Source organism: Lactuca virosa, chromosome 1, assembly GCF_052849685.1.
Source record: "Lactuca virosa cultivar CGN04683 chromosome 1, Lactuca_virosa_CGN04683_v6, whole genome shotgun sequence".
NCBI classification, from domain to species: domain Eukaryota; kingdom Viridiplantae; phylum Streptophyta; class Magnoliopsida; order Asterales; family Asteraceae; genus Lactuca; species Lactuca virosa.
In genome coordinates, this window is record NC_136426.1 from 58,434,578 (window position 1) to 58,495,293 (window position 60,716).

General features: G+C 37.6%; 1 long non-coding RNA gene across 3 annotated transcripts; it reads right to left on the minus strand.

Annotated features, from left to right (window-relative positions):
- Positions 1-31,762: 31,762 nt before the first annotated feature.
- Positions 31,763-50,985, minus strand: LOC145104866 (uncharacterized). Of its 3 annotated transcripts, XR_013707182.1 has the most exons (6): positions 50,217-50,985; positions 50,035-50,120; positions 49,741-49,833; positions 49,540-49,625; positions 38,649-38,849; positions 31,763-31,889 (listed from the first exon to the last, which is right to left on the minus strand). It is a non-coding gene; the product is annotated as an uncharacterized LOC145104866 (long non-coding RNA). The 3 variants fall into 3 exon arrangements; XR_013707183.1 differs by lacking the exon at positions 38,649-38,849; XR_013707184.1 differs by lacking the exons at positions 31,763-31,889; positions 38,649-38,849 and adding an exon at positions 49,130-49,413.
- Positions 50,986-60,716: the final 9,731 nt, after the last annotated feature.

Below are 60,716 nucleotides of genomic sequence, written 5' to 3' on the forward strand. Positions count from 1 at the left end.
TTGAAGATATATGGAAGAAACTTGAGCTTGGTGGATTAAAAGATGTAATTTTTGGGCTAAGAAATTGATGGATCTTTGGATGATTTTTAGGTTATGAAACTCTTGGGCTTATATCTACTTGTTTTGGGTTAATTGGTATTTCAGTTAATCCTTTTGGATCACTCAACAAACTCAAGACTAGAGGACAAAAATGGACCAAAGAGGAAAGGGAGAAAAGCAAAGTTTTCTCGATCAACATAACTTACGCGACCTCATGAGTTTTTACACTGCAACTTAGGGATGAGATTTAAAACCGGAAAACCGAAACCGAAACCATAATCAAATCGGAACCAGAACCGTAGAACCGAAATATGTAGAACCGGTCCGGGTTCCGGGTCTAAAGAAGGGGTTTATCTGGGTTCTGGCTAATTCAGGTTTGGGTCCGTCACACCAGGTTTAAGAACCGAAACCGGTGTTAGGAACCATAACCACTTTTAGGGACCGGAACTGTTTTTGTGAAAAAATTAAAAAATGCATATCTCATTTGTTTGAAGTCGGATTGACATGAAATTTTTTCCAACTTGTAGTTTAGAGTTTGTGGATGAGCTTAGACTATAATTTTGTCATTTTTAGTTTAATATTCAATGATTTGTAGTCCCCCGAAGTCGGGATATCAAAGTTGAAAGTTTTTAGTTTTTCGGCTCTTTTTGTATTATGTGAAAACGTTAAAACATATATATCCAATCCGTTTGAAGTCGGATTGACATGCGGTTTTTTCTAACTTGTAGTTTAGAGTTTGTAGATGAGTTTAGACTATAATTTTATCATTTTTGGTTTAATATTCAATGACTTACAGTCCCCCTCGGGATATCAAAGCTGAAAGTTTTTAGTTTTTCAGCTTTTTTATATTCTATGAAAACGTTAAAACATACACATCTAATTCGTTTGAAGTCGGATTGACATACGATTTTTTCCAACTTGTATCTTAGAGTTTGTAGATGAGTTTAAACTATAATTTTGTCATTTTTGGTTTAATATTCAATGACTTACAGTCCCCCGAAGTTGGGATATCAAATCTTAAAATTTTCAACTTTTCAGCTATTTGTTTTTGTACTTTGTATTATGTGAAAATTTTAAAACATGCGGTTTTTTCCAGAGTGTATCTTAGCGTTTGTAAATGATTTTAGACTATAATTTTGTCAAATTTGGTTTCATATTCAATGACTTATAGTCCCCTAAAGTCGGGATATCAACATAAAAATTTTCAAAGTTCAACCAATTAAGTAATTACTAAAAAATTCTGTTTTTTTTTGGGTTTTCTGGTTCTAAACCCATTTTACCCAGTTCCACTCTACCCAATTTGATGTTTCCGGGTTTTTTGTTCTAGAACCATTTTACCCGATATCGTACCCAGAACCGAACCAGAACTGGTTCCTATATACCGGTCCGGTTTCTGGTCCCACAAAATACCGTTAACCGATTTTGGGTTTTCCGGGTCCGGTTCCATCCGGTACGGGTTTGGACCCATTTTCATCCCTACTGCAACTCATGTGGCCATGTGGCTCATGCAGGGGCGTTTTCAGATGTTCAAGTTTTATGGTTATTTGAATGTAGTTTGGTGGGAACTTTTGGGGCATTCTTAGATCAGATTTTTGGGGACTTTCTCTGGAGTTTTTGGAGATTTGAAGACACATGAAGAACACTTGAATATTAGGATTTTTCACCTTGTTTTCTTGAAGTAATATATGGTATTTCTAAACTATTTTCCTTTTGATTAAACTTAACCATGTTAGGCTAAGTTCATATTGGTTGACTTGGATGTAATTACTTGAATGACATAGTTATTTTAAAGAACACCATGAACTTGTGTTGAATATCCATGATTATGTTTTCCATAAAAACTTCTTTCATGTTTATATATCTCTAGTCATGAATCTTGATATATGAATGTTTTTTTGTTGGTTAAATTATTGGCTAAGTAATGGATCTTCAGTTTAACAAGCAGCAATTAATTCAAATATTTGTTTTCATTTTATTTAGACTAAGAAGATATTTTCTCCATAGTGGTAATGAAAGAAATGGATTACTCTTTGGATTTGATGACTCTTAAAGCCTAATGCTAATTGATTTTCAGAAACTACATTCTTCATTAGTTTTGTGACTTTAATTTAGGAAATGTGTTATGAGCTGCTCTAGCCATTTTAATATAAAAGTAGAGTTGAGACAAGTTATGCTTATAATTTCTTATAGCCAAGTTAGATTGTAAACATAAGTATTGCACCTTAGTATTCTCATGATTATTTAACCAAATGTTCAAGTAATGAAAGTACAAAGTCAACCATCTTTCTCTTATTGATTTTACATCAAACATTGCTTTTGTTGAATTGTGTTTATAAATCTCAATATATTTCTACTTTTATTTTAAATATCTCTAAAGACCAAAATCCCCCATTTTTATTTTATTTTAGTTTCACAAGTATTTGTACAACAAGATTTCCATAGAGTTATTAATTGAACCAGTTCCAGTGGATTTGATCCCTTTACCACTATATATTTTTTTAGCGTGTAATATTTAAGGTATTTATTTTTGTTGGTCTCGACAACCACCAGCAGGGAATGAGAGGAGTCAACTAGTGTGGATCTAATCTGAAAAGGGTGTCGAAAATAAACTCTGGCAAGGCAGCAACGTTGGTTGTTTCTTGTTTTCCAGCGAGAGTGAAAGGAGTTAGAGAGAGGAGAGATAGACAGATATGGGGTGCGTGGGTAACTGAGTATGGGGAAGAGTGGAGGTTAGGGTGTATTTTGTTTTAGCATTTTCTTAATTGTGTAACAAAAAGAAAATAAAAAAATTGTATAAGGGCAAGTTAGTCATTTTAGTTTTGGGAGCAACCAAAACCACATACAAACATGATCAAAACGACCATCAATCCAAAAAAGTTAAGGTTTGGACCAAAACCCAGAAAAAATGCCTACCATAAGGATCATTTTTGTAGTTATATATATATATATATATATATATATATATATATATATATATATATATATATATATATATATATATATATATATATATATGGGAAGGCTCATACGAAAATGTAAATATGAAGATAATTAATTAGATTGCACCACCTCAACATTATACTTTGATTAGAATTAATTTAGGCATCAAGGATATATACGTAATTTAGTAAACTAATTACATTAAAAAAAATTGCATTGTAACTTCTGGAATTGGTTTTCTTCTACATCTTATCTTGTGTAAACTGCACTACTTCACTTATATGTCGAATTCTAATTAATATTAAGTATCAGATTTCAATTTAAATCTAATGCTAAATCCACCAACCATTCCATAAGCTCCTGTCAGCTTCTTAAACATATAAAATGCATTACATTTGAATAAAACAAAAGAGAGTATTGAGTTTCATAGCATATGATCAAACAATTTAACTCAAAATTTGTATAATTTCAATGGCTAAGATATCTATATCTCTTCCACACATCTTAGAGAAAAACCATTTATGGAATCAAGATAATAACAAGATAATAACCATTTATGGAATCAACAATTTTATACAGATCTTGAAAAACCATTTAATTTAGACATTACTCCACCAAAATTTTAATCTAAACACAAATTCTACAAGAAAAAAAATCATGATACATCTAAAAACAAATTCACGAGAAAATTTAAAACAAGTTATAATCTTTAACTGGAGCTAATTTCATTGAATTTGTAAATTTTTTACTTGCATGTTTCATCACTTCTATCCATACATTGTTGAAAGATCTTGTATGCTCAATCGTCATTAATGAATGATATTGTTAATAATATATGACCTTATAGGGTCGCATCTTATAGCAAGTTACCATCAATTGATTATTTATAAGTATAATTTGATTATTAATAACTATATCAGCACTTGTATTTAATTGAAAAATTATTATTTCATGAAAATAATATTTTACTAATTGGGAATTTATTATTTATGGAAATAATACTTATTGGAGAAATAACAACTTATGAAATATATCATAAAGTATGATTATTTATAAGTTATATTTATCTCATTAAACTAGTTAGAGTTTATTTATATATAAATGTGATTTATATAAAAGTGATAATTATATATATAACTAGTTATATATATATATATATATATATATATATATATATATATATATATATATATATATATATATACATCTAGTTATATAAAGTAAAATATGGGACAAAGCATGGGTTGTTTTTAAGTTGTTTAATAAGTTACACTATGCTTGTAAGAGACATGTTCTTTTCTTTGTTTATTATTTGTCCCATGCATGTAAGATACATGTTTTTACTTTTGCTTTTCGGCCTACATTGGATGGAGGATAAAAGGAGAAGACTTGCAAGCATTTAGAGCTAGCTTTTACTTTCCTTTTCCTTCCTCTTTTGTGAAACAAAAACCAAGAGCTCCTAGAGCTCCAAGGGCTGCCAAATTTTCATGGTTTAAGCCCTCCTTCACCTCTTCTCTTTTGCAATTTAGTGCTACAAGTGAAGGCATAAAGTGTTGGTTCTCTTTAGACATATTTCAACATATGTCTTAAAGCTTAAGAACAACATTTTACAAGAGTTATACTAACATATGTGATGGTTCTACTCTTGATTGGTTGATATTTCTATAGAGCTTCTATTTTGGAGTTTAAAGCCATCTTCATCAGCTACCTAATTGCCAAAAGAAACCAAAGTCTTCAAATGTTGTAACACTTTCCTTTCTGTGGTTATTTTAATTTTTCTAAGTCATGCAAAATGATCTTTGGGTGGGAATAGAACTAGTTTTTTTTTTCAAATATCAAGTCTTTTGTTGCTATGTTTAGTTGGATTATTTGTTAAGTTGATGAAATCTTTTTTTTTTATTTATGCACATATGTTTATAGCATGCTTATGTTGTTTTATATTTATGTTATTATTATTATGTTATGGTTGATAAATTAGTTTTCCAAATGCAAAATAATATCTAAACATAAATAAACATCACAATAGAGTTTGGTTTTAATGAAATTTACCTTTTAAACATAAGATGATAACAATAGTTTTAAAATAAAATAAACTTTACCGTTAAAACTAGTAACCGGTAAAATTCCGGGATTAAAATTGTATAAGTTTAAAATAGAGATTTGTAAACTTATCAAACTTCAAACCTTATTTTGTAAAATGAAAATTTATTAAAATGTTTACAAATGTTGTAAAACGCTTAAACGTCAAGTTAATAGTAGCTATTAAAATTTGATTGCATCAATTTTATAAAAACCGGATTTTATAAAAGAACATTGTTAAAATGTGATTTTACATAAAATAAGTTTTTTTTAAAGTATATCATGGTTTATTGGATGCATTCAAAAACCATGATATAATACGTGTTTAAACTAGAATTATAAAAACATCAAAGACCCCTAACAAACCTCAAATCTATGCAATTTTTTTTGAAGACCACTCGCACATCTCTTGTATGCACTAGTGGGATGAAGGTGTAACATCTCGATGATGAGGTATTTTCAATTTCAGTCCTATGTATGAAAGAATATTGCATTTTGACCCTTGGGTTTGAGGAAGGTTGCAAGAATGGCCCATAGTGGCATTTTGGCATTTTTGGCAAGGAAGTTAGTACGTTGAGTGTATGTTGTGTACGCTAGGCGTACTGGGGTGGACCCTAGTACGTTGGGAGTACACCGTGTACGCATGACGTACGAGGGGAAACTTCAAACCCTAATTTTTAGGGTTTTTTCATATATAAGCATCATTATCTCTCCTTCCTCATTCCCTATCCAACCTCCAACCTTCATTTCTTCATTTGCAACCCTAAACCCTTGTGTGTGATCCTTTGAGCTCAAAAGTGTGTGTTTGTGGTGCCTTTGAAGCTAGGTGAAGAAAGAAGCATCATCTTGGAAGATCGAGATCTTCTAGATCCAGGAACACCTCACCTTCAAGATCCATTTTGAGGTATAAAGTTATGAACTTGATGATTCTATGCATAGATCTAATTTAGCCATGGAATTTGTGTCCTTTTGGTCCCATTATTTGGCTATCTTGACTATAAGCTACCCCAATCCATATAAGTTGTCCTTTCGGTCACTTTGAGGTGTTTAGAAGCATAAAAATGTAGTCTTGATCATATATTTCTTTCCATGCACGTGTTTTGAGGTTTTAATGTTGGATTAGATGTCTAAGCCCATAACTATTATTGGTATGTACTCGATCGGAGAGTAGCATGATCCATTTGGGTTGCACTTCACCTGAACAATTTGTATGGATAGTCTTTTGAGAATAGTATATTTATGATTTATTAATATATTATAAGTTATGATATATTAATATGAAATCATATTATTTAATTAGTATTGATCAAGAATTAATTTAGTGATCAAAAAGAACTAATTAAATATGGACTCTTATATATATATGGATGGGCCAATGTTCATTTAGGATGGGCTAAGCTTGCATGGGTAGTCCATGGAGTTTTAACCCATGGATCCTATGGAAATGAAAGGTCATGGGTATTAGGGTTTACATGAATGTAACTGTGACATCCCCATTTTTACGGCCAGAAAAGACCGATTTTGTTTATGCTTTTTAATAAAAATCAGAGTAACTTCTTAAGAAAAGTATTGCGAAATTTGTTCCCAAAACAAAATATGATATAAATTTATCAAAGCATTTCTTAAAGAAATGTATTTTCATTACATTACAAATACTTGGGATGTCAATCATCGATACAGACCATAAGCATAAACCAAAAAGAAATAAACATCTTAGGCCACAAAACACAATCTGGCCTCAAATCCATAATCTCTCGTCAAGTCATCCAACTATGCTTTTGCCACTACCTGTAATACAAGAAAACTGAGTGGGTCAGGCTGGGGAGCCTAGTGAGCATATAGGGTTTTCAACCCACAATAATAAGTTCATTATTTATTTTCATCAAATCATTAACCCGATTACCCATTCCCGTTATCCCCACTTTACGTCCCTAAAGCATCTATTCTAAGGGACCTAGCCTAAGGATTTTTCTTCGGGGTGACAACACTGCCCAGGGGATTTCTCAGCAATACATGTCAAATAAGGCAACCATGGGGGGATGGAGTACATCTTCAAAAACACCTACAGGTTGCGAGCCTGCTAGCGTTCCACCGGACTGCCTAGAAAAGTCCGTGGTCGTCATCTATACTCCGCTAGACGACTAGATCATCTTAAACATCGTAAACATCGAGGCCTCTCATCATTTTAACACACATCATCTATTTCATCTACCCATTGTTCTACCCAACATATTTGTAGATATAAAATACATACATGGTCCAGATCTGTAAAACAAAGCTTACATCTTTCATCCAATATACTTTTCTAAGCATAAAATACATATACAGTCCAGATCTGAAAAATAATGTTTACAACTTTCATCCAGCATAACTTTCAAAGCATAAAATACATATACGGTCTAGATCTGAAGAAAAAATTCAGATCTAAAGGAAAGAAGTTCAGATATTTCATCCAACATAGATCTCAAAGTATACAGTTTAGATCTGAAGAAAAAGCTTAGATCTAAGGTGAGAAAGTGTAGATCTGAAGGAAAAAGTTTCAGATCTGAAAGAAAGAAGTATAGATCTTTCATCCAACAAACATCTCAGGTAAACAGATAACATAGCACATAATTTATATAAAATACTTCATGTCTATGTGTAAGATGAAAGTGACTATACACTCACCTGATACAGAGTGACTCGGACAACACCTCGCTTCTAAAAATAATCTTCTTTGACGAAACCGTGAAGTTTGCTTGAAAATCGGGCTCCGCGCGGGCAGAGTTTTAGACCGAAAAACTATTTTTCTTGGAGCCTTCGGTCTCTCCGGGGCTTCCTTCAGGAGCTAGAAATGTTTCTTAGGCATCAGGGGAGCTAGGATATTCTAGAGAGAGTAGAGTAAGAAAGAAGGTTGAAAGAATGGGTGAAAACGAGCTCCCTTCGCAGCCCTTTTATAGCCTGGTCCTCGGACGTACGTTGGGCGTACTCTCGCATCGTACAACACGTGTGCTGCGAAACTGCTGGGGCGACGTGGCTACTTTCGGAACCGCACAAGGGTCCGAACGCTGGGCGTAACTCCTTCCGACGCGGGGTGTACTTCGAATGGCAAGGCCTCCTTCAGACTACGCGAGGCGTTCTCGGATTACGTTGGGCGTAGTCCTCGCACCAGCTTTGCATTTTGGACACTCGACTTCTAAAATTCGTAAATTTAGCATACGAGCTCCATTTTCAACGTTCTTTATATCCACGCGTAGGCGGGACCGTACTCGACCGATTTTAAATTTATATTCTTTAACAGACCGAGACAAGGTTAGTCCGTTAAAATCTAATAACTTCTTCATCCGACGTCCGTTTTCGTCTGTCTTTTTACCGTTGCACTGCTATTAACGAGATCTTTGATTCGCGTTTGGGTTGTGTCGGCTAAAAACCGCTCGATCTAATATTCGAACTTCGGGCTGTACTGTAAGGGTCGAATTGTTGTAATTAGTCGAAATGTATTTTGAACTCTTCGAATGTTTTGTAATCTATTTTACTGAGGCGCTTTTATTCGAAGCGTAAGTGTCTATGCCTTAGTATATTTTTTGTACGCTTTCTGTTCCCTATAAATAGGGATATTTACTAGAGTTAGATAGGAGTTTTTACAGACCTGTCTTTGTACTCTGTAAACATTCGAAAGCGTAATAGAGCTGAAACAAGATCATATTTACATCTGGTGTTCAATCTCGCATTCTTAATTGATTTCATACTCTGATTCGTTTTATACTTGATTCTATGATTCATCAATTGGTATCAGAGCGGGTGTTCTTGATTTCATCAAGAATTGATCCATGGTGGCAATCTTGATTTGGTGATTCATTTTTTGATATTTGATCTTCGTGATTTGGAGAGTTTTTGGATTCTAGAAATCGAATTCATCATTGTTTTTACTCATAATTCGATTTTCTTCACAAGAATTCAAGTGATTTTTACTTTCTCTCTCTAGAAAACTCATTCAAAATCACTTTCTCTCTCAAGAAATCTTCAAGTTTTTGTGATCATGGTGAATTTGCCATACAATTCTTGGATTGTGATCATTGAAGGTATCAAATACAAATTCAATAAAGATCAATATTATGGGTTAGTGTTAAGCAGTTTGATTTTTTGGGAAACTATAGTTTCTTATGGAGGATTGAAGGATGATCATGGAAGCTTGATATTTCAACCACTTTGTGAGATCAAATGGTTGGCTGATATTACATGGTCCATATCATCACGTAGTAGTGATAAGATTGGAGAAGAAAAATATTTGTTCAAAAAGAAATATGTTTCTCTTATTGAAGACCCAAATGATCTTTGTGCTCTTAAGGTTGTTGAAGTTGTTAACAATGGAGTTCAATGTGATGTTCTTGATGTTCTTGAAGTTCATGATAAGAAGATTCAAGTTGATTCTCAAGATGAAAAAGTTTTTTGCTCGATTGGAGTTCAAACCGATGATATTTTGTGTTCTTGTGATTCGTTTGAAGGAATGATTCCTTATCGGAAGCCGGTGATCCAAGAAATTCACAAGTATCAAACTCCAAAAGATTTGATTCAAACTCATAAAGTTGAAGTTGTGGAAAGTGGGTTTGTTCATGAAATCAAGTCTTCAAGATGCAAAAAGATGAGAAAGAAAAAGAAGAAGAAGATTAAAAGGAAGAACAATCGGGTTTATTCACAAAAATCGTTAAATGTTGTTGTGAAGCCGAAATCCGTGAAGCAAATTTGGGTTCCAAAGCAACAATCTCCAAGTGTTGCATTGAATTTGAAGTCAAAACCCAAAAGTGTTGGTGTATCTTTTGAAGATGTTATTGGATCATTGAAGAACACGAAGAACGAGTTGTACATCTCGCATAGTGGGTGGTACAATGTTCAAATTGGAGATTTTCTCATTCCAACAAAAGAACCAAGATCTTCTAAATTTGATTCTTTCGTTGAAAACGGAACTCGATTCGTCAAAAAGGTATCTCAAATTCTCAAATGGATTCCAAAACGTCCATGATTTTGATTCGTACTTTACGTTTTTCAATTTTTGATCAATTTGCCTCATTGGATCTAATCCGTTTCAACCCCATTGTTGATCAAATTATTTTTGTTTAGATCAAATTCTCAAAAATCTAAATCAAATCCCATTTTTTTTTGTTCATTTGAAAATCAAAATCAAAATCGTATTCTCCAGTTTTTTTTTCTTCATTCGAATGTCACTGTTCATCATGAGCCTAATCCAATTCACCAAATCTATTTTGTTTACTGTTCATTGTTATATTGAGTCCATTACGTTGAAAATCTGTTACTATTCATTCGATTTTTCCTTGAGCCCATATTAACAAATCAGATGATATTTGTTTAATTAGCCCAATTTGAATCAAATGAACACACTCGTTAATTGAGTTCCGACTTCCGACGATGAACAGTCAACACGAAAGTCAAAATTGACTCATATTTGTGTTTGGTTTCGAATGAGCCATTTATCTTTGAAATCGTTTTTGATTTGAGTATTGCTTTCGATTTGTTTTGGATTTGAGAGTCGAAAATTGTTGTGTTACCAGATCTTGGATTCGTTACTCGATTTTGAATGGCTCTTGTGTTCGTCGGAAATTGTTTGAAATTGATTGTCGATTGGGAAGACTTAGGTTGTGAAAACCGTAAGTTGGAATCAACTTGGAATTACTGTCGAAGTTTGATTGATTTGATTTAAAATTGAGAATTGATGTTGAGTTTCGTGTGTTTGAAGACTATCAGTTGATTGTTTTGATTTCGTTATTGAGGTTTGTGAATCAAGGGTCTGATAAAGGTGAAAGGATTCGTCTTTTGATTTCGAAATATAGTGGTAGTTGGCTTACTGATGACGAAATTGTTTTGATTTGGGAGTTCAATTTGAGTTGAATGGGTTTATGTTTTAGAGTCAAATTCAATTTTGACTTATATCTTCGGTTGTTCATCTCCTGATATCAATTTCGATTGTTGGTTTATGTTGGAAATCGAATGGGAAAGTTGATTCTTGCATATATGGAGGCTAATAACGAATTCGATTTTGGGAAAAAACGTCTTGGGGTTTGGGGACGAACAGATGGTTTGGGGACGAACAGATCTTGCATTGTGTACGAATCTTCAATAGTTGTTCTGGGTTTTCGTTAAAATGGTGTTAAGACTTCCTTATCTGATTAACGAAGTGAAGAAGAAGGGTTGATTTTTGATGTTGGGCTATGGGAAGTTTGATCAGATTCGAAGGTTGACTGGAACAAAAGGAGTTGGAGTCGATGGTGTAAGATCGGCTTTGGAATTGTGTTGATGTCGATTTTGGAGTCAATGTTCGAAAGGTTGAGCTGATCGTTCATGTCGATTGTTGATTTTTTAGATCGGGTTCGAATGGTTGAAGGATTGGACAGTAGTGTTCTTGAGTTCGTATGTGTGATAATCAATTTGGGTTAATTGAAATCAAAAGAACAGATGGGTTTGATGTTCAAATGGAGTTGATGTACGAAGGGTGTTGGTGATTTCGTACGAAAGGGATGAAGTTTCGTACGAAGGGGAGAGAGAAAGAGTCTTCATACGTTACCATGTTCAAGCATTCGTTCACTGGTAACACGAATTGTGGAAGAAACCAAAAGTTACGAATATTACCCCTGAAATTCGAAAACATGGCAAAATTGGTCCAGTTTCGAATTTGGAGCAAAAATTGATGAGAATACAGAATTTTCGAAGTGAGTCCCTGCAGTTTCGAAAAGTTGGCAGAAAATAACCAACTTCGAATTTGGAGTAAAAAGCTGAGAAATTGAGAATATTCATTTCTGGTCCCTGCAGTTTGTGCGAATCTACACATTCTACCCAGTTTCGCAAATGGGGGTGTGTTTCGCATATTTTGCTGTTTCTGACGCACCGGGTCCCTGCAGAATTCAGAAAGTTACATTTTTTACCCGGATTTTGAAAAATCTTGCAACTTTCACCCAAAAAGTCAAAAATTTTCATAAATTGGAAATTTTTTGTGGCTTTTTCGTGATTGTTTTTCCGTGCAAGATTTTTGGTGATTCATTTTTGGTACACATCAAGGGGGAGTATCGTGAAGACCATTCCTCGGGCGCTTCTCACCCTTAGTGGGTTTTATAATCATTTTTTGATTATAAAAAGGGGGAGAATAATGGGTATTCGAAGCTTCTCGGGTTTGTTGAATATTCATTTGTGGATTTGAAGACCGGTGTTACTTCGAGGGGGAGTTTGGTCTTGAGCTTACAAAGATTTATTTACTCATTGTGTTCTTGATTTTACATGATGATTCACTAGATCTTTCTAATTCCGCACATGCCATCATAAACAACATCACTACATGTACACTGCTAAGCCGAAACTTCGAAAAATCATAACTTCCTCATACGAAACTTTGAAAAATCATAACTTCCTCATACGAAGCGACTTGATTGTTATTGGAAGTGTAGAATCAGCTGTCATAACCAGGGGACCCAAGACACCGTGATTCGAGACCCCGACCTTAGATAATAAAAAAAATAGCGTACTGAAACGTTTTTTGGGCGTAATAACAGCTCTAGGATGATTTGCTTATTAATGTTTAGGTAATAACAGCTCTATTTCTTGACACACGTTACCCTCGTGGTAACAGAGACCTTAAGTATCAGATCCACACAGTCAAAATGAAGAAAGGGTACAATGTTATATCTAGTACCCAAATCAAAGAATTTCAAGCGCTCAATTGAAGAAACTTCACGAAATTCCAAAAAAAAAAAAAGAGATATTGAAGAAATCAAGCTCAAAACGAAGTATAAATCAAAGTTCAATCAAGTTAGAAGCCGTTCCAAAGTTACATCTGGCGAATAAAGAACTGTGTGATATGATACTTGTGGCTCTCGAAAAAGTGAAAGCATAGAGCTCGGGCTCCTACGGGGGTTGGCCCTTGCTACTTCGGTGAAAGCTGATTTGGTCGTGCGAGTTCTTAAGGATGCGTCGATTCTGATTCTTGGCCATCTAGTCTTAAGGACATGAGAGTCGGACTATGTTATTTTCGCTCATAAAGCTAATTAAGGTGCAAAGTTTAAATAAAACTAGAGTTGGATTATTGTGTTACACCGTTTTGTGGTCTTCCTTACTTTGGGAGTCTGTGATACATGAAAGGTAGCATGATGGTTGCTTTGGTGTTAGTGATTGGAGCCCATTATCGATGTAAAGTCTGATCGTAAAAGAAAAAAATATAAAATATAAAAGTAAAAAAAAAAAGAGAAGCATGTTTCATTTTAGTTGTTCGTTTTTCATTTGCATATTATTTTAGTTCATTGTTCATTTTATTTATCTTTGCATGCATATTTTGTGTTTAGCTTTGGTAATTCTCATTATTTAGGTTTCCGTCTTCAAGTTGACGTGTGTCTAGGTTATTCCTTTGTTGCCCTTAGCCTCAATTCCGTTTCCAAAGTTATCGTTTCCTTACTCGAGGGCAAGTAAGGTCTAAGCTTGGGGAGGTTTGTTAGATGCATTTTATATGCATCTTTTAGCACAATTTCCTACGTATTTCATTATAAAAAGCTAATTAATTACCGATTATTATTATGTATTTCGTGTTTCATGATTATTTTGAAGAATGCCCGTACTGCTCACGTTTGTTATAATTTTTCAGGGCCATTTGGAGCACAAGATGATTGCGCAAGTTCGGGATGCGTTTGTGGATGCGTTGGAGCTTAAATGGAGTCTGGACCAAGGAGGGATGCCGGGGAATGATCAAGAACAGCTTGGAAGGAGGAACGACGATCAAAAGAGCCAAAAAAAGTAACATGCGATCGCATCTTGTCTCCTTGCGATCGCAGGTTTGCCTTTGCGATCGCAGGTTGGATCGTAGGTTGACTTCGAGGTTTTGTCGAGCCAAAAAATTCATCAGCTGAGAAAAAAAGAAACTTGCGATCGCAGGTTGTGCCCTTGCGATCGCAGGTTGGTCAATTTGCATCGAAATGGCAACGTACTTCATTAAAAAATCCCGTGACACATTTTTGGGTGATACATGCGATCGCAGGTATGCCCTTTGCGATCGCAGGTACGACGTTTTGACAGCTAGACGTATAAATACAACCTGATACTCTTCCAGTAACCCTAATTGGCGATTCAGAGGCGATTTTCAGAGGTTTTCAAGTGAAGAACGCAGATCTAAAGGAGACGATTCGATTTCTATTCGTAGTTTAGTAAGATTTATCGTTTAGATTCTATTTCCACTGTTTGTAATCCGTTTTTAGCCATGTCAGGCTAAAAACTCAGATTTCAGTTTCGCAAGACGTAACCTTTTCGTATGATTAATCATTAGGCACTATGTTTGACTATGATTACTGTTTAGTTTGATCAACTCTGTGTTAAATTGAATGTTTGATGCTGAAAATACTCTACGAGAATGGGCAACACAAGAGGTTACCCGGCAACCTTTGTGTATCCCCTTTCCAGAGGCTCAAAACTTTGAGCTCAAATCCGGTTTAATCCATTTGCTGCCCCCATTCCGAGGCCTTGAGAATGAAGACCCTCACAAATTTCTCAAGGAATTCCATGTCGTCTGTTCTGGAATGAAGCCCCATACGGTTGCTGAAGACCAAATAAAATTAAGGGCATTCCCCTTCTCAGTTCAAGATGCAGCAAAAGAATGGCTATATGACCTCCCGTCTGGTTCAATAACAAGTTGGAACGAACTCGCCAAACTTTTTCTAGAAAAATATTTTCCTGAGGCGAAGGTGTCAAATCTACGCAGAGAGATTCTAAGTATAAAGCAAGGCAAAAGAGAAGCTCTCCACACTTATTGGGAGCGATTCAAGAAGCTGTTAGTCCGATGCCCACAACATGACATTAGTGATTATCAGTTGTATCAGTGTTTCTGTGAAGGATTGATACCTATGGAGAGACGACTTATAAATGCATCAAGTGGAGGGTCACTTTCAGACATGACACCAACAGAGATCAGGGCATTAATAGAGAAATTGGCCAATGAATCAAAACATTCAGCAACTGAGGAAGAGTGGTACCCAGACCATCCAAGAGGAGTTAAGGAGATGAGCAACACCCACCTGGAATCCTAGATTTCAGAATTGACTAAAGCTGTCCTTTTGTTGACGAATGAAAAAGGTATTGAACCAAAGGTAAAACCCTGTGGGACTTGCTGCAAAATCGGGCACCCAACTGATATGTGCCCATTACTTCAAGAAGATACTGGAGCTGTGCAGACTATGGGAGGATTTCAGCAAAGGCCATTTGACCAACATCGCAACAACCAAGCTTGGGAAGGGCCTCAAAATAACAATTTCCAGCCAAGACCTCAACAGAACTTTCAGCAAAGAAACCAATACCAAGCTCCACTTGGGTTTCAACAATCTTTTCAGCAGAATCAGCACCAAATCAATTTTCAGCAACCACCTGTTCAGTCACAAGCTAGCAGTTCCAGCATGTCTTTGGAAGACATAGTTAAAAGTATTGCTACCAGTACCCAAGCTTTCCAGAATGAAACAAAGTCCAACATAAAAAATCTGGAGCAGCAGGTATCACAACTCGCAAACTCCATGAGCAAATTAGAAGCACAAACCCAAGGAAAATTCCCATCTCATACTGAGAAAACCCGAAGCACAATGCTTGTGATGTCACCCTCAGAAGTGGTAAAAACTACAAAGGACCAGATCAGCAAGAAGATGAGGAAGAAGAGATCGTGGTTGAGCAAGAATCTGAGGCAACTGAAGAGGTGCAGAAAAAAGATGGACCTGCTGAAGCTGACGTAAAAATTACCCCTCCTCCTTTTCCCTCAATACTGAAAAACAAGAAAAAAGAAAAGGAATATAAAGAGATTATGGATTTCTTTAGAAAGGTTGAGGTAAATATTCCCCTTCTTGATGCAATTAAACAACTACTCCGATATGCTAAATTTTTAAAAGAGTTGTGTACTTCAAAAAGAAAATTAAAAGGAAACGAAACAGTTAAAGTAAGCGAGAATGTTTCAGTTGTTTTACAAAAAAGGCTATTCCCAAAGTGTAAGGATCCAGGAGTATTTACTGTTCCTTGCAAGCTGGGGAACCTTTCAGTGCCAAGAGCTATGTTGGACTTAGGAGCTTCTATAAATGTTTTGCCATATTCACTCTTTAAAACTATTGGGGTAGTGTCATAAAAAAGAACAGGAGTCATCATTCAGTTAGCTGATCGTTCTCTGGTGCACCCAAAAGGTGTGCTGGAAGACGTTTTGGTTCAAGTGAATGAACTCATATTTCCAGCTGATTTCTATGTTTTGGATATGGGAGATGATGTAACACCCGTAGATCTAGGCTAGTCAATTTAGAGACGATAAGCATCAAAAATGACTTTTTGATGGAAGATTATTTAGAAGGATTAATCTTAACCAAGTTGGAGTATATGTCTCAAGGTTTCCGAAAATATAAAGAATGCCGAAATCCGAGTTATAACGAAGAAGTTATGACATGTTGAAGTTTCGCGACAGAACCGGCACGACACAGCGCGACGTAAATAGTGATTTTACGATAGAGCGATATTTGGATTTAGCGATCTAAACAAAAGTCGTAGAATACGTTAAACCGGGAGCGTGCATGAAAAGAACGCCCAAATCTGACTTCGTATGAGGAAGTTATGATTTTTCGAAGTTTCGGCTTAGCAGTGTACAACCCGAAGTTCGAATATGAGATCGAGCGATATTTAGCCGAAACAATCTAAAAGAGAATCAAAGATCTCGTTGATAGTAGTCCAACGGTAAAAAGACAGACGAAAACGGACGTCAGATGAAGGAGTTATGAATTTCTAATGGAGTTTTCCTGTCCTGGCCTACTAAAAATAATATAATAAAAATAAAGTCAAAGTTATAATTTCTGAAGTTCGGGGCGCGAACCCCGATACTATATCAGAGTTCACGACGTGAACTCAGTGATTTGACCTTTCAGAGCATGTCAGACGCAACCTGTGATGACGCATGCAGTTACGACTAAGTTCACGACGTGAGAACTTAAAATTCACGACGTGAGAGCTGAAAAATGACCCTATAAATAGAAATCGAGGGTCAACCGATTTTGGTTGCTCTATCTCTTCTCTCTCACTCCCGATACTCTCTCTAAGCCCTATTTTAACCCCCGAAGCCCCGGTATCATCCCGAGACCCGAAGCGAGTCCCGAAGCCCGAAGATCCCGAGAAGTGAAATTCCCGAGCCGAAGCTCTGCCCTCGAGAAGCCGGTTTTTGTGAAGATCCTCCAGATCTACCGAAGAATACTACTTTTACAAGCCGTAGTGCTGTCCGATCATCTTCTGATCAAGTGAGTGTGTAGTTACTTTCTTCTAACACATATATATGAAGTATTTGCTATGAAATACGTGTTATGTGTTTATATATTGTTTGTTTACTTGAGATGGGTGTTGGATGAATGTTTTATATAGGTTTTAAATGACTTAAACCGTATATGTATTTTATATCTACAAATATGTTGGGTAGAACATGGGTAGATGAAATATTTGGTGACTATGAGACGTAGTGCCTATTGTGTAAACCCTGGTGACTATGAGACGTAGTGCCTATTGTGTAAACCCTGGTGACTATGCGACGTAGTGCCTATTGTGTAAACCCTGGTGACTATGCGATGTAGTGTCTATTGTGTAAACCCTGGTGACTATGAGACGTAGTGCCTGTTGTGTAAACCTTGGTGACTATGAGACGTAGTGCCAATTGTATGAACCCTGGTGACTATGTGACGTAGTGCCTGTTGTATAAACCGTGGTAGCAAATGGACTTTGTGCCAATTCCTTAGGTCAATCCTTAGGAATAAATGAACGATGAATAGTTGATTCTTAGGGTAAATCTTTAAAAAACAAAAGGAGATAATGGGGATGGGTAATTAGGTTGATTGTTTGATGATTAAATATAATAATTATATTATTGTGGGTTGAAAACCCTACATGCTCACCAGGCTCCCAAGCCTGACCCACTCAGTTTTCTTTGCATTACAGGTAATGGCACAAGAGTATAAGTTGGTGGACTTGACGAGAGATTTTGGATTATAGACCAGTAGTTATAAATGACTGTTGTAAGGTCTATTTTATACTGTTTATGCTTTTGGTCTGTATCGGAACATGACATCCCGAGGTTTTATTATTAATGAAAAGTACATTCTCTTTGAGAAATGTTTTGATAAATTCTTATCATATTTTGTTTTGGGAACAAATTCCGCAACAGTTTTCTTTAAACGATTACTCTGATTTTAAAAGCAAAGCATAAACAAATCGATCTTTTCTGGCCGTGAAATTGGGGATGTCACAGATGACGACTCACCAAATTCAGGTTCCATTCTTTTGGGGAGACCATTTTTAAAAACTGCCAGAACCAAAATAGATGTTTATGATGGTACCCTTTCAATGGAATTTGATGGTGAAGTTATCAACTTTAATATTTATGATGCTGTGCGTTACCCTGATGATGTTTCAACCCTTAATTTCATTGATGTAATTGAAACATTATCTGCAGAATATTTTGAGATTGCTAACCGTGAGTCACTAGCATTAGTGCTCCACAGAAATTTGTCTATTAATGCAGCTCAGGTTATATCAGTAAATTATGTGGTTGATAGAGAAGTTCAAGAGATGGCAGCTCATATGGACCAGCAGAGAAAGTTGAGGTATGGTACCCAAATTCTTGAATTACCAGTTTCTAACTCCAAGCTTTTTCCTTCTGTAGTGCAAGCCCCCATCTTGGAGCTGAATACACTTCCAGAACACCTGGAATATGCATATCTTGGAGAAAAAGAAACATTACCAGTTATCATATCCAACAAGCTGTCAGAAAAAGAAGAGTTAGAGCTGATCAGAATTTCGAAGGAGTATAAAAGTGCAATTGGGTGGACTATTGCAGACATCAAAGGACTCGGCCCATCTCTATGCATGCATAAAATTTTGATGGAAGAATATTATAAGCCATCGCGAGAAGCCCAACGCAGATTAAACCCACCAATGATGGAGGTGGTTAAAAAAGAAATTATGAAGTTACTGGATGCTGGGATGATATACCCAATTTTTGACAGCAAGTGGGTCAGCCCAGTTCAAGTTGTTCCTAAGAAGGCTGGAGTGACAGTGGTAGAGAACAAGGAAGGAGAGCTGGTTCCAACTCGGGTTTAGAACGGATGACGCGTTTGTATTGACTACAGAAAATTAAACGCAGCCACCCGGAAAGATCATTTTCCTCTCCCATTCATAGATCAGATGCTAGAGAGGCTTGCTGGAAAATCCCACTACTGCTGCTTGGATGGATTTTTAGGTTTCCATCAGATTCCAGTTGCTCCAGAAGACCAGGAGAAAACGACTTTCACCTGCCCTTTCGGGACATTCGCGTATAGGCGTATGCCATTCAGACTCTGCAACGCACCTGCTACCTTTCAAAGGTGTATGGTTAGTATATTTTCTGAGTACGTCGAAAATACCATAGAAGTCTTCATGGATGATTTTACCGCCTATGGAGACTCCTTTGATATTTGTTTAAAAAACCTCACAAAATTTTTACAAAGATGTATAGAAACAGACCTGGTCTTAAATTTTAAAAAATGTCACTTTATGGTTGACCAAGGTCTGATTCTTGGACATATTGTTTCAAAAAGAGGTTTGGAAGTCGATAAAGCAAAAATAGATGTTATAAAGAGCTTATCCTACCCGAAGAATGTTCGGGAAGTGCTTTCTTTCTTGGGCATGCAGGGTTTTTACAGGAGGTTTATAAAAGATTCTTCAAAGATATCAATTCCCATGTGCCAGTTATTGCAAAAAGATGCTGAATTCGACTTCAATGAAGATTGCAAGAAAGCTTTTGATGTGCTGAAAAATTTTCTTACTTCTGCCCCCATCATTCAGCCCCCAGATTGGAGTTTACCATTCGAGATAATGTGTGACGCCAGTAACACTGTTGTTGGAGCTGTTCTAGGACAGAGAAAAGACCGGGTCCCCCACGTTATATATTATGCATCAAAGACTTTGGACAGCGCCCAAGCAAATTACTCCACCACTGAAAAAGAGTTGTTGTCAATTGTTTTTGCATTGGAAAATTTCAGACAGTATTTGTTGGGTACAAAAGTCATAATCTTTTCGGATCACGCAGCCATTCGGTACCTTCTTGCCAAAAGGACTCAAAGCCAAGGTTGATTAGATGGATTTTGCTGCTACAGGAATTTGATATAGAGATTAGGGACAAAAGTGGGAGAGAAAATTTGGTAGCTGATCATTTGAGCCGACTCACCCCACATGAAGACCCGGCACCGATCCGCGAAACATTTCCTGACGAGCATCTATTCATTGTTCAGAACCCTCCTTGGTTTGCTGATATAGTAAACTACTTGGTTTCCAGAGAACTCCCTTCAGATCTCACCCGAGCCCAAAAAGATAAAATAAAGGAGGCGAAAAGATATGTTTGGGATGAGCCGTATCTATGGAAACACTGTGCTGATTAGGTGATTAGAAGATGTGTACCTCAAGAGGAAGTCAAGTCAATCCTGAATTTCTTCCATTCAGAAGCTTGTGGAGGGCATTATGGTCCACAACGAACCGCACGCAATGTCTTGGACAACGGTCTTTATTGGCCACATATTTTTCATGACTCTTTTCTATTTTGCAAAACTTGTGAAAGGTGCCAAATGACTGGGTCTTTGACATCTCGTAATCAAATGCCACTTACTCCGATCTTGGTATGTGAAATTTTTGACGTTTGGGGTATAGATTTTATGGGCACGTTTCCGCCTTCTTTCGGGTTTGTGTACATCTTACTTGCTGTGGATTACGTGTCCAAATGGGTCGAGGCAAAAGCTACACGAACCGACGATGCCAAGGTTGTGGTTGATTTTGTCAAGACAAATATATTTTCTAGGTTTGAGACACCAAAAGACATTATTAGTGATCGGGGTACGCATTTCTGCAAACCGCACCCTCGAAGCAGTCCTCAAAAAATATGGTGTCACACATCGGGTATCCACAACATATCACCCGCAAACAAATGGGCAGGCTGAAGCTTCAAACAGACAGATTAAGGGCATTATAGAGAAAACCATCAATCCGGTCAAGAAAGATTGGAGTATTCGATTGGATGATGCGTTATGGGCTCACCGGACAACATACAAAACTTCTATTGGTATGTCACCATATAGAATTGTTTTTGGCAAACCCTGTCGATTACCGGTTGAATTGGAGCATCGAGCATATTGGGTTGTCAAAAAGTTGAATATGAGCATGGATGAAGCTGGCAAGAAAAGAAGATTGGACATCCAAGAGTTAGAAGAAATTAGGAATGATGCTTACGAGAACGAAGCAATTTACAAGGAGAAGACGAAAGCTTTTCACGACAAGATGATCTCGTGAAAGGTATTCACTACCGGTCAAAAGGTACTCTTATATCACTCTCATTTCAAACTTATTTCCGGTAAATTGAGGTCTCGTTGGGTGGGACCTTTTGTTGTTACTAACGTGTTTGATCATGGTGCTATAGAAATTAAGAGTGAACAAACAGGAAAGATTTTTAAGGTAAATGGTCACCGTCTCAAACCATTTTACGAAGGGTTTCAAGTTACAAATGAAGAAGTGGAGGTAGTCGAGGTCCCGACTTACCGCAATTGAGGAAACCAAGTAACAACGTCGAGCCAACGACAGTAAAAATGGGCAGCTTGCCGGGAGGCAACCCGGGCGTTTGTATTGGTTTCGTTTTATTTTGAAACTTCTTTTTAATTTTTGTGTGTTTTTAGCTACTTAGGTCGCCCCTTTTTAACTGAATCGTGTTTTTAAAATAAGAAGGAACAGAGAGAATTTGAAAAAACTTGAAAAATACAGTTTTGGTGGAACCTGCGACCGCAAGCCCAGTCTTTGCGATCGCAGGTTATACATTTTGGGGTCGCAGGTAGTCAGCGAGGTTTTTTTGGAACCGTTTTCACGAAAATAGCAAACCTGCGATCGCAGGTTCGACCCTTGCGATCGCATGTATCAGTTTTTAGAGTCTGGAACACTTTTGAACAATTTTAAAATCAATTGGAGTATAATTTAGCAAACCTGCGATCGCAGGTTTTCCCCTTGCGATCGCATGTATCTCGTTTTTGTTCCTGGCTCACATTTGAACGTTGAATAATTGATTAAAGGCCATTTTTCAAAACCTGCGATCGCATGTTCCCCCCTTGCGATCGCATGTATCAGTTTCTTATAATATAACCGTTACTTGCCTCGAAGAAAGTGCCCAACGTTCATTTTTTAAAAACCTGCGATCGCAGGTTCCCCCCTTGCGGTCGCAGGTTGTATTTTTTTGCTATAAATACTGATCGCAACCTCATTTGTAACCACCACACTCAAAAACGTCTCTCTGAAATCCCATATATTTTCGAGTTCTTTCACCAATAAACACCCAAATCGCTCTTTTTTCTTCCAAATCAAGCAAATAAGGTATCAATCTCTTCTATTTTACTCCTACAACATCTATACGGTAACGAAATCATGTTTTCACGGTTGAAATTCTCCAAAAATCTCATTTTGTTCATTTTGAAATTTGAATTTTTGTGAGTTTCTTTTTCAGATCTACGTTCCGTTAGTCATCCGCAGGCCGCGAAAAGTAGAAATATTTGCTCACGACGCAATTCAAAAGAGATTCATCCGAACGGAATTTCAAAAATCAAAAAAAAAATCGGCACGAAAAATATACTGCTGCTCCGCGCACAGTCATGTATTTTCGTTCTGAAACTGAATTTCTGTTTTTGTTATATATTTGTGCGGTCGTTTGGGAGTAGTTAGAAATACTTATTTTTGATTTATTATTATTATTTTTTTTTACCTGGAAATTGTGCCTACCTTGTCCCAATTTACCCTGCAAAATGCCCCCTAGACCTTCCCGTTCACGCAGACAGGTTGACACCTCAGATCCGTCATACACTGTCCAGGTGGACAATGTCACTGTGGATTTAGGTTCACAAGCTGCACTCGACTGTTACCAGCGACTTCTTGACCACGAGATTATGCCACAAGTATGGGCCCCTAGCCGCACATTAATGCAGGAACTCCATATTTATGATGGTGTTCACGCTCTTTTTGCCAATATTGGCTGGGAGCGCCTATTATCTGCAGATTTTGCCACTTGTCCCCTATTGACCCGAGAGTTTTTAGCCACACTTAGTGAGGTAAATCATGAGGGAAACATAGCTTTTCGTATTTTTAGCACCCCTCACACTATTCACGTCGACCATTATGTACTTTCTTCCATACCCCTATCACCAGTTTATCCCAGCCAGCCCCTGCTTTTGACGTACGTGAGTTTTGGTACTCCATTACCGGTTCGAAGTCTTACGATTCCGCCCAGTCCGTCCAGACCAGTATTGTGCACCCTGTTCTCAAAATTGAATTGAAAATTATATGCAATATCATTTATGCACAGATTGAGATTACGAAAGCCGGCAAAGCCGAGCTTTTTCTTTTGTGGTGCATGATCACCGGGTCGCACCGCTCGCATTTTGGTTATATTATCATCAAACGGTTCCATAGAGTTATAGCCCTTCGCACCGGCTGTGCAATTCGCTGTGGTGGTTTGATTTCTGTCATTTCCCGCGCCCTCGCGGTGCCATCTCCTCCGGGGTACACCTTTTTCGCGGGTGATTCTTTCCGTTTGACCCTGCAGACCCTTCGGGCTATACACATGCTTCGTACTGCCCCAGGTGGGTATGTTTGGATGCAGGTTCGCTCCCTTTATTTCAAGGTCACTGGACCTGATGTCATAGCTCTCGCTGACCCCATTAGCGAGACTGTGTGGGTGCTTCCTTCGAACATCCAACCACCCCCACGTAGGGCACAACGTTCACAGTCTGATCGACCATCTTCATCCACTCAGCACCCAGACTACGCAGACGCCACACCTATATCCTTTAGCCAGCCTGATCCTATGCATACTGACTTTCAGGACCAGCCCCCACCCACCCAGCCATCTCACCCTCACCCCAACTCTCCCTTCACTTACCAGCATTATCTTGACCTCCGTCAGGATATTGCTTCCCTTCAGCAGACGATGACTGGTCTTCGCCTCGACTATCAGCAATATAGCACTCAAGTTACCGATTATCGTGATGAGCTCTTAGGTCTGCGCGATGATTTCGATGATTTCCGCGACGAATTCTTCCGTCGCTATGCTCCCCCGTCCGAGTAGTCGTCTTTCACTCCTCCCTAAGCATTGAGGACAATGCTTAATTTCAAGCTTGGGGAGGGGATTTCCTATCTTTTTGTAAAAAGTTTTTATTTTGTCTGTTTAAAAAAAATTAAAAATTAGAAAAGTTTTAAAAAAATCCAAAAAGATTTTTCATTTATGTTTCTTTTATTTGTCAGTTTATTTCTTCCTACTTTTTTTTCTAAAATATTTTCATTTTGTTGCATTCCGCATTTGCATAAAAAAAAAGATTTTCCGTTGATTTCAAAAAAAAAATTATGAGATGATGACACTCTTTACATACGATAGCTCCATGAAGTGGGATATTGAGAATTGAAAATGAACAAAAATCCGAAGCGACTTGATTGTTATTGGAAGTGTAGAATCACCTGTCATAACCAGGGGACCCAAGACACCGTGATTCGAGACCCCGACCTTAGATAATAAAAAAAATTAGCGTACTGAAACATTTTTTGGGCGGTAATAACAGCTCTAGGATGATTTGCTTATTAATGTTTAAAAAGAATCTTTATCGACAACTCTGAACCCACAGAACATGGCCCTATTTGTTGACACGTGTTACCCTCGCGGTAACAGAGACCTTAAGTATCAGATCCACACAGTCAAAATGAAGAAAGGGTACAACGTTATATCTAGTACCCAAATCAAAGAATTTCAAGCGCTCAATTGAAGAAACTTCAAGAAATTCCAAAAAAAAGAGAGAGATTGAAGAAATCAAGCTCAAAACGAAGTATAAATCAAAGTTCAATCAAGTTAGAAGCCGTTCCAAAGTTACATCTGGCGAATAAAGAACTGTGTGATATGATACTTGTGGCTCTCGAAAAAGTGAAAGCATAGAGCTCGGGCTCCTACGGGGGTTGGCCCTTGCTGCTTCGGCGAAAGCTGATTTGGTCGTGCGGGTTCTTAAGGATGCGTCGATTCTGATTCTTGACCATCTAGTCTTAAGGACATGAGATTCGGACTATGTTAGTTTCGCTCATAAAACTTATTAAGGTGCAAAGTTTAAATAAAACTAGAGTTGGATTATTGTGTTACACCGTTTTGTGGTCTTCCTTACTTTGGGAGTCTGTGATACATGAAAGGTAGCAGGATGGTTGCTTTGGTGTTAGTGATTGGAGCCCATTATCGATGTAAAGTCTGATCGTAAAAGAAAAAAATATAAAATATAAAAGTAAAAAAAAAGAAGCACGTTTCACTTTAGTTGTTCGTTTTTCATTTGCATATGTTTTTAGTTCATTGTTCATTTTATTTATCTTTGCATGCATATTTTGTGTTTAGCTTTGGTAATTCTCATTATTTAGGTTTTCGTCTTCAAGTTGACGTGTGTCTAGGTTATTCCTTTGTTGCCCTTAGCCTCAATTCCGTTTCCAAAGTTATCGTTTCCTTACTTGAGGGCAAGTAAGGTCTAAGCTTGGGGAGGTTTGTTAGATGCATTTTATATGCATCTTTTAGCACAATTTCCTACGTATTTCATTATAAAAAGCTAATTAATTCCCGATTATTATTATGTATTTCGTGTTTCATGATTATTTTAAAGAATGCCCGTACTGCTCACGATTGTTATGACTTTTCAGGGCCATTTGGAGCACATGATGATTGCGCAAGTTCGGGATGCGTTTGTGGATGCTTTGGAGCTTAAATGGAGTCTGGACCAAGGAGGGATGCCGGGGAATGATCAAGAACTGCTTGGAAGGAGGAACGACGATCAAAAGAGCCAAAAAAAGTAACATGCGATCGCATCTTGTCTCCTTGCGATCACAGGTTTGCCTTTGCGATCGCAGGTTGCCTTCGAGGTTTTGTCGAGCCAAAAAATTCATCAGCTGAGAAAAAAAGAAACTTGCGATCGCAGGTTGGTCAATTTGCGTCGAAATGGCAACGTACTTCATTAAAAAAAATCCTGTGACACGTTTTTGGGTGATACATGCGATCTCAGGTATGCCCTTTGCGATCGCAGGTACGGCGTTTTGACAGCTAGACGTATAAATACAGCCTGATACTCTTCCAGTAACCCTAACTGGCGATTCAGAGGCGATTTTCAGAGGTTTTCAAGTGAAGAACGCATATCTAAAGGAGACGATTCGATTTCTATTCGTAGTTTAGTAAGATTTATCGTTTATATTCTATTTCCACTGTTTGTAATCCGTTTTTAGCCATGTCAGGCTAAAAACTCAGATTTCAGTTTCGCAAGACGTAACATTTTCGTATGATTAATCATTAGGCACTATGTTTGACTATGATTACTGTTTAGTTTGATCAATTCTGTGTTAAATTGAATGTTTGATTTTGATTTCAGTTTCTGTTGGCCACTTAAATTGTTTGCGAATCATTCTAGTCATCTAATTGTTTAGATCCGTAATTGTCTAGATTAATTAGTAAAAAGTGACAAGTATTAGATTAATTCTGAGTTTAGGGTTAACTCTAATATGAAATGATCAAACAAGTTTTAACGCCTTCGAGCTTATGAGAGGTATTGAACTTTACTGAGAATTACACTGTGTCTAATGCAACTTTTCTTTGTTAATCAAGAGCTTGTTTGGTTAATTTAGTAAAAAGTTAGATTTAACTCAAAGAACTTATTTTGATTAAATGATTTTTGTAATAAAGGTCATTAGAGCTTGTTAATGAACTTTAGTACCAATTTAAACAAGTGCATAGTCAAATATTGTGTTGAAGGTTAATTATATGATTAGGGGAGTCACCGCGAAACTGAAATTGCTCTCTCTTATTTGAATTTTCATCACTTTAAATTTAGTCATTTTCTTGTCATTTTCAATTTCTGTTAGTTTAATTTTCAGAAATAACCCCCCCCCCCCTTTTTTTTTTGTTTATTGCATTCATCAATAATTAGTTCACACCTTACGTAAAGAGGTGTAAACGTTAGGACGTGTTCCTGAGTATTCGACCCTGCTTACCTGTACTACCTGTTAGTGCAATAAGCAGTTTATCTTATATTTTTATTTGTTTAAATCGTGTACGACAGCGGTCTTAACAACTATCTCGGGGCCCATAAATTGCTTTTCTCCGGCTTCAAGCCAACAAGACGGCGTACAAAACTTTTGTCCATATAAGGCTTGATAAGGTGCCATCTTGATGCTCGAATGGTAACTGTTATTGTAGGAGAACTCTACCAGAGGTAAGTGTTCATCCCAGTTACCTTGGAACTCTAGGGTACACGCTCTTAGCATATCCTCCAACGTTTGAATCGTTCTTTCGCTCTGACCATCGGTTTGCGGATGATAAGCTGTACTTAAACACAATTTCGTACCCAATTGCTCTTGTAGACTCCTCCAAAACCTTGACGTGAAACGACTATCACAATCTGATACAATCGTTAAAGGAACACCGTGAAGTCTTACCACCTCCTTCACGTAAGCATTTGCGAGCTTATCCATCGACCATCTTTCATTAGCTGCTATGAAGTGTGCACTCTTAGTGAACCGATCAACGACCACCCAAATCATGTCGTGACCGTCCTTCGTTCTGGGAAGTTTAGTGACAAAATCCATGGCGATGTCCTCCCATTTACCTATGGGTACAGGTAAAGGTTCTAAACTCCCATATGGTTTTTGATGCTGCGCATTAACACTTGCACAGGTTACACACTCTGCCACATACTTCGCAACATCGAGCTTCATCGTCGGCCACCAGTAATAGGGTTTCAGATCCCTATACATTTTTGTGATGCCGGGATGAATCGAGTACATGGTCTTGTGAGCTTCTTCCATCAGAAGATCTCTTATTCCTCCCGTCTTGGGTACCCAAATCCTATCTTGGAATACCTTTAATCCTTGATTGTTTGTATCGAACACTAACGTTTTGCCCAAACGTTCCTCATTTCGATCATTTTTCTCCGAAGCTTCTTCATGAGCTTTCTTGATACCTTCCACGATCGTTGAGACAACTTCAATTCTTAATGCTCTTGGCCTTCTCCTTTCAAGACTCACTTTTCGGCTTAAAGCATCAGCTATGACATTTGCTTTACCAGGGTGGTAAAGTATCTCGCAGTCGTAATCCTTAAGCAACTCCAGCCAGCGTCGTTGCCTCATATTCAACTCTTTTTGATCAAAGAGATACTGAAGACTCTTATGATCCGTGAAAAGCTTGCATTTCGTGCCGTAAAGATAATGTCTCCATATCTTTTGTGCAAATACCACCGCCGCCAATTCCAGATCATGAGTGGGGTAGTTCTTCTCGTGTTCTTTCAATTGTCTCGATGCATATGCTATCACCTTATCCCTTTGGGTCAGAACGCAACCTAACCCAACTCCAGATGCATCGCTATAGACTGCAAAGTCTTCAACTCCATCGGGCAGAGAAAGAATCGGTGCTTCACACAACTTCTTCTTTAACTTCTCAAATGCTTCTTCATGTTTTTCACTCCAAGTATAAGTAGCTCCTTTATGGGTCAAAGCTGTCAATGGAGCAGCTATCGAAGAAAAGCCTTGGATAAACCTTCGGTAATATCTGACTAATCCTAGAAAGCTTCGGATCTCCGTAGGACTTTTCGGTCGCTCCCACTTCATCACAGCTTCAATCTTCGTTGGGTCAACCATGATCCCTTCTTGGTTAACCACATGACCCAAGAATTGGACTTCTCAAATCCAAAAATCACATTTGGAGAACTTTGCGTACAGCTTCTCCTTCTTCAGAACTTCTAACAATTCTCGCAGGTGCTTGCCATGCTCCTGCTGGCTCTTTGAGTAAACCAGAATGTCATCTATGAACACTATCAAGATTTATCGAGGACTGGTTTACAAACCCTGTTCATCAAATCCATGAATGTTGATGGAGCATTGGTTAGTCCAAACGACATTACCAAGAATTCATAGTGCCCATATCTTGTTCTGAACGTGGTTTTCTCAATATCTTGTTCTCGCACCTTCAGCTGATGATATCCTGACCTAAGATCGATCTTGGAGAAATAGCTCGAACCTTGCAGCTGATCGAACAGGTCATCAATCCTTGGCAATGGGTACTTGTTCTTCACCGTTGCCTTGTTCAGCTCTCTATAATCTATGCACATCCTCATGCTTCCATCTTTCTTCTTCACGAATAACACCGGAGCTCCCCAGGGTGATGAACTAGGTCTAATGAAACCATTGTCCAACAACTCCTGAAGTTGCGTCATAAGCTCCTTCATCTCCGTCGGTGCTATTCGGTATGATGATTTTGCTATTGGTGTTGTTCCTGGTAACAAGTCTATTCGGAACTCCACTTGTCTATCAGGGGGCAATCCAGGAAGATCTTCGGGAAAGACTTCCGGATAGTCACACACCACTGGTATATTTTGCATCTCCTTCTTCTCTTTCTTAGCATCGATCACAAATGCCAAGTATGATGTGCATCCTTTGGACAAACATTTTCTGGCTTTCATTAGGGAAATGATTCCAGAATTCACTCTACGTTTGTCCCCGTAGACCACAAATGACTCCTTCCCAGGCGGGTTCACTCTTACTATCTTCTTCTTGCACAGTATCTCGGCATCATTGGCGCTAAGCCAATCCATTCCCAATACGATATTGAAACCATTTAGCTCAATAGGCAACACCTCCTCGTGGAATTCGTTTCCGTTCAAGTCGATGACGATATTCCTAATGCAATCGCTAACAGGTATGAATTTGCCACTAGCAACTTCTACAACTAGAGCATCATCAAGTTTTTCTATAGGCAATGCTAGTCTTCCACCAAATTTATGTGATATAAAGGAGTAATTTGCTCCAGAATCAAACAATATATTGGTAGGCAATCCATTTACAAGAAAGGTACCTGAAGCGACGTCCGCTGCTTCCTTCGCGGCTTCCAGGGTCATCTGGAAAGCTCTGGCTTTTGGCTTCGGTGGGACATTGGGCCTTGCCGCCTCCTTCTTCGGGCAATCTTTAGCGATGTGCCCTTCTTCATTGCATCCATATCACACCCTCTTGTTGGATGTGCACTCGTTGGCATAATGTCATGTCCTTCCACATTTGTAGCAAGTCACCTCCTCGCTACATTTCCCTGAGTGTTTCTTTTTACACTTTTCGCACCACTTTGCTTCGTTTCCTCATCCTCCAGATTTCTTTGAACCAGACTTGTTCTTCTTGTTAGATCTTGACGACCCATCAAACTTTCTATTTTTGCCAACCTCAACCTTGCTGGCGGCTCTTCCCTTGATCATTTCCTCAACAGACTTGGCAGCCCAGATAGCTGCCTCCAGAGTAGGTGCCTGGCAGACTGGCACAACGTACTCCCATGGAAGTCCCTTTGCATACTTATCAATTTTCGCCAGCTCGTCTGGAACGATGCGCAAAGCAAACTCCATTTTGTCAGTGAAGGCATTGGTGTATTCATCAATGGACATGTTTCCCTTCTTCAATGTCTGAAATTGGTTCTCTAGCTCGAGCAGGTTTTGGGTTGAGCAGTACTTGCGCTTGAAGTGTACCAAAAATTATGCCCAAGTCAGCTGCAGTGGCTCATTGGGGCTTAGGGTCTTCCCCAGAGTGTTCCACCAGCGAACAATGCCACCTCTGAACTGACGCACTGCAAATATGGTCTGTAGCTTGCCTTTGCAACCACATGTTATGAAAGCCAATTCCATCTCCGATATCCAGTCCATGACTCCAATTGGATATTCCTTCCCCGTGAAAGTTGATGGCTTGCAGGTTGTGAAGTCCTTATACTTGCATTCGTTCCTCTCGACTCCTTCATCATGATTGTTCCTCCTGATCACCGGGGGTTCCACCTGACTGACAGTGCGGCTGTTATTCCCTTCTTCAGACTCTCTGTCATTCAGTTCTGGTTGCTCAACAGGCATCAAAGGTTCATTCTTGTTATTCAGCAACAATTGTCTCATCTCTTCCCTTTGTTCATCCATCATTGCCCGAATCATGGCTTGTACTCCGATCATAGTGACTGGCTCGGGTGCAGCTTCTACGATTGGCACTTGCTTAATCCCTTGGGGTTGAGGCTGCTGATTCCTGTTTCCATTTGCGTTTCCAGCTCCACTTCGGGTTCTTGCCATTTCGATCTATACACCAAATTAGGTGAATTTAGATCTTTATTCACGATAGACGTTTAAATTCTCCTTATCACTCCGAAACGTTACATGCTAGTTCAAATATCGTAATCGAACGCTTACAATCCTGAACACATAAGGTTTCCAGATCCGGTCGGCAATAGACCATAGATCTGAACAAATAATAGCATACAAGGCAAACATAAAGCATTTAGCACATAATAGAATTTTAAGCATCTTTCCTAAAATAAACTAGTGCTCGTGTCTAAAATATGGAAGACACTCATCTCACGATCATCGCTTAGCATTCTAAGTTTAAGTCTAGAAATCCTATAAATTCCTAGTTCGCTTAAACTAATGCTCTGATACCAACTGTGACATCCCCATTTTTACGGCCAGAAAAGACCGATTTCGTTTATGCTTTTTAATAAAAATCAGAGTAACTTCTTAAGAAAAATATTGCGGAATTTGTTCCCAAAACAAAATATGATATAAATTTATCAAAGCATTTCTTAAAGAAATGTATTTTCATTACATTACAAAAACTCGGGATGTCAATCATCGATACAGACCATAAGCATAAACCAAAAAGAAATAAACATCTTAGGCCACAAAACACAATCTGGCCTCAAATCCATAATCTCTCGTCAAGTCATCCAACTATGCTTTTGCCACTACCTGTAATACAAGAAAACTGAGTGGGTCAGGCTGGGGAGCCTGGTGAGCATATAGGGTTTTCAACCTACAATAATAAGTTCATTATTTATTTTCATCAAATCATTAACCCGATTACCCATTCCCGTTATCCACACTTTACGTCCCTAAAGCATCTATTCTAAGGGACCTAGCCTAAGGATTTTTCTTCTGGGTGACAACACTGCCCAGGGGATTTCTCAGCAATACATGTCAAATAAGGCAACCATGGGGGGATGGAGTACATCTTCAAAAACACCTACAGGTTGCGAGCCTGCTAGCGTTCCACCGGACTGCCTAGAAAAGTCCGTGGTCGTCATCTATACTCCGCTAGACGACTGGATCATCTTAAACATCGTAAACATCGAGGCCTCTCATCATTTTAACACACATCATCTATTTCATCTACCCATTGTTCTACCCAACATATTTGTAGATATAAAATACATACATGGTCCAGATCTGTAAAACAAAGCTTACATCTTTCATCCAACATACTTTTCTAAGCATAAAATACATATACAGTCCAGATCTGAAAAATAATGTTTACAACTTTCATCCAGCATAACTTTCAAAGCATAGAATACATATATGGTCTAGATCTGAAGAAAAAGTTCAGATCTGAAGGACAGAAGTTCAGATATTTCATCCAACATAGATCTCAAAGTATATAGTTTAGATCTGAAGAAAAAGCTTAGATCTGAGGTGAGAAAGTGTAAATCTGAAGAAAAAGCTCACATAATTTATATAAAATACTTCATGTCTATGTGTAAGATGAAAGTAACTATACACTCACCTGATATATAGTGACTCGGACAGCACCTCGCTTCTAAAAATAATCTTCTTTGACGAAACCGGGAAGTTTGCTTGAAAATCGGGCTCCGCGCGGGCAGAGTTTCAGACCAAAAAACTCTTTTTCTTGGAGCCTTTGGGCTCTCCGGGGCTTCCTTCAGGAGCTAGAAAGGTTTCTTAGGCTTCGGGGGGAGTTAGGATAGTCCAGAGAGAGTAAAGTAAGAAAGAAGGTTGAAAGAATGGGTGAAAACGAGCTGCCTTCGTAGCCCTTTTGTAGCCTGGTCCTCGGACGTACGCTGGGCGTACCGAAGATGTACGTTGGGCGTACTCTCGCATCGTACAACACGTGTTGCGAAACTGCTGGGGCGACGTGGCTACTTTCGGAACCGCACAAGGGTCCGAACGCTGGGCGTAACTCCTTCCGACGCGGGGCGTACTTCGCATGGCAAGGCCTCCTTCTGACTACGCGAGGCGTTCTCGGATTACGTTGGGCGTAGTCCTCGCACCAGCTTTGCATTTTGGACACTCGACTTCTAAAATTCATAAATTTAGCATATGAGCTCCGTTTTCAACGTTCTTTATATCCACGCGTAGGCGGGACCGTACTCTACAACTTTCGTTTAAACTTCGTTGGCTAATTCTCGACCGATTTTAAATTTATATTCTTTAACAGACCGGGACAAGGTTAGTCCGTTAAAATCTCATAACTTCTTCATCCGACGTCCGTTTTCGTCTGTCTTTTTACCGTTGCACTGCTATTAACGAGATCTTCGATTCTCGTTTGGGTTGTGTCGGGTAAAAACCGCTCGATCTAATATTCGAACTTCGGGTTGTACACTGCTAAGCCAAAACTTCGAAACACTGCTAAGCCGAAACTTCGAAAAATCATAACTTCCTCATACGAAGTCAAATTTGGGCATTCTTTTTATGCACGCTCTCGGTTTAACGAACACTACGGCTTTCGTGTAGATCACCAAGGCTAAAAAGTCCTCTATCGTAAATTCACTATTTACGTCACGCAGTGTCGTGTCGGTTCTGTCGCGAAACTTTGACAAACCATAACTTCTTCGTTATAACTCAGATTTCGGCGTTCTTTATATCTCCAAAATCCTTGTCACGACCACTATAACTTTCTTCATAGATATCGGGTTTATCTAACACTTCATTTTGACGCTTATTTTTATCTTATATATTTTTTTATATTATCGTAAACAAGTAATAAGAAGACTAAAGCACATAATACTCAAATAATTCATCATTATTATTACTTCAAAAAGATTTACAATAGTTGACCTAGACTATTACATTATCTAATAATGCTTAGACCCAAAACATGGGCGTTACAGTAACCCTAATCGTCCATACTATATAAAGAGTATTTGGCACATGAAATGGCACTAGTGTGTGAGGAAACCAAGAGTGGGACGATTTCTAGGTGTGCATACTATTCTCTCAAGTTTTCCAAGTTGTGTGGTGATTTGTGATTCCATTTGAGGCATCCACACTATTGGTGCTAGGCTCTCAAAACTCCAAGTAATCAACCACAAGAAAAGGTATGTTATTCTACTAGTCTTTTATGGTACAAGTACCCCTTGCCATGCTAGTTAGGATGAGAACCTTGGAAAATTCTTATTTGCATGTATTTTAGAGAAAACATAGATACAAGGTTTTCTAGGGTTGCATGTACACCATAGAAGTGTTAGAATGCTCAAAACCCATCACTTAATGGGTTGGGTGGTTGAGGTTTTTGATGTTAAGACCTTATTGGCCATGCAAGACCATAAAGTTGGAAACTTTATGGTCAAAAACATTATATGAGACTTGGATCTGACTTTGGACACGGAACTTTGGAGTATTAAGCTCTTAATGGGGAAAGGGCCGAACACACGCATATGTTGGGCGTACCAAGTGGTACATTGCGCGTACGTGGTCAGAGCCCCGTAATCTAGTCAACCGTCGAGTACGCCCCACATACAGAAGAGTACACCCAACGTACTCGGCTGGGTCGACTCAACTGAATTGGCTCGGTTGGGTTGACTCGGCTGGGTGTTGACTTGACTTTTGACCGTTGACCAAGTTTGACCAAGGGTATTTTGGGAAAATATTATAAATTTAGAAATAGGAAATGTTTGGACATTTAGGATTTGGGTTGAGCCGGTTGTTGGAGCTAGGAGTTATTCAGACTACATTCAAACTGTGAGGTGAGTCTTTCCTCACTGTACTTACGGGTCGAAGGCACCAATGTCGGCCATTGGATCTATATACTTGTTTACCGTATGTTGCTATGCTATAGTGATCTATTAGATCTGTATCCTGGTATATAGGATGTTGTTATAGTGTAGTGATATGTTAGATATGTATGTCTACCTGTATATGCTAGTTATCGATTGTTATGGTATATGTTGTATATGCTGATATGTGATGGTATATTAGGTTGAGGCGGTCCTTCTTTGTGATGAAAACCAAGATACCCAGGGCAGTCCGAATAGACTAAAGGCCTACAAGGTGGACCAGTCAGGCCGAAGGCCCAGAGAGCGGTCCAGCTAGGCTGAAGGCCCAGTGAGGCGGTCCAATTATGTTGAAGGCTCTGTATGCATGTTGTTGTTTGTTATGCTTATGTGGTGGTACTTTGGGGGAACTCACTAAGCATTGGCTTACAGTTTTAGTTTTTTTCGGGTACTTCGGAGGACCGTCGCAAGGCGAAGGCGTGACCGTACACATCCTTGGTTTTACGTTGTTGATCTTGGGAGACTCTAATTTTAAATAATGTTTTGAAACTATGGTTTTGTAAACACTTCTTTTTAGTAAATGGGTTGTTTTGAAAAGTTTAAATTTGTTGTGATTTTTTAGATGTTACAAGTGTTGGATTTGGTGTCTAAGCCCATAACTATAACTGGGATGTACTTGACCCAGTGCAATTTGATAGGATGGATTTTTGAAACTATGGTTTTGTAAACACTTCTTTTTAGCATGGTCCTTTTGGGTTGTCTTCACCAGTGCAATTTGATAGGATGGATTTTTGAGAATAAGGTTATTTATGATTTATTAATATATTACAAGTATAATATATTAATATGAAATCATATTATGTAATTAGTATTGATCAAGAATTAATTTTGAATTAATTTTGTGATCAAAAGAGACTAATTAAATATATGAGGATTGATTATGTAAATCAATGATTCTAATAGTATGGGCTAATGATCCATGGTTATTTAGGATGGGCCAAACCAATATGGATAATCCATGGATAGTCCATGGAGGTTAACCCATGGATCCTAAGTAATATGAAAGGTCATTAGGGTTTACAAAGTGTAACCCTAGCATTTGCCACACAATAAATAAAACCCTCATGGCAAAAATCGTTTACACCATAAGAGCCACAACATTCTTGAAGAGTGATACAGATTTTGTGCAAATAACTTATTCTCTCAAGCCTCCTTTTGCATATTGGTGTTTGTGAACCATTAGAGGCATCACACTTGGGTGCTCAAGCTTTCAAAGGTCAAGAACTACAAGTCCTTCTAAAAGGTAAGTCATCTAACTAGTTGTATTGTTCATTTGACAATTCATATGCTAGTTAGGGAGAATGCTTTGGAAAATAGAAAATATGCATGTATAATAGAGAAAACATAGATCCAAAGCATTTAGGGTTGCACGTGCACCATAAGAGTGTTATAGTGCTCAAAACCCAACAGTGGTATCAGAGTCTAAGATTGTTTTCTGTTATACTTGATGCTTGTTAGTTTTCCAAGTTGAAAAAATCAAATTTTTTGCATCTGACTGATGGACTCGCCGAGTCCACTAAAAAACATAGCAACTCGACGAGTCAGTTCATGCACTCGACGATTTGCAGACTCTGTTTGCAGAATTTCGGGTTTCTTGGCCTGGATTGGATTGGGAACACTATCACAAACTGTTTTGGATCATTAAAAATGTTTTTTCTGATTTGGTAGTGCTTATCCTCATCCAATTACAAGATTATTGTCAAAGTTTTAAGATAATTGTTGATTTATATGATAAACAAAGTTGCTTGCAAATTGTTGACTTAATATTATCTTCTTTATGAGTTTAGCTAGATCAATCTTGAATTATATGATAATTTTAGTTGTTGATAAATTGATCTAAATGTATTTTAATGACCATCATAACTTGTCCTCATGTTATGGAAAATGAAAAGTCTCATTCATTAAAATGACATTAAACTCATAAGTTATGGAAAATGAAAGGACAATTGTCAAATATTAAGATAATAGGTTAATTATTTGTATTATTTGATATGAATTGCCTTGCTATATGAGTTAGATTAGATCAATAGAATATTATATGATAATTTTCCTTGTTAGAATTGATCTAAATGTTCTTTAATGGGTTCCATAACTTGTAACTTGTCCTCAAGTTATGGAACATGAAAAGTCTTATCATAAATGTTTTAATGAACTCCATAACTTGTCCTCAAGTTATGGAAAATCAAGAGTCTTTTCATAAAACCAACATTAAACTCATAAGTTATAGAAATGAAGAGTTTTGACAAGTTTCAAAATTTGCCCTCAAGTTTTGGAATTTGTAAAGTCTCACTAAAGAAACTTTAATTCCAAACCCTAGAGTTTTAAAAGTTAAAATTCAACCCTTATACTTTATAATATTATAAGTTTAATATATATATATATATATATATATATATATATATATATATATATATATATATATATATATATATATATAAGACAAGTCAGTCTTACCGTTAGTAGGCCTCATTCACGAAGCCGGTCTATAAGGGGGGGATATAAGGTTACTGCCTATAAAATGACAATTTAATGGGTGTCCACTCTCACCCACCGCTTCCTTGACTGGTGGAGGGTCTTTAGCCGAACGGGTAGGATAGGACATTAATTCTCCCTCATTAAAAGTATAATGATAAATATAAAGTAACTAAACTTTATTTAAATTCTCAATCTTAGTTACTTTAGGAAAATGTGAAATGGTGCTAATCCATGAAATTACACTTTGCACCTTGTTAAGTCGTTAGTGGAGCGTGTGGTTAACCGGCACACTAATCTGGGACTGACAATGTGTGGCAAAGGGTAGCTTGATGTTAATTATAGATCAATGGAGCGTATGTGGTTAACCGGCACATTGATTAGGTGATTTGTAACATTGAGTATACCAAGCTAATTTGCATGGTTATTCACACCTTGTTTGTGATCCTCGGCATCCCTGTCACAAACTTGAAGGACACAATCGGGATTTAAACATGCCATTGAAAAGTTCAATGAATCTCAAAGGATCTAGGAATTTCAATCCAATTAAAACTTAATAATCTATTTCGTTTTTCATGGTGGAAATTGGTAAGTCGTCATTTACCTACCTTCAAATATTTTACAACTGGATTACGGCATCCCTCTTCGTAATTGTAATATATTGTGTTGGGTCTTAGCCTTAATATTTCGTTTTGGGTGTTATATTAAGGACTTAAATCAACTAACTTGAATATCTCCCTTGTAGATGTCTAGTTCAGACAACTATGGTCTTCCCGAATCTTTCGGAAAAAGCTTTCCACATGAAGATGATATTCCACAATATCATACTTCACTTCCTCCACCTCCTCCAATTATTATCCCTGACCTACAAGTTCGAAGACTTGAAAAGTTCAAGGTCACTCAAGCCCTATTGGCTACTAAACACCAAGATGGAAGGTATGTGTGTGCACATGTCTTGGATATGAAGTCACGCACTGACAAGCTAGGAATGTTGGGTGTCGTTTTCCCGAGAAAGTAGGCTGTTGACTTGGTTCTTCAGTCACTTCCTGAATCGTATAGTCAGTTTGTTAAAGACTACTACATGACAGACCACGACATGACCCTTATTGATCTTACCTATTTGCTTATTGCTGCTGAATCAAAAATGATTTGGCGTAATGGTCAAGCAAATTTGATTGGAAGATCTACTTACCAAGCTGCCATGGACATAGGCAATGGCATAGATAGTCCAGAAAATATCCCTTCTCCTCTGGGAAGGGAATTGGCTATGGTAAAAAGATTTGACCATAAGAGAAAAGCCAGTTCTGAGATAGTTCCATGTGCAAAAGCCAAAGAGTCCACTTGTTTCTACTGCCATTTGAAGGGACATTGGAAGCGAAGTTGTCCTGAATACCTGAAATTAAGATATAAGAGAAGGTAAAGTAAAAAAGGTTTGACTTTACTTCAGTTAAGTCCACTATCTAATTCTATTAAGTTCCTGTTTGTAGATTCTTAATACATAATGTGATAAGATTACATTTTGATGTTTTATAGGATCAAAGGAAGCTTAAAGGAAAGACATGCAGAGTCTGTTCGCGAAGAGATGGATTTCGATCGCATGGTTTGATGATCAGATTTTTGAGTTGCTGCTTAGGAGTTAAGATGGATTGCTTAGAAATTTGTAATAACATAGTTTTCATTTTTAATTGCACTATAAGGAAAAAATTTTCCGCAATTATATAAATAAAGAAAATTTGTTTATCTTATTTTATATTTCCTTGCAATGGCGTATGTGAAAATTGATGTTTGTACTTTTAGCAATATGGATTTGATTCTTTCGTTTGTGGTAGTGTGTAAATTTACCAAATAAGGAAATATTCTTATCGCCCAAGTTTCAGTTGGATAGGAACTTGGAATCATGCAAGTTGTATTGTGTGATGAATGAGAACATTCATCTTTGGGAAATTAAGACTAATTCCTTGTTCACATGTATATGTGAGTCAAGTGAAGGGCTAGGGGATCATATACACTTGGTTGTGCGTTGGTCAGGTCCACCACAAATAACGATAAGACTATTCGTTATAGTTTACTAAAGTTAGTAAATATGGTTATGCTTACAAGATTAAGTATAATTATGAGTCATTAAAAAGTCTCAATGTATAGCAGAACGAATAAGAAGAATCAGAGTCGGCAGAAAGATAAAAGTTTCTCCAATCTGAAAAGATGGGAGAGTACTTGAGTATCGTGTTTTATGATCATCTTAATGATTATGAAAACCATATCACGATTTGATCCTCTAAGGATGCCTTAGTGCATTTGTTTGGCTAAGAAGAGGAACCAGGAATTGTTGAAATGGTTAAATTAACTAAGATGAATCATACTTCGTTCCAAAATCAGGTCTTTGAGTCATACTCTAAGATTGTAACTAGAGTGACATAATCTTAAGAAAAGTTTATAACACTTATCAAATGTAGAGTAAAATGTTTTCTACTCTTGTACATTTGAAATTGGTAAGTTGTAATGTTTTAGATTAAACAAAGATCAGCTAAGACCGATTGTCAAAAGTGTTTGTCTTGATAAAAAAACGCACTAACTCTTAAATATTTGTCTGTCAAGTAATGGTTCTTAACAAAGAGAAACCTATATGTCATGAGGTTATTGGGAGTCTTAAATGTCTTGAAAAGTTTCAAGAACTAATCAAGAGTAAACTTATTGTTGATCACTAGCACACGACTTGAGGTTTGTAACCTATCGTGTTGACATATTCTTGTTTCTGTGGCCATTCTAGTTAAAGTTGACTATGCATGTGAGTTCTATGAGTTCTCAATTGTTTGCATAACAACCTGGAAGCAATGGCAGGCTCTTGTGCTGCCAGGTGGCAAGAAATTAAGATTGCACAAGTTCTTTCCATATGAGTTTGGATTTGTCACTAACCTTGTCTTGTGATTATGGTTTTGACAAATTCACATGGATAGGAACACATGCACCATAAAAAAAATCGAAGTGTGATAAGGTTTCTCTCCAATTCATGAAAATGTTTGTGAGGAAACGCTTTCACTAAGTAGATTTTAAAGAGTTAGCAATTGTGATATTTGCATTCTCAAATTCGATTATGAATACGACATCCCTCTTCATAGTTCGAATTGTGAGAAATGACAAAAGGTCTAAACATTTGAGACTTATTGCTATAAGTTCTAAAATTGTTTAGACACACATATACGCTTTCTAATAAAAGGTGTGTGAGCTTAGATAAAGTCTTATCGAAGCATCTCATGTCAGAAATCTGAACTTTGGTACGAAAGCCAATAAAGTATTGATTTCTAGAAGTCCAGCTGAATTCTAGATTTATGTCACAGCTAGTGGGAGCATAAATGTTATGCAAGTAACAAAATAATTTTTATGCTAGTGGGAGCATAATTATTATGGTAAGTGTTGCAAGTTAGCAATGTTAATTATAGAAAACAAAGTTTTCAATTCGTAAAGTTGCAGGGTTGAAAAGTTGTTTTGCTATAATTAAGGGAGAAGAACTTATACTTCATTTCAATTGTAAAAGTTTAGATTGAGATTTTAATCAAATTTAGTCAAGGATTTATATGAATACCATGTTGAAATGCTTCAACATTGGAAATTCTATATATATGAAAAATTATAGCAAAAGACTGGTCAAGTATCATGTCTTTTATGTAAGACATTATGAATCGTATCCCATATGCTTCGGGTATAGGATCGATTACATATGCTATAATATTCATGTGTTCTAATTTTCCAAATGCCTAGGGCATTAAGAGGGAAAAAGGACTAGAACTGGATATGACTAAAGTTATCAAACAACTGCTAAGAACAATCCAAGGTTCACCAAAGATTGGTTGCTTACGGATAGTTGGAAGTATACTAACGATGGATCATATTGACATTATTATGAATAGACAGGATTCTATTAACAATGAGTTGTCATATGGCAAATATGGAAATGTTTCCATAATGGAAGTTGGATATCAAGAATCCATGAGAAAGTTAGAAAATTTTATGCAAGAAGGATGTTCAAAGGAATGTGCTTTGAATATGAGATTTTGGATCTATGGAATTGTCTTGTAACAATCTCCAATGGAAAGTTTTGTAATTGACAAAGTCTCTGTGACTTGTGTACATAGTCATTACAAAAGGATCACTGCATATAAGTTTGGAATCTAACAAATTACAGTAAGTGGCAAGAACTTGGTATTCTTACACTTACGATAAGGATTTGGAATTGTGAAATGAGTATCGTTGGAAATGTTTACAATTGATCTATTTCACAAAGTAAGGACCATAGGTAAACATAGTGTGCATGCTTCGAGCATGGGATAACTATTGTTTTAATTCAAGTATTAGTTGATAAATCGAAAAAATATACAATGAATAATGTGTAATCAATATGGTGATTAAATAAAAGGTGTTTTATTTACACTCAAAAGTTTTGGGGCCATATAGGATTAGTATTATTCTTGTGTTTCACTTTGCATGTTTTGACTTCCCGAATAATAAAATTATTCAAACTATCCACAGTCGATCATACGTTGGAAGTAAGTATGAAAGAAGACTGTCATGAGTTGGCCTGTAGATTGTCTAAGGCGTTAGACATAGCAAAAGTGTGCTACACCATTCATGAGTGCTCCTGAAATAAGATTTGAGTATTGGATTCAACCTGCGCTCACCTGAATCACTTCATGGAAATTATCATGAGTGATTGTGAGACGATAATATCTTATAAACTTCAAACTAAGATATATGAGTTGTTGACTACGAGTTGGTTGTGCATTGATGATACGAAAACGCATCAGTAACTTAATGTTATAAAACGTATCGTTGTGCATGACTTAATGAGTAGTTAGCACAAGCATATAATGTCGAACTTTATATGTTCCTTTTATCCTAATAGGATTAAAAGCGATATATTGGGCCACTCGATGATTCTGTTTTGACTATGTGTCGGACCCGGTCAGAACTAAATTGATGTGTTCAGTTATGTTTTATGTCAGACGAATCGGAAATCGGAAAACAAATTGCGGGACAATAAGTATGACTATGTTCCATGTATTTTTTCGCATATATATCTTGAGAACAGAGGAGAATATGATCCCCAATCTGAAGGACGCGTCACTGACTAGGTCAGAGTTCAACAGCGGCTTTTGAAAGCTTACGATTGTTAAGTCGGATTCTGAAGTTGCATTGTCAGTTATAGTTATTAGACTTATCCAAGTGGGAGACTGTTGGTTTTGGTGTCTAAGCCCATAACTATAACTGCGATGTACTTGACCCGATTATAGCATGGTCCTTTTGGGTTGCCTTCACCAGTGCAATTTGATAGGATGGACTTTTGAGAATAAGGTTATTTATAATTTATTAATATATTACGAGTATAATATATTAATATGAAATCTTATTATTTAATTAGTATTGATTAAGAATTAATTTGGAATTAATTTTGTGATCAAAAGAGACTAATTAAATATATGGGGTTTGATTATGTAGATCAATGATTCTAATAGTGTGGGCTAATGATCCATGGTTATTTAGGATGTGCCAAACCAATGAGATAATCCATGGATAGTCCATGGAGGTTAACCCATGGATCCTAACTAATATGAAAGGTCATTAGGGTTTAAAAAGTGTAACCCTAGCATTTGCCACACTATAAATAAACCCCTCATAGCCAAAATCGGTTACACCATAAGAGCCACAACATTCTTGAAGAATGATATAGATTTTGTGCAAATAACTTATTCTCTCAAGCCTCCTTTTGCATATTGGTGTTGGTGAACCATTAGAGGCATCACACTTGGGGTGTTCCAGCTTTCAATGGTCAAGAACTACAAGTCCTTTTAAAAGGTAAGTCATCTAACTAGTTGTATTGTTCATTTGACAATTCGTATGCTAGTTAGGGAGAATGATTTGGAAAATAGAAAATATGCATGTATAATAGAGAAAACATAGATCCAAAGCATTTAGGGTTGCATGTGCACCATAGGAGTGTTATAGTGCTCAAAACCCAACAAGTTGGTATCATAGGCTTGGTTTGAGCGAATTGGAGGAACATCCATGTGAATCCAGGCTCAAACTAAAGAAATACAAAGGTTTTAAAATGGTCTTCAAATTTGTTTTCAAAAGTAACCAAGGAAGGATGCGATGTGTACGATCAGCCGGAGCCGGTAAGTATACCCCAAGTTACCACATTGTTATTGATATTATATTTATGTTAGAACAACATGCTAGTGGTAGGTTAGGGATCTTCAGGAATCGCATGATAGAATTGCCTGATTATTGATGCCTGATAGCCTAGGGTTTCTTTCTTGTATGAAATTGACATCATTACTGTAGTTGCTTAGTGTATGCATCAAAATTGTACATATCTAAGATTTTATAGCCTGAGAATGTTTGATTTGGCCTTATTTCTTGTTCCTTGTTTGGTTGTGGGTTTAGGGTAGGATCAAGTATTCGAATGTCTATGGAATCCAGCGTTATGTATGATTAGCATACACGAGTGCTACAGGGTTGGTGGAAATTTCAGGAATGAGTTGTGAGAGGGTAGCATGCCAGTTGGAGAATGTCTAGCCTTTCTCCAGGAAGTGAGAATAGGATGTATGTGTTTGCTAGTGTGTGATGTTAGGGTTGTTGTGATGATCCCATGAGACAAATAGAGGTAGGTGTGGAAGGTAGTATGAGCCCGTACTACCGGAAGCACAATACCCGTACGTGTAGCAGGGAAGTCACAACCCCTATGGTTTTGTTGTGGAATGGATCATAGGGTTTGAAATGCGCTTCATCTGATATTTTTTGGTTTATTTTCAATATGGTGATTATGAGGCGATTTGAGTAAGGATCTGGATCAGGAGCAGGAACGAGTGGCCAAGATAGGCCAGGGTTGATTGAGGAGGAGATTAGGGCGTTGATCTCTAGTTGATCTCTATTGAGATTGTGACTGCTGTCCGGGGGCAGATAGCGGAGTTATTTGGGTCTATCAAGACCGCCATGATGGAGTTCTTTGATAACTGATACGCTGCACTTTCTGAGGCTGTTGTTGCTGCAGCTACCGCGGTCGTCGCTGCTGTGGGGATTGGCGTGGGGAGAGCCTTTCAGTACCGGGACTTTGACAATAGGAAGCCCCCAATGTTTAATGGAGTCCATGATCCGATAATTGCCATGAGGTGGATGTCTGATGTTGATGGATGTTTCTTTACTTGCTCCTGTCCAGCTGACCAGAAGGTCAAGTGCGCTCTGAACCTTCTTCGGTCTGGAGCAAAGGATTTGTGGAGACTGGTTACGGGTTCATACACTCCTAAGCAGAGAGCTTCTATATACTGGGAGTAGTTTTCCGATATGTTCCGCTCGAGATACGTCCCTTTGGTGGAGAGAAAGAGATTAGCCCAGGAGTATCTAGACCTGAGGCAGGGGACAGAGTCAGTGACTGAGATCACCAAGATGTGCACTGAGAGAACATTGTTCTGCCCTGAGTTTGCAGCTTCTGAGCAAGCTCAGATGACCCGGTACTTGAGCATGCTCAAGAAGAACATCCGCCAGTTTGTGTCTACTCAGCGCTATGGTTCACTCATTGAGTTACATGAGGCCGTAAGGAGGCCGGAGATTGAGATGGAGCTACAAACGAGGGAGCTAAGGCAGACCCCTGTGTCGTCGCAGCTTGCGCCAAAGCGGTTCAAGTCCGCTGATGTGAGATATGGGAGTCAGAGGGGCCATACTTGTAGCAAGTGCGACAAAGTTCATGAGGGTTATTGTCGATCTACTTCTGGATGCCACAAATGTGGCAAGGAAGGGCACTTTGCGAGGGATTGCCGCCATCCATCCCCAGTACCGATCACTAGGATTTGCTACCATTGTGATCAGGTTGAACATTTAAAGGTCAATTGTCCATTGATCGCGGCCAAACCGGTGCAGGCCCGGTGCCAGCCACTAGAATAGGGCGGAGCCCCTGAGGGCTCGAGGTCGTGTTTTTCATCTCACTGCCAAGGAGGCCAGGGCAGTGCCAGACGTCGCTATTTGACTCGGGAACAAGTCGATCATTTGTGTCTCGATCTTTTAGTAGGGATTTTGGTATGACCCTTAGCGAGTTGGAGTGTCCGTTGCGGGTTTCTATTGCCAACAAACATGAGGTTTCTACATCCAAAGTGTTGGAGATCTTCGGGGTGCCTTATCCGATTGATTTGATCCATATCCCCATGGGGGATATATGCATGATAGTGGGGATGGATTGTCTGAGTAGGTTTGGTGCTATGATAGATTGCAAGGGTCAGCGAGTGATAGTTCGAACCCCAAGTATGGGAGAACTGGTCATCTACAGAGAGGGTACCAAGGTTGGATCATGGTTTTGTTCGGTAACCAGGGCTCGACAGTATATTTTTTTTTTTTGGAAAGGGAACTTCCCTAACGAGGGTTTCCGGGCCAGCTTTCGCGCACTGACTAATCCCCCGCTGCAAACATGAGGCTTTGCCTCATGCCCTGGAGTCACTGCAGGCGAACCTCCATGGCCACAAAGGCTGAGTGGTGCCAGGATTTGAACATGGGTCAAAAGGTTATCCACCATATCTTCCATATGCCTTACCAAGTCACCACAACCCAAGTGGTGACTTGGTAAGGGAGCAGGTCTCGGTTTCAGATGTGCCAGTTGTCAGGGAGTTTGCCGATGTGTTTCCGGAGGAGTTACCTGGTGTGCCTCCTGAGAGGTAGGTTGAGTTCAGGATTGACCTAGTGCCCGGTGCGGCTCCAATTGCCAAGGCATCGTACTGTTTGGCACCGCCCAAGATGCAGGAGTTGTCTTGTCAACTTCAGGAGCTGTTAGTCAAGCAGTTCATCAAACCGAGCATTTCGCCGTGGGGAGCGTCGATATTGTTCGTCAATAAGAAGGATGGTTCATATCGGATGTGCATTGATTATCGAGAGTTGAACAAGTTGATGGTGAAGAACCGATATCCCCTGACGCAGATTGACGACCTCTTTGATTAGTTGTAGGGTGCATCTTGGTTCTCCAAGATCGATCTGATGTTCGGATATCATCAGGTGAGGGTGAGAGAGGAGGATATGGAGAAGACAACATTTTGGACTCGTTATGGGCATTATCGTGGTGATGCCATTTGGGCTCACCAATGCGCATGCGGTATTTATGGATTTGATGAATCGGGTGTGCAGGTTGATGCTCAATCGATCAGTTATTGTGTTCATCGATGGTATCTTGTTGTATGCCAAGACCAGAGAGCAACATGAGAAGCACCTTCGAGAGCTTTTGGGAGTCCTGAGGCGAGAACGGCTATATGCCAAGTTCTCGAAGAGTGAGTTTTGGTTACGAGAGGTCCAGTTCTTGGGGCAGCTCATTAATCAGGATGAGATTTTGGTCGATTCGGCCAAAATTGAGGCAGGTCATGTAGTGGGAGGTTCTGAAGTCTCCTTCGGAGATCAGGAGTTTCTTGGGATTATCAGGGTATTATCGGCGATTTATTTAGGACTTCTCTAATATTGCAGTACCCCTCAATCGTCTGACGAGGAAATGTGTGAATTTTCATTGGGGACCTGAGCAACAGGTTGCATTTGAGACGTTGCGACAGAGGTGATGTGAGGCCCCGTTATTGACCCTCTCGGAAGGTGTCGAGGATTTTATGGTATTTTGTGATGCATTCATCACTGGTTTGGGGGCGGTTCTCATGCAGAGGGGACGAGTGATTGCGTATGCTTATTGACAGTTGAAGCCGCATGAGGCACGATATCCTACTCATGACCTGGAGTTGGGGGCAATAGTATTTTCCCTCAAGATTTAGAGACATTATCTTTATGGGGTTCGTTGTACTGTTTACACGGATCAGAAGAGTTTGCGATATTTTATGGACCAGCTGAACCTGAACATGAGGCAACACGTGTGGTTGGATGTGATCAAGGATTATGACTGCGAGATCCTTTACCATCCGAGTATAGCGAATGTGGTAGCGGATGCCTTGAGCCGCAAGGCGACTGGATCTTTAGTTGGGGAGATGTGTATGAGGATATCCGTTGATTCTCCACTTTTGGATTTAATCAGAGGGGCACAAACAGAAGGAGTCAAGAAGGAGAACTGGAAACAGGAGAGGATCAGGGGAGAGATCGACAGATTTATCAACGATAGTCGGGGATTGTTGACCCGATGTGGTCGGGTTTTGGTTCCGGTTTCTGCTGGAATCAGGCAGATGTTTTGGAGGAGGCTCATAAGTCTCGCTTTTAGATACATCGGGGAGCCACCAAGATGTATCAGGATTTGAGATTAAGTTATCGGTGGTCGTGTATAGGGATGAGAGTGGGTCCAAACCCGGACCGGTAGACCCGGACCCGGAAAACCCGGGAACCGGTTAACGAAATTTTTTAGGACCGAAAACCGGACCGGTATATAGGAACCGGTTCCGGTTCGGTTCCGGGTAAGGTACCGGGTAAAGTGGGTCTAGAACCGGAAAACCCGAAAATATCAAAGTGGGTCGAATGGAACCGGGTAAAGTAGGTCTAAAACCGAAAAACCCGGGGAACCGGGTAAAGTGGGTCGAATGCATGTTTTAAAATTTCACAAAATACAAAAAAAAAAGTTGAGAAAAAAAAAGAAAATTCGCAGCTTTGATATCCCAACTTTGGGAGACTATAAATCAATGAATATGAAACCAAAAATGACAAAATTATAGTCTAAAATCATGTACAAACTCTATACTACATTTTGGAAAAAACCGCATGCTATTCCGACTTCAAACGAATTAGATATGCATGTTTTAAATCTATCACAAAATACAAAGAAAGCTTAAAAACATAAAATTTTCAGTTTTGATATCCCGACTTTGAGAGACTATAAGTCAATGAATAAACACCCAAAAATAACAAACTTATAGTCTAAGATCATGTACAAACTATAAACTACACTCTGGAAAAAACCTCATGCCAATCCGACTTCAAACGAATGAGATACGCATGTTTTAAAACTATCACAAAATATAAAAAAAGTTGAAAAACATAAAATTTCCAGCTTTGATATCCCGAATTTGAGAGACTATAAGTCAATGAATATAAACCCAAAAATGACAAAATTATAGTCTAAAATCATGTACAAACTATAAACTATACTATGGAAAAAACTTCATGCCAATCCGACTTCAAACGAATGAGATATGCATGTTTTAACCTTTTCATAGAAACCGGTTCCGGCCCCTAAAACCGGTTCCGGTTCTTAAACCCGGTTTACCCGGACCCGAAGGACCCGAAACCCGGATTACCCGGAACCCGAATAGAGTCATTCTTTAAACCCGGGACCCGAACCGGTTTTACATATTCCGGTTCCGGTTCCGGTCCGGTTTTCCGGTTCTAAATCTCATCCCTAGTCGTGTATGAAGAGGGAGATAGTCTGGTATGTTTAGAGGTGCTTGACATGTAGGATGGTTAAGGCCGAGCATCAGAGGCCAAACCGACGCAGGCCTCGGTGCCAGCCACTATATATATATATATATATATATATATATATATATATATATATATATATATATATATATATATATATATATATATTTGTTAAGAAATAAAAAAGTAAAAGAAAACGTGTATAGAATAGTTTTTATGTTTCAAATAGGATAAAAAGAAAAAGAAAATCGTAAACTTAGATATCTTTTATTCAAACTTTGGTCGATTCCCATGCTTCACATGGGTCGCTTTGCATGGGCCAGTTATAAGTAAATCTAAGAGTTGTTTGAAAATGGATATCGATAATATTAGATCGAATTTAAAAAAGATCCAAGTACATTGAAAGCAATTGATTGATGGAAAGCGTCAAAAGAATAAGCCAGGGGTATTTCTATGAATCTTTATCAGTGTTGTAGGCGTATCTATGTCTTTAGCTCTCTCCCAACATGCATGATCCTTTGTTGCATCACCCATCTTTATTTTATTGTTTTACAAACAAAATATTTGAATACATAGAAAACAAAACAAAGTACCTAAACAATAAGAGGGATGGTTAGGTAAATTACATGCAGTTCCTATGTTGCTGAAGGCCAGATCCATTTTAAGTGATGAAAGCAATCAAGAATAAGTGAAGATAAAAAAGATGCATATTTTCTTACCATGTAAATAGAAGATCTTGGTGTCAACAACCAAGTGTGAAATCCATTTTGATTTTCAAGAACCATGGATCAGTCACAAGTTCTACCTATGAAAATGAATTAAAATGTTTTTAGGATCAACATGTATTTCATTCACCGCACACTATCTTTGTTAGGAATCCAATAATGAAACAATGAAGTTGCAAGATGAATATTATATACCCTTCCATCCCTTTGATGCAAAATTCTCTTCAAGATCCTTCTTTGAAAAACATGTATTAGCTCATCCGTTAATTTCTTCAGGTTCTTAATATCCTATCTCATGTGAACATAGAATAGATAAAATGGTATCAAAAACCCTAGAATCGTGATGTTAAAAATTTCTTCACAAACCTAAGTACTCTTTTCAGTCACAAACTCATTTCAACACTCTGTAACAATTAGCTGTTTACAAAAATCTAATAAAAAACTTAATTAATTTTTCAGAAAAAGAAAGAAGAGATTAGAGAAGCTTACCTTAGAGCCATCAATTCCACATTGAAAGAGACCAAATTATGAGCTTTTAGCAATCCAAAATTTTATGGGGTTAGACACACAAATATCTACACCCAAACACAGAAAACCAAATTCATCATTAATTGAACCAAAATTGAATCAATAAACATGGTAATTTAATCAGAAACTGAAAAGAAACCTACATGATGAATCGAAGCTGTAGGGGCTGGGAAATTCGAACGTTGAGCAATGAAGATGGAGCAGAAGCACCACCGTTTTTGGGGCCGCATCGGACAAAGTTGGAGTAGAAAAATAGTCGTCATTTTTGGGGCCACATAGAGAATTAAACAACCCCACCTTGTAATTAGGAGAGAGCTAAGAAGATGATAACACAATAGAAGCACATGGGACTTTGTGTACATTTCATTCAGAATTTGACAAATTGGGGTTACATTCATCGGACCAGAGTATTCGTTTTGGGGCGCAATTTCAAATCATTGGGGAAAATTAGGGATAAGGATGACATATTGTCGAACGGTTTCCAACCATAATGTATATAAGATAACAAAATCACCTTCTCTCTCTCTCTCTCTCTCTCTGTCTCTTCGATCTCATTCCGACTGTAGGCTTTGGGACACCAACTGATTCGATTAAGGGGAGAAACGGTCAATTAAGAGAAAGGCGGTGGGAAGCATCCAGAGTCGGTGAAGGGTCGTGGATTAAACTAACCTCGGTGGTAACCAGAGGAAATCAGAAGCAGAGAAAATGGAGGGCTTTATGAAATTGAATTAGAAGAGTCGACCGACAACCACATGGTAGCGGTGATATATGATGAAGACGACAGATTTTTAGAGAGAAACAGTTACGGAGATGGTGAGGCTGAAGAAGTAGTAAGAGATGGCGGAAGGGAGAGGGATTAGGGATATTACTGATCGAAGCATCGAGAAAGCAGGAGAGTACCCGAGTTATGAACAGTACCGACTCGGGTACCGTTCATAAGGTCTTCCTTTTTTAATATATATATATATATATATATATATATATATATATATATATATATATATATAATAAAATCTTCATACATAATATTATTTAATAATATATAATATGTCATCTCCAATTAAGTTTTAACAAAAAAATGGGTTTGACTTTAAGAAATAGTGGTTTTGACTCGATATTTAGGGTATCAGGTATCATGACTACATATTTACTAGTAAAATACATGACACATCATCTGAATATCCATTTCACTACATGTCTACTAGCTTTATGGGTGGTGTTCACTACTAAACATCTAGTGAACAAGCGAGATAAAGATAAAGAGATATAGAGAAAAGCCAATGAGAGCTTCCAGCTTTTGCTCAGCCAATAAGAGTCTCTTTGATCCTCCATGATGCATACCATCCACATCACAACCACTATCCCCTAGGGCAGTGTTCACTAGTGAGGATATATGCCACATTAGCATTTCACGTGTGGGAATTCTACCATACCCTAAGGCCTGAGGTGTGAAAATAAGTGGCGTTAAATCAGAAAAATAACTAGAGAAACCAAGTGAATAGTAACCAAATGTTGACATCTTTCCATAAGGTCGTTAGGTGTCGTGCAATTTTTATCGTCGATATGCTGATTTGACAATCTTTACCGGCAGTAAACATCGCCCCTCATCCAAATATTTTGTCGGCAATAATCTTCACTGGTACACCTCTCTCTCTCTCTCTCTCTTCCTTTTGTCTGTGGTAAACACAAACACCACACTGTAATCGTTTTAAAAAATGACAAACATGGAAAACATGTCCCCATCGGCCTAGGTGACACATATTACCGGTGGTTTGACACAATTTGGTCTAAGATATTTGGTATTAGGATAGGAGGAGTGGGCGGTAAGTTGGCTCGGCAAAGGAGGAAGTGGAGCTGACTCGACACACCCCACCCTCTTATCTAGGCACAATAAAAATTCTTCCCTCATAATAATAATAATAACTAGATGTGTTCCCCCGCGTTGCGGGGGTTGGAAGGTGTTGTTTTTGTGTACATGTATAGTAGATGGTCTTAATTGGTAGCCACAGTTAAGTATGTTGCTATTCTCTGCAATTCGCCCTTTTACAATTTTGATGCTTAAAATAATAAAAATAAAGAACATTGCCCTTTGCAGAAAAAAGGATCCAAATTACATAAAGCTAAACATTAAAATGAAAATACATTGCTCTATTTTAGGTTTTTTTGTTCTAAGATATGCAAAAACACACACTTAACATCAGTCTTGCTGACGTGCACTTGGCAGACTCATTAGTTCTTGACGCATCTCATTAAATGTGGAAGAGCTACTGCCATTCAAGTCTGTTCCCACCACTGATTTCTTAACACTTCTTGAATAAAATCAACTGTGTGAATTTTTACTGTTTATATTAAAAATAAAAATAAAAAGAATTTACTTGAGTCGTAGCGGTTCTTGTCCATTTAAATCTTCTTTCAAGTTCGGGTTGATCGATTCCATATTTAGCGGGGTCTCTAGCTGCCTCAGAAATAGCTTTCTCTAATTTATTCACCTTCCTATCAGCAAAATAGATTTTCAGCCTACATTCTTAAATCTTTTATGGAATAACAAATTCTATGTTCAGATGCATACCTGCCATTCAATATATGAATATATGCAAATAGGCTTAAACCCAACTGAAAGTTGACTTACCAACGTTAAGCCTTGTGCATGCATCCTATAGTGGCAAACAAATACATATAAAAATGACCAGAGATAAATATAAATTGTTTAAATGCTTCAATATAAATTGTATGTCTAACGCTACGCTTAAATGCAGCTCTCTTAGCACTTGTGTAAGCCATTGATGTAGCAACTGTTGTTGCCCAAATGGTGCCTACATATACATTTTTATCAAGACTCCATTATATTTTGTCGGTTTGATTATTCAAAAAATCAAATCTTTCATTATATTGAATAAAAGTTAAAGTTTATAAATTAAACTAACCAATGCTGGCGAGCTTGTGGTTTGAGACCCAAGATTGCAAGCCTTCCATTTGACCTGCATCATACTTCCAATTTTTTGCTTCATAATATATAATATGAATAAACAAAAAGTAGAATGTCATTAAATTTTTTTTAACTGTTAGCATGTTAACAGGATGGACAGGGGGCAAATAGACCAACTGTTATCAAAGAGAAAATGGTCGACCAGTCATTTTATGACAAAAAAAAAACTTTTCAATCATGTAATTTAGCCACTGAACTATTTTTTTTAGATTTTAATCATAATAGTTATGTGGCTAAATCGTCAAAAACTAAGAGTTTAATGAGTAAATCAATAAAAAATTATTAGTGTAGCGGCTTAATTAGTAAATAAAATTTTTAGACGACAAAAAAAGTATTAATGGTAAAAATAAGTTGCTTTTTTTGTAATGTTTATAATATCAAAACAGGCCAATTTTGAGACAGTAAAATAAAGTATAATAAAACAGGTAATGGCAAAATCGATAAGATTATGAAAGTACATGTGTTTTTTTTTCCCAAAAATATAACAATACCACTATCAACAGTCCATTTTGATTAGTATAAATTAGAAGGTAGAAGGTAATATGTTTTCAAAAGCATACCTTTAAACCCATGACTTCAACTTCTTCCTATTTGAGATTTCTATCATCAATGTTTAACACATGTGAAAGTCGTGATGGAAGTATAGAGAAAAGGTGGGTAAGGGTAATCTTGTCATTTGGCTTTAGCTAATCATTTTGGCAATGTCAATGAAGCCTTCATTCCTAGCCTTGTAAAGAACAGAGCATATAAAAGACGTAATAGGAATCTTTTTGAAACATGTATGTTTTTTAAAAAAAATTGATACTACCGTTATAATATTACTTCGATTTGAAATATAATTAATTTATTATAATATGTTCATTTGTAACTTTTTTAAAATAATAAACAATAAAACCTTTTCTTTTATATTTAAAAAGATAATAAATAAAAAACACTCACCATTAAGTTCCATTTCGTTTGTAGTCTTCCCCAAAACTCCATTACCAATTTGTTGTCCTAGACTGTTAGCTTCTATATAAGCAAAACACACATCTGGGAACAATCCAATTCCATTTTTTGGCATTGCAAGAACACCTGTCTGGTAAGAAAGAAAAAAACTCATAAATGTATGATTTTGAGTTTTGATTTAAATATTTAATGCTAAAATGTTGAGTTTGCTCGTGTTATGATTTTGTAGTGGGTATGATCAGATACACCATTCCGAAACCCCATTGTTACGCTATCCATGACGGTTATACATAACATTTCTTTTTTGAATTCCAATTGGTGCTTCAAATAGAAGTCAGTATAATGGAACTTGTATATACACAAAGCTTAGGGTAGTGAAAATTCATGTACAATGGTTACCTATATTCATGACATTGAGAGGTTTTCTAAAATCGAGGGTGATAACAACTCTTATGTTTGTTAATATGTTCCATTTGACAAAGCCCTAGAAATATAGGAGTCAAACACAAAAAATTGAAATTGAAAATAAAATTACAATCGGGGATGGTAAAAAAGCGAGTAAAAATTAGAAAATGAAAGAATAAAATTTTTATTCCCGATGGAGTTACCTTTCCGTTCACATTGATGATCCCGCACCTCTATCCGTTTATGTTCCCTTCATCTACATCACAGATTCACCTGGCTATGCTAGCTACCACCAACACAGGTAAGAGTCGATGAGCACTAAAGCATATTGAAAACAGGTAAAAGCCAAACATGGGAGTTTTAGACAATCTCAAAAAAGAAAAGGAAGACCATATATTAATATATCAACAATCATCAGTCCATAGCAAAGATTATGCTTTCCAAAACCCAAAATTGAAAAGAAATTAGGGCTTACATCAACAAATTGATCAGCATCCTGCTACATCAGATCGAACCTAACCACATCGCCACTCGAAGCATAACTGTAGTTGCACCGGTAATGGAAGCTGTGGAGAAAGCATTGTCTGCTTTTTGAAGAAGGATCGACATCTCTGATTTTGGCATGTTAAATCAGTGGTGCTCTACAGAGAGGTTCAGGAGAGCGAGACGGAAACTGAAATAGGGAAACCGGCGGCGAAACGACACCCTTCATACATCACACCTCAAATCTCGCAGTCATTAACTTCAGCCACCACAGCAGCCAACGTCGTCGCACCATCGCCAACAAAAGCACATGTGTGTGTTGTTGCTTAGCAGAATCGATAGATGAAGGAAGCCGAGTCCATAGGAGTAGAAAACGGTGGTTCGAGAGGAAGCGGTGGGAAGCAGGTGGTATAGGGAGGGCACGAACAAATCCACATAGGCCAAGCGTTTACTTGACAAACGGACTTTACTCCCCATCTTCAAGGACCGGCTGTTGGCTACCAATTTCTCTGTGCCTCTCTTCCTGGCTCACGATCGCGAACACACACAATGGGTTGTATGTGTGTTTCCCCTGGTGCTGAATCCGTAGGCTGGATACAAACATATACACCTTTTTTGTATTTTAATCGTTCATCTGGGTAGAAGTTGAAAGATTGAGAACGGGATTGACAATGAAGAGGGTCTGATTTGTTGTCGGCGACGGAAAATCGAGTCTTTTTTGAACACACATATTAGAAAACTTAGAAGGTGGAGATGGAGCGAAAGCTACAAACGAATCTGGGAAAAGCCCTCCATCAGACGGAGCGGTGAGAATAAGAAAGAGATGAGGTGGTTTTTGGTGAATCAAGAATGCGTCGAATAGAAGATAGGGAAGGAATACAGTTGGATTTGAAGTGTTGTAAGTTAATTGGACGGGGGAGGCGGTGAAAAGATGAGGATGCATAGAAGACGGACAGGTAGCTTGCATCTTGATGAGTCGCGCTCCTTTAACAATTGACCATTGACCAGAGATATTGACCACACTTTTAGATGATTAAAAGTGATAAAATTCACAAACATAAAAAGTCCAGGGGAGAAAACGGAAAACAATACCAAAATGGTCAATAAAGAAAATAAGTGGATCAATTTTGCCAAAACATTAGGAACTTCACTGTTCCTAACTTTCATTTCCTTATATATATATATATATATATATATATATATATATATATATATATATATATATATAAACAACAATAATAATAATAATAGTAAAACACAAGCAATTATAAAAAATATTATTTGTGAAACATTTTAGAACCAAATACTACAATCTTTTTACATATAAACAGACAAATCACAACTTAGGGTACTCGTGTGAATCTTAATATGTTAATTTATCATATATGAATTATAAAACTGATTTTTTATACAAAGGTCATATTAAATAGCATATATTCATATTACTATTAAAGTTCTTATTAAATAACATAAATTCACATTACATAAGCAAAATTTGAAGTTTTGAATTGTGATTAGCTCTGAGGTTTTATCTACTTTAACCAATTAACTATGATTAGTTATTAGTCAAAAAAGCATAACTTTAAACATCATAAGGCTAGAGGGAATAAATAATGACATGTCATGCTGCCACATCATCTTTGAAACCATACAATAGTTGTCATGTTATTTTTTCTATACAACATAAATGACATGAGTTTTTTAGGGGTGGATCAACTTGTCAAAATGGCATGTTATATTTTCTAACATGCCAATTTGCCATGTCATGTTTGAGGGACGGTGTTTGTATGACATGTCAAGCCTTTTTGCCAACCACTCCCCAAGCCTAAGTGGATTTTAAAAAATACCTTAACGGTTAAACCTGATAAAGGTCCTTAACGTTAAAACATTTATCATTAATTCCTTTGTTCGTTTACAATTCATTCACTTGTAGTATGTTTATATATATATATATATATATATATATATATATATATATATATATATATATATAAAAGTTCTTTTGAAAACCTAAAGATTTATGTGAATTTGAGAGCTATCAATTCAAACATCACTTTTCAAAACCAAAACCACAAATATTAACGAAATTATGCGTTTAATCCATTTCTAAGCTCAAAAAAAGATTTGACAATATTTTTTGCCGCTGACGATTTTTTTTACTGCTGATTCATATATAATATGCATGCATGCATTTTGAATAAGCAGTCATATGGACTGCGCACGCGTATATGACTGATGATTCAAATATATGCATGCATCATATATATGAATCAGAAGTCATATGAACTGCGAGTACATGCTTATTTGCAGTTATATGATTGCGGACGCGTATTCTCAACTGCTGATTTTGGAGTTTGCAGGTGCGCACAACTTTTTAGGTTCGCACAATAACTCAGTTTTTTATATATATATATATATATATATATATATATATATATATATATATATATATATATATATATATATATAGAACGAGGTGGCAATGGTGGTGGAGGTGATGGTGGTGGTGGCGGTTGTGGTGGTGGGGAAGCTGGCAGGGGAAAAAGGACCAACGACGTTGAATAAAAATTTATGATTATAACTCTGCCGCTGCACTGGTTCGTCGAAGCCTTAGAGCGGAAAATGAAAAAAATATATGGATGAGATTCAATATTAAAACCTCCATTTTTTTTATAATCTCAACTTTTATATATATATATATATATATATATATATATATATATATATATATATATATATTACCACTACCATATGCTAAGATATAATTTCAAGTGCCATTGATTTAGAAAAAGGATATTAATACTATAGTGCTCCACTAACCATAATCATGAGTGTCTCTTTGATATTTTCTATAATTTCTCAAAAGAATTACCCCATTAACTGCTAAAACAAATAAGTATTTAAAGAACTTGCCATTTACTATTACTTTTAATAATTGATAATCACATATCTAAAGTTCTATATTATTATTTAATATCCTAAATCTTAAATAAAAATGATAAATCACGCTAATATTAATTTAGTTTTATCAAAATATAATAAAAAAAATTCAAAAATATACATGAACTCAGTACGTAAAGCTTGAAATAACAGTTGTAAATAGGTTAAGAAATCACTACATGAGCAAAGGAATTAGATTTGTTAAAATGGGTTTTAGAAAATTCCTTTAACAAAAGCTTAGTAAAAATTACTTTTTTCGACTAATGAGTTATGATTTACGCACTTTGTAAAGAATTTGAGGTTATAGAGATGTTCAGATTCAACATCAGCCACATATTAACCTTCCGGCGTACCAGCGCGACGTACTTGTTATAATCATAAATGATTACATAGCACCGTCCGTTCCTTTCACCTCCGCCACCATCCCCACCACCACAACCGTCACCGACACCACCATTACCACCACCTCTGACACCAGCCGACCCCACCACTGCCACCCCGTCACTTATACCACCGCCACCTTTGCCATCACCATCTCTTTTGCCACCTACTGTCATAATCATATATGATTACTCAATCTGTGAACAAACATATATGTATTATTATATAATATTATCATATATGATTATACATTTCTGTCATATAATCATTTATGATTAGGCATATCTCGCTGCTGCCGGTACGCTGAAACGTTAGAGCGACAAATGAGACAGATGTGACTGAGGTTGAATCTCAAGATCTATATTTTATTTTTAATCTCAAGTGAACCGTCTCATATATATATATATATATATATATATATATATATATATATATATATGTCAACAAACATATATTGTGTAACTGTGAAATTAATTATCGACCAATCATTATATATTCATTTTTTTTTATTTAATTTTAATTTAAAAAGGGTTCATTACTCATTTTACTCAATATAGAATCATGTAATCTCTTCTCTCTTCCTAATAAAAACCTCTCTAAGGTGCCATATGGCTTTTTTGTACGTCTCTTCTTTGCCACGCGGCATCTACTCGTAAGTCCTTCACTTTTATTCTCGCCTATTCCTTCAAACTAAGTTACGTACTGAGATCTCGCCTGCTATCTCTTTTTATCTTGACCTAGCCTTCTTTCAAACTAATCACCCCTTAAAATCAGCATTGTTTCAATCGATACATAAATGCCAAGATTTGATGAAGGAAATAGGGAGAAGTTTCCAACTAAGAAGCCCCTAATGTAACATCCGGATTTCCAGGAGGTGATTTCAGCTTGGAGGAGACCAAGGAGGTTGTGCATCTGGGGATTTCGAGCAAAAGACTTCATCTTTGAGGTATTATGTCGCCCCTTAATCTGTTTTGTTGAAGGAACCCATAGATGTAGAGTTTTTATGTCTTTTATTGGAAGGAGTTGTGAGAATATGGCCCCTATTCATTTTGAGACTTCGGATCTGGACCCATAGTGGTCTAAAGAGCTTATTCCAGCTTGCTTTATGTTGAACTATGGAGGCAATGAGCTTAGGTTGTTATGTTTGGGGCTAAATCACCAAGTAAAGCCTCCTAGACGTCACATGAGAGTCAAGATCCAAGCTTTACGTGATTATCAGGCTTGGGAAGGTCAGATCTATGGTTCTAAGGAACAGATCTGACCTCAGGAGGTCATTTGAGTTTGTGCATGACATGAACTCGCCGAGTCCAAGGGCAGACTCGGCGAGTAGGGTTAGGGTTTCCCGTGAATCACTCAGTGAGTGACTTGCCGAGTTGGGGGAATGACTCAGTGAGTCAGAGGGGGAATAGAGGACTCGAGTTCACGACTGAACTCGCCGAGTCACATTTGTGCACTCGGCGAGTTTGGTTAAGAGTTGACCGTTGACTTTTGTTGACTTTTAGGGTTTGGTCAACAATGGAACTTGTGGACTGTTTGAAGGGTAAAATAGCCTTTTAGCCTTCTTAGAGGACATGTGAGAGTCTAGTCTAGCCTAGAGAGCCGTGATTGATGGAGATGATTATGTTATGTGTATAGGCAGAGGCTAGATCAGTATATACACAGGCGGGATATTATCTGAGACATCCGAGGTGAGTCTTCTCACTATACATTACCTAGAGTGGTATTTATGTGTAGACCAGAGGGTCTTGTATGCTATGTGTATGTATGAGATTATGTGCATTGTATAGACTGGACCGAAGGGTCCAACAATATAGACCGGACCGAAGGGTCCAACGATACAGACCGGACCGAAGGGTCCAACGATGCAGACCGGACCGAAGGGTCCAACGATATAGACCGGACCGAAGGGTCCAACGAGCTATGACCGGACCAGAGGGTCCAACGAGCTACGGGACTGGAGGGTCCCGCTGAGACACATCGGACCGGAGGGTCGTATTGTAGCCTCGAGTGGCGTATGTGTTGTATGTGGTATATTGGGGAACTCACTAAGCTTTTATGCTTACAGTTGTTGTGTGATGTGTTTCAGGTACTAGTGAGGATCGCGGGAAGGCGCCGGCATGATTCGTACACACGAGAGAGGATTTATTTATATGAGATATTGTGACATGTTTTGTGATGATACAGAGATTTATTATGATTTTGTGATTTTTATGTGGTGGAAAGTATGTTTTGAAATGAAAAATTGTTTTGAAAAATTGGGTGTTACACCTAAATCTAGAAGTAATTCAGCGAAAATTGTTCAATTGGTATATGATCCCAAGATTTGAAGAGGTAAATAGATTCCATTACTCCCCATTGAGCAACGCCTCCATCTCATGGTCTATCTCTATCGATTTGCCTTAAATCAAACGCTTCCTCCCATCAAAATCGATTGCAAGAATCATCATCTCTCGAAATCAACAATGACAATCTACAAATTTTTATTCAAAATGCAAGAAAT